At 42.9% G+C, this 72,089-nt stretch overlaps 2 protein-coding genes across 2 annotated transcripts; both read right to left on the reverse strand.

The window, feature by feature from the left end:
* Positions 1 to 19,823: 19,823 nt before the first annotated feature.
* Positions 19,824 to 34,915, reverse strand: LOC120930736 (olfactory receptor 490-like). The gene is made up of 2 exons (XM_040341910.1): positions 34,721 to 34,915; positions 19,824 to 20,756 (listed from the first exon to the last, which is right to left on the reverse strand). The coding sequence occupies exons 1-2, from the start codon at positions 34,913 to 34,915 to the stop codon at positions 19,824 to 19,826; spliced, it is 1,128 nt and encodes a 375-aa protein (XP_040197844.1).
* Positions 34,916 to 52,294: 17,379 nt separating this feature from the next.
* LOC120930737 (olfactory receptor 493-like) lies at positions 52,295 to 53,681 on the reverse strand. Its single transcript, XM_040341911.1, has 2 exons — positions 53,649 to 53,681; positions 52,295 to 53,245 (listed from the first exon to the last, which is right to left on the reverse strand). Exons 1-2 carry the CDS (start codon positions 53,679 to 53,681, stop codon positions 52,295 to 52,297), a joined length of 984 nt encoding a protein of 327 aa, XP_040197845.1.
* Between the last annotated feature and the right edge of the window lie 18,408 nt (positions 53,682 to 72,089).

Raw genomic sequence — 72,089 nt, forward strand, 5'->3', positions numbered from 1 at the left:
TCGCAATCATTTTCGCATTCGCATTAGCGAAAAAATTCGCAATTTTTTTTTTATATTCGGCAACATAAAAGGATCGCCTCAGCTTAGCTACTCGGCCCAGGGTCTCTAATCATACCAGCAATGCTTTTAGACGTCGATAGGATGTGATCTGTTTTAAAAATAAAATTGAAAAAATGCGAATATTCGGAATAGCGAATATTCACCGCGAAATTCGAAATATATTGCGAATACTTGAATATGCCATATTCGAGCCGAATATTCGCAATACGAATATTCGTGAGCAACACTAGTTCTAACCCTATTAAAAGGGGCATGTAATTACAATTTTTGATATAATATTTCACATCAGGGCCCGTTCCTGCACCCAACAAAAGTAACTGAGGGGTTACAGTGTTCTGGCACCACCAACACTTAAGGCTCAATTTTTATGCAGAGTATATAGGGCAGGCAATTCAGTATATATACTACTGTTCAGAGTATATTGTGCCTGGGGGACCTCCACACCATTTTTTGGGGTATTATTGACATTATTTTTTCAATGATTTTTATCTATAATGCCGGGACCCGACAATATATTACAGCAGTTTTAAATAAAAAAAATCCTTTAGTACTGTTATAAACATGAGAAAGATGTGCTACTTTAGGCAGACTAAGGAGATCCCCAGGCACGATATTTAAAGGAATATTGAATTTTTATTGTTTCACTTTAAGCATTATTAAAAACCACAGCTCCTGAAAAACGGCTGTTTAAAAAAAATGCATGGATACATGTCCTCTGGGGCAGGACCTGGGTTCCCAAATACTTTTTATGGCAGTTACTTGCATATAATGAGCACTTATGATTTTTTACGTTCGTGTCCCATAGACTTTAACCACTTCAGTCCCGGAAAGGATTTACCCCCTTCCTGACCATCCCTTTTAAGGAGGTTTTTTCCCCTCCATTCTTATGTAAATAACTGAGACAGGAAGTTATTTGCAGGAAGTTGGTGTATGCAGAAAATGGGTGGGAGGGGCTTAGAAAGCTTTGGAAAGAAACATTTGTTCGGACAGGAGATGTGTTTGGAAGGACAAAGAGGAAGACATGGATGCGAGGAGCTTGAAGACTTTGTGAGTTGGACTCTGAGCAAGGAACCATGAAGGATATCTTAAACCCTAAGTTGAGTACCTGTTTAGTTTACTTAATGTGTACATATTATACATGCTTATATTTGTAGGCATATTTTTGTAACCTATAAATTGTATTGTATTGTGTATCCTACAGCTGTATGTGCATTTCTTCTGTTTAGTAAAGCATTGATACACTACAGAAGTCCAAAGCTTCCTTGGTTTAACTTAATAGATAGATGCAAAACATTACAGGGAGTGGTAACAGTCACATCTCAGTGATGAGGGTCTTGTCGAGTATTTGAGCCATGTTTCCACATGGCTTAGGTACATTGACGACGTCTTTGTCATATGGAAAGGACCTGAGGATACTCAATCAATATCAATGATTACAATTTAAAATTCACTATGAATCATGATACTAAAACTATTAAATTTTTGGATGTTCGGGTAGATTGCAATTGGGAGGGAGAACTGTGCAGCACTTGGTATCGGAAAAACACACCCGGTAACACAGTGCTGCATGCTGAGAGCTTCCATTCAACCCCCATGAAAATCTTTATTCCCTATGGACAATATCTTCGGTTATGAAGACATTGCTCCAATGAAACTTTGTTTAAAGAAGAAGCTGGCAAGCTCCAAAATAGGCTACTTTAATGAGGATACAGTCGTTCCTGTTTGCGCAAAGCATGTAAGGATGACCTATCAATCTCGCCAAGAACTTCTGTTCAAACACAAGTCAAAAAATAAGATTAATTTTGATTCAATAATAATAATCACACACTTTTCAAAACAGCATATACAAATCAGAGAAATTATTCAAAAACATTGGTATATACTTACAGATGACCAGAAGGCACAACAATTCATATCAGCAATTCCATCAATCACTTACAAACGAGCCCCTTCAATCAAAGATAAGCTGGTCCAAAGCAAGTACACAAGAAAGTGAAAGAAAAAACATCTCTACGGCTCTTTTCCTTCTGGACACTTCTTGTACTGCCCCCTCATTAGAGGGGATAAATATTTTCCTCTTCCTAATGGTCAAACTTTTAGCCCTAAACATTTTGACAACTGTCAAACACATGGAACTGTCTATATAATGGCATGCAAGTGTGGTGCCTTCTACAGGTGAAACTCGTAAAATTTGAATATCAGTTTCAATTTCAGTATATATATAATCTTTCCTTTATCTACTTATGTCACTACGGTTAAAATGTCATGGAGACATTTTTTTTTTTTTTTTTTCTCCCTTTCCCCTCCCTCATACCCCCTCCCATACATCGGTACAATATGCACTTACATGCGCATACATATATTTCTTCCTCTTTTTTTTTGCTTCAGTCAGAAAACAGTAGAAAATGAGAAAACACAACTTAAGGTGATAGATCTGCTATTTATGCTTGATTTCCGAAGATAATCCTTGTAATAACTAAATAGTTGTATTCTATCTATGCCAAAATTATCTTATTGTCAAATTGCCTACTTATTGTATTATGTACTATGTATGGTACACTGTTATTCACCCAATAAAGAATTTATGAAATAAAAAAAAAAAAAAAATTTGAATATCATGCAAAAGTTCATTTATTTCACTAATGCAACTTAAAAGGTGAAACTAATATATGAGATAGACTCATTACATGCAAAGCAAGATAGTTCAAGCCGTGATTTGTCATAATTGTGATGATTATGGCTTACAGCTCATGAAAACCCCAAATCCACAATCTCAGAAAATTAGAATATTGTGAAAAGGTGCAATATTCTAGGCTCAAAGTGTCCCACTCTAATCAGCTAATTAAGCCATAAAACCTGCAAAGGGTTCCTGAGCCTTTAAATGGTCTCTCGGTCTGGTTCGGTAGGAATCACAATCATGGGAAAGACTGCTGACCTGACATTTGTGCAGAAAACCATCATTGACATCCTCCATGAGGAGGGAAAGCCTCAAAAGGTAAATGCAAAAGAAGTTGGACGTTCCCAAAGTGCTGTATCAAAGCACATTAATAAAAAAGTTATGTGGAAGGGAAAAGTGTGGAAGAAAAAGGTGCACAAGCAGCAGGGATGACCGCAGCCTGGAGAGGATTGTCAGGAAAATGCCATTCAAAAGTGTTGGGGACTTTCACAAGGAGTGGACTGAGGCTGGAGTGCATCAAGAGCCACCATACACAGACGGATCCTGGACATGGGCTTCAAATGTCGTATTCCTCATGTCAAGCCACTCCTCAACAACAAACAACATCAGGAGCGTCTTACCTGGGCTAAAGAAATACAGACCTGGTCTGTTGCTCAGTGGTCTAAAGTCCTCTTTTCTGATGAGAGCAACTTTTTCATCTCATTTGGTAACCAAGGACCAGGAGTATAGAGGAAGAATAGAGAGGCACACACTGCAAGATGCTTGAAGTTCAGTGTGAAGTTTCCACAGTCTGTGTTGATTTGGGGAGCCATGTCATCTGCTGGTGTTGGTCCACTGTGCTTCATTAAGTCCAGGGTCACCGCAGCCGTCTACCAGGAGATTTTGGAGCACTTCATGCTTCCTTCCGCAGAAGGAAGCATGTTTAGTTAGCCTTAGGTCCAGGGTAGCCCCCTACCCCCCCCAAATAAAGGTTTAACCCCTTGATTGCCCCCCTCAGTTAACCCTTTCACCCCCTATCGCCAGTGTCACTAAGCAATCATTTTTCTGATCGCTGTATTAGTGTTGCTGGTGCCGTTAGGTAGCCAGTTATTATTTTAGGTTCGCCGCCAGCTTTTTATAGCGTCAGGTACCCCCATATATTTTCTAATAAAGGTTTTAACCCCCTGATTGCCCCTAGAGTTAACCCTTTTACCAGTGATCACTGTATAAGTGTCACTGGTGACACTGGTTAGCCAGTTAGTTATTTAGGTTCCCAGTCAGGTTTTTATATAGCGTCAGGTTCCCCCATTTATTACCTAATAAAGGTTTTAACCCCCTGATTGCCCCCCAGTTAACCCTTTCACCAGTGATCACCTAATAAGCGTTACGGGTGACGCTGGTTGGTTAGTTTGCTTTTTATAGCATCAAGGCACCCGCCGTATATAATCCAATTAAGGTTTAACCCCCTGATATCAATAAAATTTTAGCGTCAGTCAGGGTCTGCGTCGCCCCAGGCAGCGTCAGGTTAGTGCCAGTAACGCTAACACCCACGCGCAAAGCATACACCTCCCTTAGTGGTATAGTATCTGAACAGATCAATATCTGATCTGATCAGATCTATACTAGCGTACCCAGCAGTTTAGGGTTCCCAAAAATGCATTGTTAGCGGGATCAGCCCAGCACAATATTCAAATTTTCTGAGATTGTGGATTTGGGGTATTCATGAGCTGTAAGCCATAATCATCACAATTATGACAAATCACGGCTTAAACTATCTTGCTTTGCATGTAATGAGTCTATCTCATATGTTAGTTTCATCTGTTAACCACTTAAGGACCGCCGCCTGTAAATATACGTCGGCAGAATGGCACGGCTGGGCAGATGGACATACAGGCATGTCCTGTACATCTACCCAGCCGTGGGTTGCGGGCGCGCGCCCGTGACCCGGTTCGAAGCTCCGGGACCGTGGGACTCGCGGACATGATCGCCGCTGGGGTCCCGCGATCGGTCCCCGGAACTGAAGAACGGGGAGAGCCGCGTGTAAACACGGCTTCCCCGTGCTTCACTGTGGCGGCTGCATCGATCGTGTCATCCCCTTTATAGGGAGACACAATCATTGACGTCACTCCTACAGCCACACACCCCTACAGTTGTAAACACACACTAGGTAAAACATAACCCCTTCAGCGCCCCCTGTGGTTAACTCCCAAACTGCAACTGTCATTTCCACAATAAAGAATGCATTTTAAATGCATTTTTTGCTGTGAAAATGACAATGGTCCCAAAAATGTGTCAAAATATTATTCGTGATATTTTATCGAAATGAAATGATTGCGAATTTTCGCTATTGCGAATGCGAAAATAATTGCGAATTTTCGATAACTGCGGTAGGAGCACTCTGATTGGCTCAGAATATTCTTGATATTTTTTCGAAATTTCGCAAAATGCGAATGCGATATTTACTGCGCAATTTCGAAAAATGCTGTAGGAGCACTCTGATTGGCTCAGAATATTCGTGATATTTTATCGAAATTTCGCAAAATGCGAATGCGATATTGATGGCGAAATTTCGACAACAGCGCTAGGAGCACTCTGATTGGCTCAGAATATTTGTGATATTTTACAATACAAAATAATTGCGAATATTCGGCAAATGCAGAAGGAGCACTCTGATTGGCTCAGAATATTCTTGATATTTTACAATACAAAATAATTGCGAATATTCGGCAAATGCGGAAGGAGCACTCTGATTGGCTCAGAATATTCTTGATATTTTACAATACAAAATAATTGCGAATATTCGGCAAATGCGGAAGGAGCACTCTGATTGGCTCAGAATATTCGTGATATTTTACAATAGAAAATAAAAAGTGTTTTGCATTGGTGGTGATTCTTTACTCTATCACAGCCGTTTGTCAATCAAACACCTTGAAGATTGAACACGTTCATGCTGCATGCTTTGGACTTTTTTTCACTTCACATATCAAAGACATTTTTATGAAAGATTATTTTTCTATTATTGGGACTATATTTCTTTATATATTTGTTTCACTGTGTATTTCACAAGTTATTTGCGCTTGCTTATTTTATAATTTGCCCACATGTCTTGTCACTAGACATATTTTTTATTCTTGTAGAGCGACTCCATTTTCTGTCTTGTATTAATTTATGTTGTATAACATTTTTGAGTTGCTGCTGTATTCTCCCCTTTTTTTAAGGTATGCGCAATTTTTTCCTTCTTACAAAAAAATAATATCAAACATACAAATATTCATAACAGAAACATACACAAAGCCCCCCCTTTTGCATCAGAGACAATCAGAGTTCTCCTACCACAGTTATCGAAAATTCGCAATCATTTTCGCATTCGCATTAGCGAAAAAATTCGCAATTTTTTTTTTTTATATTCGGCAACATAAAAGGATCGCCTCAGCTTAGCTACTCGGCCCAGGGTCTCTAATCATACCAGCAATGCTTTTAGACGTCGATAGGATGTGATCTGTTTTAAAAATAAAATTGAAAAAATGCGAATATTCGGAATAGCGAATATTCACCGCAAAATTCGAAATATATCGCGAATACTTGAATATGCCATATTCGAGCCGAATATTCGCAATACGAATATTCGTGAGCAACACTAGTTCTAACCCTATTAAAAGGGGCATGTAATTACAATTTTTGATATAATATTTCACATCAGGGCCCGTTCCTGCACCCAACAAAAGTAACTGAGGGGTTACAGTGTTCTGGCACCACCAACACTTAAGGCTCAATTTTTATGCAGAGTATATAGGGCAGGCAATTCAGTATATATACTACTGTTCAGAGTATATTGTGCCTGGGGGACCCCCACACCATTTTTTGGGGTATTATTGACATTATTTTTTCAATGATTTTTATCTATAATGCCGGGACCCGACAATATATTACAGCAGTTTTAAATAAAAAAAATCCTTTAGTACTGTTATAAACATGAGAAAGATGTGCTACTTTAGGCAGACTAAGGAGATCCCCAGGCACGATATTTAAAGGAATATTGAATTTTTATTGTTTCACTTTAAGCATTATTAAAAATCACAGCTCCTGAAAAACGGCTGTTTAAAAAAAATGCATGGATACATGTCCTCTGGGGCAGGACCTGGGTTCCCAAATACTTTTTATGGCAGTTACTTGCATATAAGCCTTTAAAATGAGCACTTATGATTTTTTACGTTCGCGTCCCATAGACTTTAACCACTTCAGTCCCGGAAAGGATTTACCCCCTTCCTGACCATCCCTTTTAAGGAGGTTTTTTCCCCTCCATTCTTATGTAAATAACTGAGACAGGAAGTTATTTGCAGGAAGTTGGTGTATGCAGAAAATGGGTGGGAGGGGCTTAGAAAGCTTTGGAAAGAAACATTTGTTCGGACAGGAGATGTGTTTGGAAGGACAAAGAGGAAGACATGGATGCGAGGAGCTTGAAGACTTTGTGAGTTGGACTCTGAGCAAGGAACCATGAAGGATATCTTAAACCCTAAGTTGAGTACCTGTTTAGTTTACTTAATGTGTACATATTATACATGCTTATATTTGTAGGCATATTTTTGTAACCTATAAATTGTATTGTATTGTGTATCCTACAGCTGTATGTGCATTTCTTCTGTTTAGTAAAGCATTGATACACTACAGAAGTCCAAAGCTTCCTTGGTTTAACTTAATAGATAGATGCAAAACATTACAGGGAGTGGTAACAGTCACATCTCAGTGATGAGGGTCTTGTCGAGTATTTGAGCCATGTTTCCACATGGCTTAGGTACATTGACGACGTCTTTGTCATATGGAAAGGACCTGAGGATACTCAATCAATATCAATGATTACAATTTAAAATTCACTATGAATCATGATACTAAAACTATTAAATTTTTGGATGTTCGGGTAGATTGCAATTGGGAGGGAGAACTGTGCAGCACTTGGTATCGGAAAAACACACCCGGTAACACAGTGCTGCATGCTGAGAGCTTCCATTCAACCCCCATGAAAATCTTTATTCCCTATGGACAATATCTTCGGTTATGAAGACATTGCTCCAATGAAACTTTGTTTAAAGAAGAAGCTGGCAAGCTCCAAAATAGGCTACTTTAATGAGGATACAGTCGTTCCTGTTTGCGCAAAGCATGTAAGGATGACCTATCAATCTCGCCAAGAACTTCTGTTCAAACACAAGTCAAAAAATAAGATTAATTTTGATTCAATAATAATAATCACACACTTTTCAAAACAGCATATACAAATCAGAGAAATTATTCAAAAACATTGGTATATACTTACAGATGACCAGAAGGCACAACAATTCATATCAGCAATTCCATCAATCACTTACAAACGAGCCCCTTCAATCAAAGATAAGCTGGTCCAAAGCAAGTACACAAGAAAGTGAAAGAAAAAACATCTCTACGGCTCTTTTCCTTCTGGACACTTCTTGTACTGCCCCCTCATTAGAGGGGATAAATATTTTCCTCTTCCTAATGGTCAAACTTTTAGCCCTAAACATTTTGACAACTGTCAAACACATGGAACTGTCTATATAATGGCATGCAAGTGTGGTGCCTTCTACAGGTGAAACTCGTAAAATTTGAATATCATGCAAAAGTTCATTTATTTCACTAATGCAACTTAAAAGGTGAAACTAATATATGAGATAGACTCATTACATGCAAAGCAAGATAGTTCAAGCCGTGATTTGTCATAATTGTGATGATTATGGCTTACAGCTCATGAAAACCCCAAATCCACAATCTCAGAAAATTAGAATATTGTGAAAAGGTGCAATATTCTAGGCTCAAAGTGTCCCACTCTAATCAGCTAATTAAGCCATAAAACCTGCAAAGGGTTCCTGAGCCTTTAAATGGTCTCTCGGTCTGGTTCAGTAGGAATCACAATCATGGGAAAGACTGCTGACCTGACATTTGTGCAGAAAACCATCATTGACATCCTCCATGAGGAGGGAAAGCCTCAAAAGGTAAATGCAAAAGAAGTTGGACGTTCCCAAAGTGCTGTATCAAAGCACATTAATAAAAAAGTTATGTGGAAGGGAAAAGTGTGGAAGAAAAAGGTGCACAAGCAGCAGGGATGACCGCAGCCTGGAGAGGATTGTCAGGAAAATGCCATTCAAAAGTGTTGGGGACTTTCACAAGGAGTGGACTGAGGCTGGAGTGCATCAAGAGCCACCATACACAGACGGATCCTGGACATGGGCTTCAAATGTCGTATTCCTCATGTCAAGCCACTCCTCAACAACAAACAACATCAGGAGCGTCTTACCTGGGCTAAAGAAATACAGACCTGGTCTGTTGCTCAGTGGTCTAAAGTCCTCTTTTCTGATGAGAGCAACTTTTTCATCTCATTTGGTAACCAAGGACCAGGAGTATAGAGGAAGAATAGAGAGGCACACACTGCAAGATGCTTGAAGTTCAGTGTGAAGTTTCCACAGTCTGTGTTGATTTGGGGAGCCATGTCATCTGCTGGTGTTGGTCCACTGTGCTTCATTAAGTCCAGGGTCACCGCAGCCGTCTACCAGGAGATTTTGGAGCACTTCATGCTTCCTTCCGCAGAAGGAAGCATGTTTAGTTAGCCTTAGGTCCAGGGTAGCCCCCTACCCCCCCCAAATAAAGGTTTAACCCCTTGATTGCCCCCCTCAGTTAACCCTTTCACCCCCTATCGCCAGTGTCACTAAGCAATCATTTTTCTGATCGCTGTATTAGTGTTGCTGGTGCCGTTAGGTAGCCAGTTATTATTTTAGGTTCGCCGCCAGCTTTTTATAGCGTCAGGTACCCCCATATATTTTCTAATAAAGGTTTTAACCCCCTGATTGCCCCTAGAGTTAACCCTTTTACCAGTGATCACTGTATAAGTGTCACTGGTGACACTGGTTAGCCAGTTAGTTATTTAGGTTCCCAGTCAGGTTTTTATATAGCGTCAGGTTCCCCCATTTATTACCTAATAAAGGTTTTAACCCCCTGATTGCCCCCCAGTTAACCCTTTCACCAGTGATCACCTAATAAGCGTTACGGGTGACGCTGGTTGGTTAGTTTGCTTTTTATAGCATCAAGGCACCCGCCGTATATAATCCAATTAAGGTTTAACCCCCTGATATCAATAAAATTTTAGCGTCAGTCAGGGTCTGCGTCGCCCCAGGCAGCGTCAGGTTAGTGCCAGTAACGCTAACACCCACGCGCAAAGCATACACCTCCCTTAGTGGTATAGTATCTGAACAGATCAATATCTGATCTGATCAGATCTATACTAGCGTACCCAGCAGTTTAGGGTTCCCAAAAATGCATTGTTAGCGGGATCAGCCCAGCACAATATTCAAATTTTCTGAGATTGTGGATTTGGGGTATTCATGAGCTGTAAGCCATAATCATCACAATTATGACAAATCACGGCTTAAACTATCTTGCTTTGCATGTAATGAGTCTATCTCATATGTTAGTTTCATCTGTTAACCACTTAAGGACCGCCGCCTGTAAATATACGTCGGCAGAATGGCACGGCTGGGCAGATGGACATACAGGCATGTCCTGTACATCTACCCAGCCGTGGGTTGCGGGCGCGCGCCCGTGACCCGGTTCGAAGCTCCGGGACCGTGGGACTCGCGGACATGATCGCCGCTGGGGTCCCGCGATCGGTCCCCGGAACTGAAGAACGGGGAGAGCCGCGTGTAAACACGGCTTCCCCGTGCTTCACTGTGGCGGCTGCATCGATCGTGTCATCCCCTTTATAGGGAGACACAATCAATGACGTCACTCCTACAGCCACACACCCCTACAGTTGTAAACACACACTAGGTAAAACATAACCCCTTCAGCGCCCCCTGTGGTTAACTCCCAAACTGCAACTGTCATTTCCACAATAAAGAATGCATTTTAAATGCATTTTTTGCTGTGAAAATGACAATGGTCCCAAAAATGTGTCAAAATTGTGCGAAGTGTCCGCCATAATGTCACAGTCATGAAAAAAATCGCTGATCGCCGCCATTAGTAGTAGTAAAAAAAATAATTTATAAAAATGCAATAAAACTATCCCCTATTTTGTAAACGCTATAAATTTTGCGCAAACCAACCGATAAACGCTTTTTGCGATTTTTTTACCAAAAATATGTAGAAGAATACGTATCAGCCTAAACTGAGGTAAAAAAATTTTTTATATATTTTTGGGGAATATTTATTATAGCAAAAAGTTAAAAAATATTGCATTTTTTTCAAAATTGTCGCTCTATTTTTGTTTATAGCACACAAAATAAAAACCGCAGAGGTGATCAAATACCACCAAAAGAAAGCTCTATTTGTGGGAAAAAAAGAACGCTAATTTTGTTTGGGAGCCACGTTGCACGTCAGTTAAAGCGACGCAGTCCCGAATCGCAAAAAGTGGCTTGGTCCTTTACCTGCATTTTGGTCCGTGGCTTAGGTGGTTAAGTTGCATTAGTGAAATAAATGAACTTTTGCACAATATTCAAATTTTTCGAGTTTCACCTGTATATAGGCAAAACAAAACAAGAATTTTGGTGCAGGATTTCCAAGCATGTATATAGCATGCAAATTGGGAATAGGTACCTCCCCATAGATAGGCATGTCATGTTGAAACATGACTATAAAATGCCCAAAGTAACTTTTACCACTCTCAATCAAATACACATCCCTGATTGAGGCAGCAATTGGAACAAAATACTACTCCAGCATGAGCAAAGATGGATATTCCAATTACAGGCCACTACCTTTCCAGAACTGAATTAGTCCATCTCGTATGCCCCTTCATCAGGAAAACAAGCTAAATCCAAAAGGGATGATGATCTTTGGAATAGATAGATACAACAAATAAGTTAATCCCTGGGCCAAATAGATAAAATATTTCCCCTACTTTTGGGAGAAGCTAAGCATCATTAGAAAATGTAATAGACCTACAGATCTTTAAAGTATAGAAAATTGCAAAACAATTATGTAAAATTCATGTAAAATAAGATTTTTTTCGTTATGTGTTTTGTGTAATGTACAGTCAGGTCCATAAATATTGGGACATCAACACAATTCTAACCTTTTTGGCTCTATACACCAACACAATGGTTTTGAAATGACACAAACAAGATGTGCTTTAACTGCAGACGTTCAGCTTTTATTTGAGGGTATTTACATCCAAATCAGGTGAACAGTGTAGGAATTACAACAGTTTCTATATGTGCCTCTCACTTTTTAAGCGACCAAAAGAAATAGGACAACTGGCTGCTCAGCTGTTCGATGACCAGGTGTGTGCTATTCCCTCATTGTCCCATTTACAAGGAGCAGATAAAAGGTCCAGAGTTCATTTCAAGTGTGCTATTTGCATTTGGAATCTGTTGCAGTCAACTCTCAATATGATATCCAAAGAGCTGTCACTATCAGTGAAGCAAGCCATCATTAGGCTGAAAAAACAAATCAAACCCATCAGAGAGATAGCAAAAACATTAGGTGTGGCCAACTCAAGTGTTTGGAACATCCTTAAAAAGAAAGAATGCACCAGTGAGCTCAGCAACACCAAAAGACCCAGAAGACCACGGAAAAAAACTGTGGTGGATTACCAAAGAATTATTTCCCTGGTGAAGAAAACACCATTCGCAACAGCTGGCCAGATGAAGAACACTCTCCAGGAGGTAGGTGTATGTGTGTCAAAGTCAACAATCAAGAGAAGACTTCACCAGACTGAATACAGAGGGTTCACCACAAGATGTAAACCATTGGTGAGCCTCAAAAACAGGAAAGCCAGATTAGAGTTTGCCAAACAACATCTAAAAAAGTCTTCACAGTTCTGGAACAACATCCTATGGACAAAGATGGTGTGGTGTGAATTACTGCGCTGCTAAAATGTGTATATATCAAGCTGCTGAACACGGCAACTGAAAAGTGAGAAGCAAACAAACAAAATATGGACAAAAGAGTTCAGCGCTCTGATACAATCGAATGTGACAAGAAGTCAGAATTTGCATAAACAATATAAAAATGTAAATATTGCACATGGAAGGGGAAACCACCAGATCAGGCAATAAACGTGTAAAGTCCAGATAGTGCCAAGTGATGAGTGAATATCACAAAGTCCAAAAACTGACGACTCAAACTAAAAATAAATAAATTATAACAATGACTTCCAGTGATGAAATAAGTGTAAATGGAATTAGGGTTCCAAGTGTAGAAAGAAATCCCACCACCGGTATAGGTGCAGGCTTACCAGAATGTGTGGACTCTGTGAAAATGTAATTTCCAGAGTCAATCAGGCTTGATAAGTGCTTGGAACCTTGGTGTAGAATCTCTTCAGGATGTTTTTTTTTTGCAAATGGCTGTGAGGCAAAATTTATGTAACCTGGGAACAGGCTGGAAGATCTCTCACTCAGGAAGTGCAGGAGATAGACATCCGTATTAGAAATCCCACATGGATGTAAAAAAGAGAAGAGGGGACGCCATAGTGTAACACCGTAAAAATCAGTCAAAATTTAATAAAAAATTGCACTTACATATCGGATGAGAATACAGCGCATTTCAGTAAAAACGATGGCAACAATGAGGTCATCCCTGATGCATTTCGTGTCAACACACGTTTTCAAAGGGGTAATACGGATGTCTATCTCCTGCACTTCCTGAGTGAGAGATCTTCCAGCCTGTTCCCAGGTTACAGAAATTTTGCTTCACAGCCATTTGCAAAAAAAACCCCATCCTGAAGAGATTCTACACCAAGGTTCCAAGCACTTATCAAGCCTGATTGACTCTGGAAATTTAATTTTCACAGAGTCCACACATTCTGGTAAGCCTGCACCTATACCGGTGGTGGGATTTCTTTCTACACTTGGAACCCTAATTCCATTTACACTTATTTCATCACTGGAAGTCATTGTTATAATTTATTTATTTTTAGTTTGAGTCGTCAGTTTTTAGACTTTGTGATATTCACTCATCACTTGGCACTATCTGGACTTTACACGTTTATTGCCTGATCTGGTGGTTTCCCCTTCCATGTGCAATATTTACATTTTTATATTGTTTATGCAAATTCTGACTTCATTGTCACATTCGATTGTATCAGAGCGCTGCACTCTTTTGTCCAACATCCTATGGACAGATGAGACCAAGATCAATGTGTACCAGAGTGATGAGAAGAGAAGAGTATGGAGAAGGAAAGGAACTGCTCATGATCCAAAGCATTCCACCTCATCAGGGAAGCATGGTGGTGGTAGTGTCATGGCGTGAGCATGTTTTGCTGCCAATGGAACTGGTTCTCTTGTATTTATTGATGATGTACCACTTCCGTACCGTAAGCTAGTCAGTCAGTCAGTCAGTCAGTGTCAGAGGTGGAGTAGGGTGCTTCGGACCTTCCGCTTACGAGCCTGCTCCCACCCAGACCTGGCAGTCAGAAACTAGGCAGACTTCCATTACCTGTGCTGCACAAGGAACAGCTCCTAGGAACCAGGAACCAGCTCTTTTCTCTCCTCGTGGACTCCTTCTTTCTCCGCAGGTAAGACCCTGTCTCTCAGGGCCTACCATCCTGGGGAACCACTGACGGCCGTCCTTCTCAGGGCAGCCGTCACACAGACCCCACACTGCGGCTCTCTACTCCGTCTTTTGCTCGGCATCCCCACTCGCACGGCCACCCACGATTGTGGTGGCCCCCAGACACCCCCCCCTGGGTGTATTTTCGGCGCTTTTCGGCGTTTTCACACGCCCGCGCCAGCCTGCTACTTTTCGCGGCCGCCGCGCCTCAGGAAAGTCCGCGGCTTCAGCCGCGGCCTACCGGCGCTCCGACCGTTTCTCCCTGCACCTGCCACCAGTAGTGCAGTTCTCTCTGATTATTGCCCCTGCACCCCTAGAGGTCCCCTCCACCCCCCTGTTTAGCAACCAGATCGGTGGAATCATTTTTTTACCAACCTGATTGCCCCCCCAGCCTGGGTCCTGTGTTTTTGCCTGGCAGCCATCTTGGTGCACCCCAGCAACAGTGACACCCAGCATCCGGCCCCCTTTTTCCCCTCATTAAGTCAACAGTCTTTGATCCAGGGCTTAAGCCGATCGCCTTTAGGGATCAGGAAGGAATTTTTTTTCCCTGCCGCAGCACATTGGCAAGCTTGCCCAGGGTTTTTTTTGCCTTCCTCTGGACCAAAAATTGCTGAGAGCGAGGATTCTGCGAATCCTCTCTCACCGAACACCCGCACCCCCGCCCACGGCGACTGGCAACAATGGTTAAATTGCGATACTCTGCAGAAACCATTTGGGGTCTGAGACAATTCGCAACAATATTACCTGCCGTCACCACAAAAGCCTTAAAATCAGATCAACTTTTGAGAGTCGATCGACGATCGATCATCAAAAATTTCAACCATTTAACACAGCTCAAGCACATATCATGTGCGTTGCTTAACACTAGATCGGCAGTTAAACACCGTTCAGAAATCCATGATTTCTTACTACAAAACGATCTAGACTGCCTCTTTATTACAGAAAGTTGGCTGTCAGACGACTGCAACACCATTCTCGGAGAACTGGTACCAGCAAATTATCGCATCTTAACGGAAAATAGAATAGGGCAAAGAGGAGGAGGCCTGGCGGTGATTCATAAGTCTCATATTGCAATCACTAAACCGGTCCTTCAAAATCCTCTACCTTTTATGGAAACCCTTACGCTTCAACTTCAAGCTCACTCCCAGGAGACCGTTCACATTCTCCTCTGCTATAGGCCCCCTGGGCCCAAATCGCAGTTGCTTCCAGCATTAACGGAGTTCATATCCACTTACTCCCTTAACAGCAATCATCTTTTGCTGCTCGGGGATTTCAATATGTGGGCCAACTCCTCACAGGATCCCATCGCGGAGGCCTGCATCGACCACCTGGAAGGGTTAGGACTTCAGCAACTTATATGCGGACCCACGCATGCTTCAGGTCACACACTCGACCTAATTTTCAGACAAAATCTGAAAATAAACATTTTGGGTAATGAACCTTTGCCATGGACAGACCACCATGCAATTAGCTTCATAATTCCCAGAATTCCACTAGTAATGAAAGTACCCAAGCCGGTGACAATACACTGGGCTAGATCTCAGAAGAAGCTCCACTCGGAACTCTTCAGATCTACCCTGGGAAACCGAATTGGGGTTATTCCTCCTCAGCTAGCAGCCTCAGATACATTGGATGCCATAAATGCAGCTCTGCTACAGTCAGCCGACTTAGCAGCACCAAAGCGCAAAGTCCGCAGCCGGGCAAAAAAGTCCAGCTGGTTCAATAACCAGCTGTCGCTATTGAAGCAAGAGCGCAGAAGGGCGGAAGCCGCCTGGAAAAGAAGTCCTTCAGAAGACCGCCTCAACTTCTACAAAGCAGTAACAACACGATATCACAAGGAAATTTTCAAAGCCAAAAAACTTCACTTTTCCATGGTGATTAACAGCGCAATGAATCGCCCACGCGAACTCTTCAGGATGGTCACCCAGACCATGAATCCGGGATGTCTTGAAGTCCCCACTTCAGACACCCAAGAGTTCTGCAATGAACTATCGGATTTCTTCATCAACAAAATTTAAAAAATTCGGGTAAGTATTCGGCAAAACAATACTCCACTCAGCCCCCTCTTCAATCAACTACAAAACACTGACAGAAAGCCTCTACAATCAACTAAGTTCACTCTGGAACCCATCTCCATCGATACCACCAAAAAATTCATTGGTGCGTTGCGCAACAGCACAGCACCCAATGACATCATTCCCACCAAGCTACTGAAGGAATGTGCCGACATCCTGGCGCCTCCAATCACACAGCTTATAAATCAGTCATTTAAGGAAGGCATAGTGCCTTCCCTGCTGAAAGAGGGCACAATCCTGCCGATCTTGAAAAAACCTAATTTGGATCCTATGGACCCAACTCACCGCCGTCCCATAACAGGTCTAAATGCTCTGTCCAAGATAATGGAGAAAGTGGTGGTAAATCAGCTGCAACAGCATCTGGATACCCACAACCTACTTGATCCATTTCAATCCGGGTTCCGTCCCGGACACGGGACAGAAACGGCCTTACTGAAAATATGGGACGATGCGCTCGAGGCCGCAGACGAAGGAGAATCGTGTCTCCTGGTTTTGCTGGACCTAAGCGCAGCCTTCGACACAGTAGACCATAAATTGCTACTGAGACGACTAACAGAAGTCGCCGGAGTCTCAGAAGATGCCTTACCATGGTTCTCCTCTTTTCTCGGAAACCGATCACAAACAGTGAAACTGGGTTCTTTCACGTCAGAAAAACGCACGGTGCCATGTGGGGTCCCCCAAGGATCCCCCCTATCACCGGTGCTGTTTAATATCTATCTTCGTCCTCTCTTTGATATTATCAGTAGCCAAGAACTACTCTATCACTCTTATGCAGACGACACGCAGTTGTATTTTCGCATCTGCCACAATAAGGATCATCATCTCAGATTAGAGAAATGTCTCTCTTCAATAGAAAACTGGATGACTAAGGCCCCGTACTCACGACCAAACATGTCTGCTGAAACTGGTCCGCAGGCCAGTTTCAGCAGACATGTTTGGTCGTGTGTGGGCGCGAGCGGGCCGAATTCCAGCAAACATTTGCCCGCCGGGCCTTTTCCCAGCGGACAAATATTCCTGGACTTGTTTTAAAACAGTCCGCTGGAATCCTGCCCGCTCGGACATGTACGGTCGTCTGTACAGACCTACCGTACATGTCCAGGCGCCCGCCGTCCCTCGCATGCGTCGAATGACTTCGACGCATGCGTGGAAGCATTTTAAAGGCGGCCCGCCCACGTCGCTGCGTCATTGTCGTGGCGACACCGCGTCATCGACGCGGCGACACCGCGGACACGCCCCGCGTATTGTTTACGCGCGGACTTCTGTACGATGGTGTGTATAACCATCGTACAGAAGCCCTCTGGCAGACATGTATGGTGAAAACGGTCCGACGGACCGCTTTCACCATACATGTTTGGTCGTGAGTACCCGGCCTAAGAGTTATCTCAAACTCAATAGCGCTAAAACTGAACTCTTTATGTTCGATGCCAGTCGGAAGAGACAACCGGCAACAAACTGGACACCATCGCCCATTCTGGGACAAATCATCTCCCCTAGCTCCAAAGTCAAAAGTCTAGGAGTCACGTTTGACACCTTCATGACAATGGACGCACAAATAGGGTCAGTAGTCAGCGGATCGCACCATTTGATGCGCCTACTACGCAGACTTATTCCATTTATCCCCAAAGAAGACGTAGCAGTCGTGGTGGGAACAATCGTGAATTCCAGACTGGACTATGCAAATGCCCTTTACCTCGGGCTCCCCAAGTACCAAATCGCTCGTCTTCAAGTCGTACAGAATACGGCCGCTAGACTGGTGACTGGGAAAAAATCTTGGGAATCAATCTCACCTTCACTGAGATCCCTTCACTGGTTGCCAGTGAAAGACAGAATTGCATTCAAAGCACTCTGCCTGACACATAAGTGCATCCATGGGAAGGCTCCTAGATATCTATGCGACAAGATCAAACCGCACAATTGCAACCGCATTCTGCGATCCACCGACCAAAATCTGGTCAAGGTTCCTAAAACCAAATACAAGTCCAAAGGAGAAAGAAGGTTTGCTTTCCAGGGCCCCAGGCTTTGGAATGCTTTACCAACCAGCATTCGGTTGGAGCAAAACCACCTGTCTTTCAGAAAGCAGATCAAAACCCTGCTTTTCTGAAGGCATGAGACACAAACAACTAGCGCCCAGAAGCGCTATATAAATTTTTCATTCATTCATTCATGTGACTGCTGACAAAAGCAGCAAGATGAAAAAGTGTTTCGGGCAATATTATTATCTGCTCATATTCAGCCAAAAGCTTCAGAACTCATTGGACGGCACTTCACAGCGCAGATGGACAATGACCTGAAGCATACTGCAAAAGCAACCAAAGATTTTTTTAAGGGAAAGAAGTGGAATGTAATGCAATGGCCAAATCAATCACCTGACCTGAATCCGATTGAGCATGCATTAAACTTGCTGAAGTCAAAACTGAAGGGAAAATGCCCCAAGAACAAGCAGGAACTGAAGACAGCTGCAGTAGAGGCCTGGCAGAGCATCACCAGGGATGAAACACAGCATCTGGTGATGTCTATGCATACCAGACTTCAGGCTGTAATTGACTGCAAAGGATTTCCAACCAAGTATTAAAAAGTTAAAGTTTGATTTATGATTATTAATCTGTCCCATTACTTTTGGTCCCTTAAAAAGTGGGAGGCACATAAACAAACTGTTGTAATTTCTACACCGTTCATCTGATTTGGATGTAAATACCCTCAAATTAAAGCTGAAAGTCTGCAGTTAAAGCACATCTTGTTTGTTTCATTTCAAATCCATTGTGGTGGTGTATAGAGCCCAAAAGTTTAGAATTGTGTCAATGTCCCAATATTTATGGACCTGACTTGTGTACAAAAAAATGTCAGTTTAGGCTGATACAGTGTGCTCTACATATTCTTGGTAAACAAAAAAACACTCAATAGGCATATATTGATTTGTTTGCACAAAAGTTATCGCATCTACAAACTATGGGATAGATTTTTTTTTAATTGTTTTTACTAGTAATGGTGGTAATCGGAGATTTTTAGTGGGACTGTGACATTGCGGCGGACAAATCTGACCTTTTTTTGGAGACCAGTGACATTATTACATTAATCAGTGCTATAAAAATGCACTGATCATTGTAAAAATGACACTGGCAGGGAGGGGCTTAACACTAGGGGGCGATAAAGGGGTTAACTGTGTTCCCTGGGTGTGTTCGAACTGTAGGGGAAAAGTAGATCACTGGGAAAAGTACATTTCTGTCACGTATCCTGTTTACAAAGGCAGATCCCCATTCTGCCTCTGTACTAGGTGAACTTCTGTCGGAAGCGGACGTCAAGTCCGCCCGACCCATGGGCACTTTATCGCAGTGTACAGCTTCCGGCCCACAACTGCGCCTGCCCAAGCCACCATACAGCTATGATGATTCACGCAGGAGAGCCGACCTGACGCCATGTAACGATAACAGCTGGTCGGCAAGTGGTTAAACAGACATATGAAATAATTTAACTTTTATTAAAAGTTTTTAAATTAAAAGCCTTTTGTTTATATACAACATTTTTAAACTGTCTTTAATATCTTTATTCCTCAAGCTGTATATGAAAGGGTTTACAAAGGGAGTGAAAACCGTGTACAACAAGGACATTATCTTATTGATCATTTGTGATTGTCCTTTCTTTGGAATCAGATATGCAGCAATTAGGGTTCCATAAAATATAAACACAACAGTGAGATGGGAGCTACAAGTGGAAAAGGATTTCAGTCTTCCCGAAAAGGAGGACATCTTTAATATTGTTAAAACAATGTAAGTATATGAAACCACTATCACTAGGAAGGGAAATATTAGTAAAGGGAAGCACAAAAAGGTAACTTCCATTTCAACTGTGGATGTATCTGAGCAGGAAAGTTCCACAAGAGGATTGAAATCACAAAAAAGGTGGTCAATAACATTAGACGCACAGAATTCTAGTTGACTTATGGAAAGTGTTGATATTGATGCCATAGAACAGCTGACAATCCAGGATGCAAGAACTAGTTGAATGCAAAGTGTTTGTTTCATAATGGAGGTATAATGCAGAGGAGAGCAGATGGCTAGATAGCGGTCATAGGACATCACTGTCAGAAGGAAACATTCAAATGTTTCTATTGTCCCAAATACAAAATATTGAGTGATGCAACCAGAAAAGGAAATGGAGGTCCTCTCATGTAGAGCAATATGTAAAATGTTAGGAGCAATATCTGTGATCAGCATGATGTCAGATACAGAGAGTTGCGAGAGGAAGAAGTACATGGGAGAATGAAGGGTCTTGCTGTAATATACCAACATGATGATCAAAACGTTTCCACATATTGTCACCATGTATATAATAAGGACCAAGGTGAAGAGCAGCAGATTAAGTACCACATTGCTGTTAAGTCCCAAAAAGATGAATGTGGTGATATGATCATTATGTGTGGTCTGTGTAGAAGCAGAAGAGATGTATATAACATTTTTATGTATTGGCCATAACAGAAAAAGTATACAGTATGTTGACTTTGCAAAATGATTGATAGCAAGACAGATAGGAGAACCTGTGACTTTGAATACCCAACAGCTTTAGGAAATGGGAAATAAAAAAAAGCACAAATTTGGTTAATTGATAAGAAAATGGCTTCATCTTATTCAAACAGTTCAATGAATGTTTTGTTTGCTAATTGGACTGCCTCTATTATTTTAGGCCGGGTTCACACCATTGCAAATTGGATGCGGATTCCCCACATCCAATTCGCAATAGCAGGAGATTTTGACCGGCTCTCTATGGAGCCGGGTTCACATATCTCCGCATCAGGTCTGGTGCGTTTTGCAGAAAAACACTGTGCGTCTTTTGGTCCGTTTCAGGTGTGAATTCAGCCCAAAATTTGGACTGAAATTGGACATGAAATGGTGAACCAGCAAGCACCAGACCTCTGCTGTGAGCCGCATGTGGCTCATATGTGAACCAAGCCTTATGACCTGTGCACGCGATCGGTTCGTCTGATGAATATGGACCGTTTTCATCAGACGAACCGATCGTGTGTGGGCCCCATCATTTTTTTTCCCATCGGTGAAAAAAAATAGAACCTGTTTTAAAATGTTCTTATGGTCAACAAAAACGATAGAAAAAAACAATCGTCTGTGGGGAAGTCCATTGGTCAAAAATCCACGCATCCTCAGAATCAAGTCAACGCATGCTTGGAAGCATTGAACTTTTTTCTCAGCACGTCGTTGTGTTTTACATTACCGCATTGGACACGATCGGATTTTTAACCGATGGTGTGTAGGAAAGACTGATAAAAGTCAGCTTCATCAGATATCTGATGAAAAAATCCATCGGTCCATTTTCATCGGATGAACCGATCGTGTGCACAGGGCATTGGTGAATTTTTTAAAGAAACAAAAATAAATAAAAATTATGGGCCAAATCCACAAAAGAGATACGCAGGCGGAACTGCTGTTCAGCCTGCGTATCTCTGTGCCTAACTTTGGAAACGATCCTCAAAAGGATTTTTCCAAAGTTAGGCAGAAGATCTGACATCTGTAAGACACTTACACTGTCAGATCTTAAGATGCAGTACCGCATCCGCCGCTGGGGGCATTTCGAGTCGAAATGCCGCCTAGCGTATGCAAATGAGTACTTAAGCAGATCCACAAAGCTTTTAAGCTTTGTGTTTTCTGCGTAAGTTACGATTTGCACGCGTAAAATTAGGGCTGGTTTTACAATGTGTAAAGTTAGTACACCATGTAAAACCAGACCTTTTTTTCGATCGCCGCAATTTTTTTTTAAATTTGAATTTTTTTTCCCGGCGCGTACATTTTTTTCACCCGTCGCAACTTTATTGTCCCGTCGCAATCCACAAAGCCCGGCGTAAATTACGTTTGCACGCTGCACGTCGGGAAAAATGACGTCACACGCATGCGCAGTACGTCCGGCGCGGGAGCGCGCCTAATTTAAATGGGAATCGCCCATTTAAACTAGGAACGCCTTACGATGGACGGAGTTAAGTTGAGCTGCCGCAAATTTCCGGGTAAGTGCTTTGAGGATCGGTACTTAACTTCGGAAAATTGCGGCAGTGTAACTTAACTCTGAAAAGTTAAGTTAGGCTGCATGTCTGTGGATTTGGCCCTATATGTTTATACCGTATTTATCGGCGTATACCGCACACTATTTTGCCCTGAAAATCAGGGCAAAATCGCGGGTACGCGATATACGCCGATACCCGCTTTCCCGCCACGAGTTTGAATACTGCGCCGGCATATACCGAGCGCAGTACACTCGTGTATCTTCGGGCAGTCTCGGCGCCTCTCGCACTGACGTCCTGAGCGTACAGGACGTCAGCGCGACAGTTGCCGAGCCTGCCAGAAGATACACGAGTGTACTGCGCTCGGTATATGCCGGCGCAGTATTCAAACTCGTGGCGGGAAACGAGCGGGGAGGACGCGAGGCTGCCGCGAGGACGCCGCAGAAGGACGCCGGACCCGCCAAAGAGGACACCCGACCCGCCGAAGAGGACACACGACCCGCCGAAGAGGACACCCGACCCAGCGAAGACGGACCCGCCAAAGAGGACACCCAAAGCCGCAGAAGGACGCCGGACCCGACGAGGCCGCCGATGGACGCCCCCCAAGACACCAAAACTGTAAGTACAAAAAAACAAAAAAAAAAAAAATTTTCACAGGATTGGGGGCCACTTGTACACACCAGGGGATCTATCCGCTGGAGCCGGTCCGCGGATCAATTCCAGCGGATGGATCCTCTCGTGTGTATGGGGCCTGAGTCCGTAGGGTTCAATATTGAGTTGGCTTAACATTTGCGGCTATAACAGCTTTTAGGGAAGGCTGTCCACAAGGTATAGGAGTGTGTCTATGGCAGGGATTCTCAAACTATGGCCCTCCAGCTGTTGTAGGACTACACATCCCGTGAGGCATTGTGAGGCCTCGTACACACGACAGAGGAACTCGACGTGCCAAACACATCGAGTTCCTCGTCGAGTTCAGGGATGAAGCCGCCGAGGAGCTCGGTGGGCCGCCTTCTCCCATAGAACAACAAGAAAATAGAGAACATGTTCTCTATTTTCTCGACGAGTTCCTCGGCGGCTCCATCGGGCCAAAAGTGTACAGACGACAGAGTTTCTCGGCAGAATCTGGCTCTGACCGAGTTTCTCGCTGAATTCTGCCGAGAAACTCTGTCATGTGTACGAGGCCTAACACACTGACATTCACAGTCATGACCAGGCATGAAGGGAGTTGTAGTTCCTGAACAACTGGAGGGCCATAGTTTGAAGACACATGGTCTATGGGAATGTTTGACCATTCTTCCATTTGTGAGGTCAGGCACTGATCTTGGAAGAGAGGGCATGGCTCGCAATCTCCACTCTAATTCATCCCAACTGTGTTCTATTGGGTTGGGGTCAGGCCAGTCAAGTTCCTCCACCCCAAACTCGCTCATCCATGTCTTTATAGACCTTGCTTTTGTGGAGGGGGGATTATGGTATGGGGTATTTTTTTGGGGGGCTTGGGCTTGGCCCCTTAGTTCCAGTGAAAGGGACTCTTAAGGCATCAGCATACCTAGTACCAAGAATACCTAGTGCCAAGACATTCTGGACAATTTCATGCTCCTAACTTTGTGGGAAAAGTTTGGGAATGGCCCCTTCCTGTTCCAACATGACTTTGCACTATGCACAACCAAGGTTAACCCCCCTGACGGTAAACCCGAGCGCGACTCGGGGTTGGTTTTACATGTTAGGATCGGCAAACCCGAGTCACGCTCGGGCTGGACGGGCTTACCTTTCGCTGGATCCACAGGCTTGGTTTACTCACCTTGTCCCTGGATCCAGCGATGCCACCCGCTGTGTGAGCGAGCGGGACCTCCTCGCTCGATTCACAGTCCCCGTGTGACGCCGATCTCCGTTCCCTGCGACGTTACGACGCACGGGGACGGAGAACGGCGCCAAATTCAAAAAAGTAAACAAACACATTACATACAGTATACTGTAATCTTATAGATTACAGTACTGTATGTAAAAAATACACACCCCCCTTGTCCCTAGTGGTCTGCCCAGTGCCCTACATGTACTTTTATATAATAAAAAATGTCATTTCTGCCTGCAAACTGTAGATTGTCCAAAAGTGTCCCTTTATGTCAAAAATGGTTTTAGATCAGCTAGAAAACAGCGATAATAAATTATAATCACTTGCAGAATTGTGCGATAGCGATTTGCGGGGAAATTCGTCATAAAAAAAAAAAAATAATGACAGCGACAATTCTGCAACTGCAAATTTCAGTGATTTTGAGTTGATTACATTATTGAATAATTTTTATTATAATTATATTATTATTTGTTATAATTATTTATAATTATTTATTATATTATAATTTTGTTTTAAAAAAAAAAATCATACCCGGGATGCCTACAAGACTCTTGCTTGGTCAGATTTAAGTGAGTTATTTCTAAAAATTACAGGCCTACAGTATAAAACGCCAATTTCCTTGCAAAATAAATGTACCGCTTTTGGTACGTAATTCCAGACAGAATCATACCGCCAGGGAGGTTAATAAAGACATGAATGAGCAAGTTTGAGGTGGAGGAACTTGATTGAGTCCTGACCTCAACCAGAACACCTTTGGGATTAATTAGAGCAGAGACTGCAAGCCAGGCCTTCTCGTCCAACATCAGTCCCTGACCTCACAAATGCGCTTCTGGAAGAATGGTCAAACATTCCCATAGACACCCTCCTAAACCATGTGGACAGCCTTCCCAGAAGAGTTGAAACTTGTATAGCTGCAAAGTGTGTGCCAACTTAATATTGAACCCTACAGACTAAGACTGGGATGCCATTAAAGTTCATGTGCGTGTAAAGGAAGGTGTCCCAATACTTTTGGTAATATAGTGTACTGTATGTAGTATTTGGCCTCCAAAACTCCTGCTACACAATGCAAACAAAACACAGTGCATCAACTTATAGAATTTCTCATTTGTCATAGTGGTTACTATTTTAATCAATTAAAACATTATAGCTTGGTGGATTTATTCAGACATTAAAAAATGCACTCACTCTATTTACTAATGATCTCTGATAAAAATCCATTTTTAAAAAAAAATACTTAATTTTAAATAAACCAAGAAAAAAATTATGTTGATTATTTAAATAAAAAAATTGGGATAACAGAAAATGTAGGTGTCAATATTAAAAATGTAACACTATGACATGAATTGTCTTCATTGGGAGATTTTTCAACCAGTTTTCCTACTTAACGTGGAATAGAAGCAAAATGTTGTGAACAGAAAAAAAAGAGAAACAAAGGGAGTAAAAATATGTCAAAATAAATATTTAGTTCTGGTCTAATATTACATGAATCCTTTTTATAGTTTTTTTTTTTTAATGTAAAAATAAGACCTAGATGCAGTCACAAATGGAAAGAAAAAAAAAAATAATAGAAAGAGAGGGAGAGACAAAATAATAATAAATATCAATTATATCTATTGTAAGTGTAAAGCATATGATGTGTATCAGTGTATAAGGCCAGTTGACTGAATAGGAAACCTATTTTCACACAAACATTTATATGTTTCTTTGCAGATTAATGATTCCACAGAGAGTAATCAAGATCTATTTAGGTTTATGCATGCGACTGTACTAAAAATAAATGTATTTTTTTTTTTCAAAATACAATACTGTAGTAAAGAATTTGCTCTGAAATTATTGAAAGTGAAAGAAAAGCTGGAGTCAGGAGAACAAATTCTCTAAAAGGAATATAAATAAAATAAATGGGCCAGATTCACGAATAATTGCGGTGGCGTAACGTAACCCGTTTACGTTACACCGCCGCAAGTTTTCAGTGTAAGTGCCTGATCCTCAAAGCACTTACCTGTTGCGGTGGTGTAACGTAAAGTCGTCCGGCGCAAGCCCGCCCAATTCAAATGGGGCGGGTACCATTTAAATTAGGCGCGCTCCCGCGCCGGACGTTCTGCGCATGATCCGTTTGCAATTTTCCTGATGTGCATTGCGCGAAATTACGGCGTCCCGACGTGTTTGTGAATCGTGACGTGCGTAACGTACTTACGCCGGGAAAAAAATAATTTGAAAGCGACGCGGGAACGACGGCCATACTTTAACATGGCTGGTGTAAAGTTAAGCAATGAAAAACATTGCTTAACTTTGCGACGGGAAAAAAATACTTGCGCCGACGTAACAAACGTGAAAACCTTCGTGGATCGCTATAAATCCTCATTTGCATACCCGACGCTGGAATACGACGCAAATTCCCCCCAGCGGCGGCCAAAGTATTGCATCCTAAGATCCGACGGTGTAAGTCAATTACACCTGTCGGATCTTAGGGCTATCTATGCGGAACTGATTCTATGAATCAGCCGCATAGATACGACAAGAGATACGATGGTGTATCAGGAGATACGCCGTCGTATCTCTTCTGTGAATCTGGCCCAATGATCCTGCGCTGACCAATACAAATCGTGCTAACTATATAAAAGTGTCGTAAATAATGAATAAACTATTGGTGTAAACACATGCTATACCAATGACTGATAAACCAAAAAATTTATAAGTATACATATAACAATATATAACATAAATTGGTAATCAATATTCCCAAAGTGCACAAATAAAGTGCAAACTGCAACAGTATACGTGAATAAATAATCAATAGTCCAACAGTGCACAAAACTCCAAAAAAGTGCAAAGTGCAGTAACGTGCAAAATTACAAAAAAGTGCAAAAATGTATAAAGCAGTCAACATGTAGCCACATGTGAAAAATGGTTCAATATAACAATGAGTAACAGGAGATTGGAGTGTATAGAAAGTTCTATTCAGATCAATGGAGGCCACCGCAGATCGGAAGGAGCGGAAGGAACCGTAAGACAGCGCAGTGCTGCAATTTTACCTATTCAGATCAATGGTGGAATCAGCCAGGGTCAAACTTCCAATATAACAAAAATCCTGATGGATAGATTTCCTGGATTGCAGTATTGAACCATACTCTGTGTCCTCCACCAGTCTCCCAGAACTCTCACGTCACTGCCAAAGCACCTAAAGCACATCAGCTTATTTATTTATCGTCAGTCTTCTCTGCTGTATATGTCATAACCACTGCGATAGTTTCACCATTAGGTTCCTCTATCCCTTGTGACGCTCTATATCAACCAAGAGAAGGGGGAGCTCCAGCCCATACCCAGGGTATAAAGCGAGGGGGAGAGGATGCGCCAATAGTGTAGTATGTAAAATGGTACTTTAATGATAACACACATAAAAAAATGGACTCTTACGATGTTCAAATAAAGCAAGAGTAAAATTGCAGCAATGCATCTTACGGTTCCCTCCGCTCCTTCCGATCTGCGGTGGCCTCCATTGATCTGAATAGAACTTTTTATACACTCCAATCTCCTGTTACTCATTGTTATATTGAACCATTCTTCACATGTGGCTACATGTTGGCTGCTTTATACATTTTTGCACTTTTTTGTAACTTTGCACGTTACTGCACTTTGCACTTTTTGGAGTTTTGTGCACTGTTGGACTATTGATTATTTATTCACGGTATACTGTTACAGTTTGCACTTTATTTATGCAATTTGGGAATATTGATTACCCATTTATGTTATATATAGTTATATGTATACTTATTAATTTTTTGGTTTTCTCAGTCATTGGTATAGCATGTGTTTACACCAATAGTTTATTCATTATTTACAACATTTTTATATAGTTAGCACGATTTGTATTGGTCAGCACAGGATCATTTATTTTATTTATATTCCATTTTGTGTATAGTGAACACTATTAGATCCAGCAGCTTTCTCAATATCTTCCTCTATTACACACATTTTCACCAGTAGCGCGAAAGACATTTCATCTTTAAATTCTCTAAAAGAATGAAGTTTAGACAGAACGGAAATCCAAAAATTCAAAAATCAGAAAGTCAGAAAGAACAGAAATCTGAAAATTCGACACTCAGATAGAATGGAAATCTGAAAATAAAAGCAAAAATCAGAAGAAATTAAAAACATTCAGATAATTTAGTTTTTCAAATTTTCTATCATAATTATTAACTGTTATTATAGTTATTTTTTATTAGTATTAGAAGAAGAAGAAGAAGTGTAATAATAGTTATAAACTATACAATTATAGGTATTAGAATTTCCTTACAAATTTGGCTAACTGCTAGTGAACGTAAACGAATATGAATTTATCTGAAGTTGCGAATTATCCAAAATAACGAATTCTGCATCTAAACAAATGGAACATAAAAAATTTGAATGCATCCAAAGTTATGAATTATTGAAATAATGAATACCACATTTATACGAATGGAACTTAACAAATTTGAATGCATCCGAAGTTACAAATTTTCAAAGTAACAAATTCTAGACATGTGCATTCGTTTTCGTCCGAATGCATTTTCGTCCGAACTTCAGGTATTTTCGTTATCGTTTTAACAAATAAAAGCGAAAAAGCGCAGATTACGAAAAACGAAAAATCCGACATAAAGAAATGTTTTATTTATTTATGCTAACAGTTCAATATAGATGGGAGATTCGACATGATGATGACAATAACAATCTGTGTCTATCAAATCTGCGGTCGAATGTGCCTAACCTTAATTGATCACTAAAGGAAAATATTTTTTAGCTAAATTGCTTCCTTTACCTTACTGCAGTCCTGGTTTCATGTCCTTATTGTTAGTTTTTGCTTTGAAGTTGCTGTAATTCTGCTCTGATCTCCACACTTCCTGCTTGTCTGGCTCCTTATGAAAAATCTCATGGCAGCTTTTCACTGTGGTCCAAGCTGTGTGTCTAAAACTCCCTTTAGAACCAATCAGATTCATTTGATAAAAACAAAACACTGCCCTGGATTTGTTTGTTTTTGTTCTGTGTCTCTCTCTACTTCACAGAAACATTAGACCAGTTTAAAAACGAAAGTTAAACTAGAAGCACATTATATGATTGATTTTTTATCTATTTGTAATCATTTTTAAAAGGAATCAGTTTACAGGGTATAGAGACATAAAAGTTAACAGTCATTTCAGCAAAAAAAATAAAAAAAAATCCTTTAGTGACCCTTTAAGCCTATTAGTCCAAGATTATTCTACATAGAGAGGAAAGATTTGACATAGAGAGAAAAGATTCAACATTATAGAGAGAAAAGATTTGACAGTATACAGAGAAAAGTTTGCTGCTGGAATTGGGTGGGGGAAGTAAAATAAAAATAATGATGATGATGAATGTTATTGGCTGATTGTAACCAAAGAGGAGGAGCAGTAAAATAGCTAGAACTAACTTGACAATTCAACATGAACGACGAAGATTCGACAAAGCATCGAAAAAGATACAAACGTTGAATTATTGAAGGCTTATGGTGTCTGTCGAAAGTTCGAAGAAGATTCGACGGAGCAGCTAGCTAAACTGTACGACGCCGCAATCGTACATAGGCCCATAGGCTATAGAAAAATTCTAATGTTGATTGACTAGTATTAATAATTAATAAATATAATTATTACTAGTCATACAACATTAGAATTCTACTATAGCTAGCTTGTAGGCGGAACATTCGCCGGGAAATGTACGATCGTGGTGTCGTACAGTTTCGCTGCTCCGTCGAATCTTCTTTGAACATTCGACAGACACCATAAGCCTTCAATGACAGATTCAACCTTAATTAATTCAGATTTTTGGATGAATGCAATTTCTAACAAAAAACAAAATGAATAAAAAACGAATTTCGGGAGTAAATAAATACATTTATTTTGTGGACGAAAACGAAATTCCGAAACAAAATATTTCAGTGTGAGCATGTATTACAAATTCACAGCCAAACTAAAATCCATGTGCCATCATACAAAATGTGTTTTAAAACATAAACAGTGCAGTCTTTAACCCTTTCATGACTAAGCATATTTCTGACATTTGGGGCCAGATCCACATAGAAATGGATCGGCACAGCGTATCAGAGATACGCTACGCCGTCTTAACTTTTCCGGCTTTGGTTCGAATCCTGAAAGATTGCGCACCGAAAGTTACGGCGGCGTAGTGTATTTCTGGCGGCGGAATTCAAATCGGCGATTAGGGGGCGTGATTCATTTAAATGAAAAAATGTTTTGGTGTCCCTTACCTGTAGGTGCGAAAAAACGCAGGAAAACCCGAAATCTCAACACATCCCTAAATAAGCCAATTGCTGTACCCCCAAAGGGGTGTGTTTCCTCGGTGGGATTTTAAGTGTGTGACACGGGTATAGAGTGTAGGACTGAATTAGTCAACAAGATGTATCAAAAGTATCAAATTTTATTAATTTAAGCAATGTTGTTAATAAAACAACGTATCAAAAAAGGATTTGTTAACAGCATGAAATACAAGAATCCCAAATGACCGCTTAGAAAAAAGAGGGCACGACCTGGGGAGGACAATTAACAACGATACCCTACATCATTCATGGTAGGACAAAACAGAACAATCAAAGTTATATATACGTGTACACGCAACAAAGGAAGCAAATAAGCCCTCTAACGAACTGTCTTAAGGGTATAGACAGAGATGCCAACGTTTCAAGGCTCTATTAGACCAAGTGTCGCCTCTTCATCAGGGCGAGGGCGGTGCACAAGTGTCGCAGTACCGTCTGTAAATAAATAGATAAGTAAAAAAAATATATATATAAAAATGAAATAAAAGAAAAAAGAAAAAGATCATAAATACAAAGTTCATTGTAGGTAAATAAAAGGCATATGTACAGTTGAGATATTAATTTACAAATTTTTACAGAGAAAAAAGTTCATACATGTGATCACTATTTGATCCTCATCATGGCTCCCACCGTGTATAAAAAAGTACCAGGACCACCCCTATGTGGATAGGACTTAATTCACCAAGGAGTCTAAATATATATATATATATATATATATATATATATATATATATATATATATGTTTCAATGTTAATTACCAAATTACCCTTATGATTGGGACACAATGTGTAGATAACTACTAACCGGTAAGTTCGAAGGTAAGTATGTCTCAGATGGAGACCATGAAGGCTGCTGGGCCAGTTGTAAGAGAAAGTGTCCTAGGTCGTTTAAAAGCATAGGTGATTCACAGGGTATCTCCGTACGATATGACCTATGATGTAGAGAGTATGCATGGCAAAAGGGAGAGGAAACATAATTTATCGAATATATCAACATGCCAGACAGGAAAACACATCTAGAGCACATTATCAAAGGCAGCAAAGACAAATTGTAAGGAAAGGGGGGACTGTATTAATGCCCAATTAGCTTGGACCGGTTTAGAGTACACCCAGTAAAGAATAGAGAATAAAGCACTATAGGCAGAGATGCCCAGCTACTGATATGCGAGGAGATGATGGCAACAGGGGGCAGTCACAGAATCCCAGGAATCAGCTTTAGCATAAGGAGGAATGTCCTTAGTAATGACTAAACAGGTAAAGGAATATGCAAAACATAAAAAAAGTCTATAAATCACCTTTGAAAGGCGGTCAGGGGGCTATTACTCTTCAGATAAGAGAGAGATGCTTACTTTGTATAGGCGTAGACAGGTTAATCTTATAAAATAATAGATTCAAAATAGCCACAAAATGTTGGCAAAAGCCAAAGAAGGGGGCGTGCATAGAGCCCTCCACTGCATGTAATACATGGTGATTGGAAAAGTATCAATGTATATGCAAAAAAAAATACTTACCAAAATTGCAGGAAATGTTTGTAAATCAAAGACAAGGAGGGGAGTGGGAGACCAAGTCTCTTCCTCTATATATTAGTACTCCCTATGAGGGGACAGTGTGGATTGCTGGAGTTATTGGGATGCCGGGAGCGCCAATTACTCTTTGAGTGCAAGTCCTATGGAGAAAATTGCAGAGTAACGAAGGGAGCAGGTGAACACAGAAACGTATAAAAAAATGCTGCTCATCAAAGGATGAAAATTAACATTAACCAAAATGGTTAAATGGAAAGGAGATTTAGTTGGCAGAAACTGCCAGTTCTCCTAATGCAAAGTAATAAGGCAGTGTTCCATACCTGGTTTTAACGATCTGTGCACTTAGCTGTCCGCAAGGAGACTGAGCCTGAACATCATGTCAGGCGTTTATATGTCTCCGAGCGGTAGTTTGACTATTGCTGACAGCTGTGTGTCAGCATGATTGCGGGGGGTGAAGCCGCACGTGTGGTCACGCCCGGAGACTACCCTCCGGGTGCAGTGACGCGCGAAGTCCCCACCCACCCCACCAGTCGGCCAGCCGGGGGAAGTCCCAGAGGCTCCGGACATGGGCGTGTCCCGAAGCATGACTGAGGCAAACCACCGGAGGACGGGGGAGGGAGGGGAAGAGGCGCCACGCGTCAGGGTCCCGCGGCACACGGGGAGAGGTAAACAATGACCGATCCCCCAAGGGAATGAGGGAGCGTGACAGGGTCCCTCGATAGAGGAGGACAAGCCGTCCTAACTCTTACCCGCCCTGAGTGCCAAACAGTGTCCAATCAAAACAGGGCGCCAGATAACTAGTTTCTCTATATGGGAGACATAAAAAATATATATAGGAGTGAGTAAGTCTTTGCTGCCATCGACAGTGCAATGTGTATCCGGCATTGATATGATGTAATGTCAAACAGGGGGAGATCCAAACCCACCACGGAGGAGTCCTGGGAAAGATAAAAACATTTCCTGAATATACACGGATGGAGTCAGGCGTACATTCTGCACATTCCTGCATCTATCGTGGAGTTAGTAAGGCATCCTGCAAGATACAGCATGATAATAAATATAATCTGCAAAGTGACAGACTGTTTGTATCAGCACAATTTGTTTACAGAGTGTAGCATATCAAAACAGTGGGCACATACATGATTAGATGCAGGAGTAGCTAGAAACTAAAGGCAGAAGCAAGATTGAAATATCGGCAAAAAAGAAAAACACGAGAAAAAAAAACAAAACAAAAAAAAGACACAGAAGTGGAAAAATCCCTACATTGTGGCCCCTTAGGGAGGGTCCCACTCGGAGCCTCCCGACGAAAAACCTTCTAGGAATGGCCTGAAGGAAATACTCCCATTCAGGCCAGGGGGGGAGGTGGCATTTAAAATAAAAATCCATTTTTGTTCAATTTGTAATAATAGTTTGTTGGTGTCACCTCCTCTCGGACTGGTGTGTATACGGTCCAGAATGATAAATGACATTTTTGGGGATACTCCACTATGAATGTTCGTTACATGTCTCCCTAGAGGGAGATCTGGGTTACATGATTTCATAGAGATGATGTGTCTATATGCCCTTTTCCAGAATGGTTGTATTGTTTCAATGGAAAAGACCTTGGGAAAAACCCTAGGAAAAACACTGCGCTATCAAGTGAAAAAAATATATTAAAATGTGATAAGTGACAAAGCAGCTGGTACCTATTGCTCAAAATACCTAAAGCAAAAAAATAACATACAAAAGAAAAGGTACAGCGCTAATTAATATGTGAAAGTTCAAAATGTGTGAACAAATGAAAAAAAGATGAATACCAAATAAATGAATATTCAATAATGTGGAGTGATAATAAAAATATAACAGTCCATGGACTGTTATATTTTTATTATCACTCCACATTATTGAATATTCATTTATTTGGTATTCATCTTTTTTTCATTTGTTCACACATTTTGAACTTTCACATATTAATTAGCGCTGTACCTTTCTTTTGTAGGTTGTATTGTTTCGCCTACGTAATAGGAGGAGCATTGACACAGTAAAAGGTATACTACCCCTTTAGTTTGGCAGCTGGCATAGTGTTTTGGGCGGTAGACTTCCCCATTGGGTAAATGTAGATTTTTTGTTGTGTTCATGTACTGACAGTACCTACATCCACCACATGTGTAGGTACCTGGGAGTTTGCATGAGCACTTTTTACGTGATTGTTTAAATTCACTAGAGGTCAGGTGGTCCCGAAGGGAGCAAGCCCTTCTGAAGGTAAAGGAAGGGGTTTTGGTTACATAGGGGCCAATAGTTGTGTCCATTGATAGCAGGTGCCAATATCGTTTGGCAATCTGTTGGATGGCACCATGTTGGTTAGAGAACCTTGTTATGATTGATATTGGGTTCTTTTTGTTTAGTTTTTTTGAAGTGGGATTAAATAATAGGTCTTCACGTGTTTTCTTAATCACTTTGTTGTAAGCTCTTTTGAGGGTCCGATGGGAATAGCCCCGACTAAGTAATCGTTTCTTTAAGAGGTCAGCCTCATATTTAAACGTAACATAATCTGTACAGTTCCTTTTAATTCTTAAATACTGACTGTAGGGGATTGAAGTAATCAGATTTTTTGGGTGGAAGCTACTTGCATGCAGTATTGTATTTCCTGCGTTTTTTTTGCGATATAGACTACTACTTAAGATTCCCTGTGGATCTTTATGGATAGTTACGTCAAGGAAGTCAATGGAGGATTCATTACAATTCATAGTGAATCTTAGATTGAAGTTGTTACAGTTTAACTTGCAGTGGAAGTCATCCAACTGCTCTTTAGGACCCTCCCATATCACAAGTATGTCGTCAATATATCGATACCATAATTTGACAGACTGCATCAAAAAGGACAGATCAGGTGAATGCCTGATCATTGACTCCCACTCCCCCAGGTACAGGTTTGCATAAGAGGGGGCACACAAGGTCCCCATTGCAACACCCTGTACCTGGAGGTAGTGGGAGCCATTAAAGAGAAAGTGATTGTGGTGCAAGATGAAATCTAACGCATCCACCGAGGAAACACACCCCTTTGGGGGTACAGCAATTGATTCATTTAAATGAAGCGCGTCTCAGCGCCGATTTAACTGTGCATGCTCCATTTCGAAATTTCCCACCGTGCTTTGCGCGAAATGACGTCGCAACAATGTCATTTTTTTAACTTAAACGTGACTTACGTCCATCCCTATTCACGAAATTCAAATTTTGACGCGGGAACGATGGCCATACTTACATACATAGTCTTTCTATACGCCGCAAAATAGCAGCTTTAACTATACACCGGAAAAAGCCGACTAGAGATGACGTAAGAGAATGCGACGGCCGCGCATACGTTCGTGGATCGTCAGAAAAAGCGAATTTGCATACCCGATGCGGAAAACAACGCAAACTCCACCCAGCGGACGCCAAAGTATTGCATCTATGATCCGAAGGCGTACAAAGATGTACGCCTGTCGGATCGAACCCAGATGCTGTTGTATCTTGGTTTGAGGATTCAAACTAAAGATACGACGCGGGTAATTTGAAAGTACGCCGGGTTTGGGGACCCGGGTCTTGCCCCAGGGAACATGTATCAATAGAAAAAAGTTTTAAAAACGGTCGTTTTTTCTGGAGCAGTGATTTTAATGATGCTTAAAGTGAATTTTTAAAAAAAAAATTCCTTTAAATATCGCACCTGCTGGGTGTCTATAGTATGCCTGTGAGGTGGCACGTGTTTAGAACTGTCCCTGCACAAAATGAGATTACTATAAGAAAAAAGTAATTTAAAACTGCTTGCAGCTTTAATGTCTGGTCCCTGCAATATGGATGAAAATCATTGAGAAAAATAGCATGGGTTTCCCCCCTCCCCCCAGGTCATTACAAGCCCCTTTGGTCCTATATGCTTTGAACAGCAATATACAGGCGGTGCAAACAAGACAGGGACTGTAGGTTTGTTGTTAAGTGGAATCTGTTTGTAATTTTCAACTGGTACTTTTTTTAAAGTGTAGCTCCAGCCATAAAATCTATTTTTAAGCTTTTCTGAAAACATAGAGAAGGGTTATCACCCCTGTAACATTTGTTTTGCTGTCTGTGTGCATCTGTTCAGAAGATTTCAAATCACTTTCTGTCCCAATGACAAATGATTTTTTGAAAATTTGGGTTTTTTAGTGAAACAAGGATCGGTGATAAAGCATCAGTGGACAGAAGACACTTCTTACAGAAGAAAATTTCCCTTCCTAGGGGTAGATTTTCTCTCACTTCCTGTTGTCTCCTTCCGTTTGCAAGTAGGAGTTGTTTGTAAGTTGGATGTTTGAAAGTAGGGGCCTGCCGTATACTCTGCATAAATTTGGGCCCTAGGTGTTGGTGTTGCCACAACACTGTAAGCCCTCACAGTTAGTCTTGGTGGGCGCTGGAACGCCCTGCTGTGTGAACTATTATATCAAGAATTGTAATTACATGCCATTGTTGAACAGTGGTAGAAAAATTGGGCCTTTGGTGCTGGCGCTGGTGCCACAACACTGTAAGTCCTCACAGTTACAATTGGTGGGCGCAGGAATGGGCCCTGCTGTGAAATATTAGATCAAGAATTGTAATTACATGCCCCTGTTGAAAAGGGGCAGAAACATTGGGCCTTTGTTGCCTTTGTTGGTGGTGGTGGTGCTGGTGCCACAACTCTGTAAGCCCTCACAGTTACTCTTGGTGGGCACAGGAATGGGCCCTGCTGTGAAATATTAGATCAAGAATTGTAATTACATGCCCCTGTTGAACAGGGGCAGAAAAATTGGGCATTTGTCGGTGGTGGTGCTGGTGCCACAACACTGCAACCCCTCACAGATACAGTACTCTAGATGGAGCGCAGGAATGAGCCCGCTGCAAAGTATTGCACCAAAATATGTAATTATACACCCCTGTTAAACAACAGGGGCAGAAAAATTGGGCATTAGGCACTGGTGCTGGTGCCACAACACTGCAACCCCTCACAGATACTCTAGTTGGAGCACAGGAATGAGCCTGCTGCAAAGTATTGCATCAACAATTGTAATTACATGCCCCTGTTAAACAGGGGCAGAAAAATTGGTGAAGCATAAACGTGTCGACCGCCCCCATTTATAGCTGGCCATAACAGTAAGTAGCATTGGAAGGCTAAAGCAGATAACAACAAAAACCTTGGGAATGCCCAGGGAAAAACCAAGCCTACTTACCGACCAGCTTTCAGAAAACCAATTAACCTGTCTACAGTATGCGTTAGCCACAGAGCCGCGCCAAGGCACCCTGTAATGGCCAGCTATAGATGGGGGCGGTGGACATGTTTATGCTTCACCCTGTTTTTAACGCATACTGTAGGCAGAAAAATTGGGCCTTAGGCACTGGTGGCTGTGCCCAGAACCAAAAATGTTCTTACAAGCTATCAGCATGATCATTGAGGAGGAAAAAGATAGCCACTCAGCATAACAGGATAGTCAATCAGCATAGGCAGTCTTGAAGAGATCTGACATTTCCAAAAAAAATATTCAGTTACATCAGCATCAGGTGCTTGGTAGCTGGTGGTGATCCAAGCCTGATTAATTTTTATGAAGGTCAGTCGATCGACTGAGTTGGTGGAGAGGCGCACCCTATGATCAGTTACAAAGCCTCCAGCAGCACTGGATGTGCGTTCTGATAGAACGTTGGATGCAGGACAAGCCAGTAGCTCAATTGCATACTGTGCAAGCTCTGGCCAGTGATCCATCCTCAAGACCCAGTAAGCCAAAGGATTTTTGGTGGGAAAGGTATCCAAGTCTGATCTTGCCCCTAGGTATTCCCGAACCATGTAAAACAGACACTGGCGATGGTTGCTGGAACCGGTCATACCTTGGGGCTGCGGACTAAGAAATTGTCTGAACGCATCTGTCAGACGGCCACCTTCTCCACCACTCCTTCTGTGACTGACGAAGCCTCAGCAACACATTGTCCAGGACCAGGATTTTGTAGCCTCCCAGTATCTGGGAACGCGTTGAATAGACCTTTCTGCAAGGCATCCCGAAGATGTTTTATCTTCTGCTCCCTCTGTGCCGGCAAGATAAGGTCCGCAACCTTACTCTTGTAACGTGGATCAAGGAGGGTTGCCAGCCAGTAATGGTCCCTCTCCTTGATAGCATGAATACGAGGATCCTTCCGCAGGCTTTGCAGGATCAGGGAGGCCATACAACGTAGGTTTGCTGAGGCATTCGGTGCGGAGTCCTCTGGGTAACTGAGGATGACATGATCCGCAGCCACCTCGTCCCAGCCACGTACAAGTCCATGGATTTCTTGGGACTGTAATTGATCCCTTGAAGACTGCTGCTGATGCTGAGTGCTAGGCTCCACCTCCATGCTGACACAATCCTCCTCTTCCTCCTCCTCGTCCTCTTCCTGTGTGATAGTTGGGCAAGCAGGAACACTGTCTGGATAAAGGGGGCCTTGAGAGGTAAGGAAGTCCTCCTCTTCCTTCAGCAGATGGATAAGAGGGACAGTCTCACTGATGCATGCACTGGCACTGCTCACCATCCTTGTGGCCTCCTCAAATAGTGACAGGACAGTGCATGCATCCCTGATCATGGCCCACTGGCGTGGGGAAAAAAAAACAAGCTCCCTGACCCTGTCCTGCTGTCATATTAGCACAGATACTCATTGATGGCCATCTGCTGCGTGTGCAGCCGCTGCAGCATGGCCAACGTAGATATCCACCTGGAGGGCATGTCACAGATTAGGCGGTTCTTGGGCAGGTTGTATTCCTTTTGGAGGTCTGCCAGCCAAGCTCTGGCATTATATGACCGTCGGAAATGCACACAGACTTTCCTGGCCTGCTTCAGGACATCCTGAAAGCCGGGTACCTGCCCAAGAACCGCTGCACCACCAAGTTAAGGACATGAGCAAAACAGGGCACATGGGTCAGTTGTCCCTGTCACAGGGCGGAGAGGAGGTTGGTGCCATTGTCGCAAACCACCATTCCTGGTTTAAGCTGGCGTGGCGTCAACCACCTCTGAGCCTGCCCCTGCAGAGCTGACAGAACCTCTGGCCCAGTGTGGCTTCTGTCCCCCAAGCACACCAGCTCAAGCACCGCATGGCATCTCTTTGCCTGCGTAGCCCCTTGAATGCCTATGGAGCACCACTGGTTCCGAGGACACATCAGCACAGGAAGAGGCCACAGAGGAAGAAGAAGAGGAGGGGGTGGAGGAGAGAGGTGTGTCAGAACCAGTAGTAGCATTTTGGAGGCGTGGTGGCGGAACAACCTCCAACACTACTGTACCTTGTCCTGCGTCCTTCCCAGCTGCCAGCAGAGTCACCCAATGCGCTGTGAAAGATAGGTAACGTCCCTGTCCATGCCTGCTGGACCATGAGTCAGCGGTAATATGCACCTTACCACTGACCGCCCTGTCCAGCAAGGCATGGAAATTGCCTTCCACATGCTGGTAGAGAGCTGGAATCGCCTTCCATGAGAAAAAGTGGCGTTTGGGAACTTGACACTGAGGTACCGCACATTCCACAAACTCACGGAAGGGGGTAGAATCTACCAACTGAAAAGGCAGCAGTTGAAGTGCTAGCAATTTAGCTAAGCTAGCATTCAACCGCTGGGCATGTGGATGGCTGGGAGAGAACTTCTTTTGGCGCTGCAGCAGCTGGGGCAGGGAAATTTGCCTGGTACAATCTGCCATCTATCTACGATAGTAGATTGCCCGCATGTACTAGGCTGTGACACACCTAATTCTACACCTTCAGTCCTATCAGTGCAGGCTTCAGAGAGGACTGAGGGTATAGTGGGTTGGAGGTCCGCTTTTTTCTTTGGTGTGGGTCTTTGAGGTACGCTTGCCAACGAACTGCATGGCAGGTCGACATATGTCTGGTCAAGCATGTGGTTCCCAAGCTGGTGATGTTTTGGCCATGCGAGATACACTTAAGACTTATGTTGCAAATAGCAGCGGTGCGATTTGATGCACTTGTCTCAAAAAAGGTCCACACCAAAGAACTTTTGGAATAACGCTGAGACACAGCAGCGCCCTGCACATGCGTAGCTCTGCGTTGTTATGCAATCGGTGTGCTGCCCTTAAGCTGGCCCCTGGAGGGCATCCTGCCTCGTTGGAGATGTGCCTGTGCCTCCTCCTCCTCCTCTCTCCTATCAGGCACCCACATAGAGTCAGTGACCTCATCTTTTCCTCCCTCCTCATCACTGTAGAAAACCTGGCAGTATGCTGCAGCTGGGGGAACATGACTGCCAGATTGCTGTCCTTCTTCCAAGTAGCTTTCGGTGCAAACTACAGAGGACACGTGCAGTACACACCAAGTAGCTTTAGGTGCAAACTACAGAGGACACGTGCAGTACACACCAAGTAGCTTTAGGTGCAAACTACAGAGGACACGGGCAGTACACACCAAGTAGCTTTAGGTGCAAACTACAGAGGACACGTGCAGTACACACCAAGTAGCTTTAGGTGCAAACTACAGAGGACACGTGCAGTACACCACGTGAGAATACTGCAGCTAGCACAATCAACTGCCTGCCAGTAAATTAGGAATAGCTGATCTAGCTAAACTATACAGTGTATAAATACTGTATATGTACAACACCTGGGATGCATATATATCCTCTACACACTGTGGGCCAGATTCACATAGAGATACGACGGTGTATCTCCTGATACACCGTTGTATCTCAGAGTTGCGTCGGTCGTATCTATGCGACTGATTCATAGAATCAGTTACGCATAGATATGCCTAAGATCTGACAGGTGTAACTGTGTTCCACCATTGGATCTTAACTGCAATTTTAAAATGGCCGCTGGGGGCGTTCTCGCTGATTTACAGTGAGAATATGTAAATCAGCGATATACGCCAATTCACGAACATACGCAGGCCCGACGCAGTCACTTTACGCCATTTACGTAAGGGTTTTCCCAGCGTATAGTTACCCCTGCTTCTATGAGGCGCAGCCAATGTTAAGTATGGCCGTCGTTCCTGCGACGAAATTTGAATTTTTACGTTGTTTTCCTAAGTCGTTCACGAATAGGGATTTGCGGAAATGACGCTCACGTCGGCTTCATTGAAGTTTTCCGACGTGATTTGGAGCATGCGCACTGGGCTATTTTTACGGCCGGCGCATGCGCAGTTCGATCGGTGCGGGGGCGCGCTTAATTTAAATACAAGCCGCCCCCTTTGAATTACGCGGCCTTACGCCAGGCCATTTACACTACGCCGCCGCACTGATTCTGATAAGCCCCCCGCCCGCAGACCCCCACAACCACCGGGCAAGGGTTGTGGGGATGATGCCCTTGTCCCCATCAACATGGGGACATCCTCCCCATGTTGAAGGCATGTGGCCTGGTACGGTTCAGGAAAGGGGGGGCCACACTCTGTCCCTGCCTCTTTTCTGCGGCCGGCCAGGTTAATGTGCTCGGATAAGGGGTCTGGTGTGAATTTTTGGGGGAACTCCATGCCATATTTTTTTTTAATTTTGGGTGGAGTTCCCCTTAAAATCCACACCAGACCTGAAGGGTCTGGAATGGATATTTGGGGGGAACCCCACATAATTTTTTTTTAATTGACGGCTGGGTTCCCCTTAATATCCAATCCAGACCTGAAGGGCCTGTTAATGGAATTTGGGGGTACCCCCACGCTATTTTTTATTTTTTTTTCTATGAATGGATTCGCTTTGAATTGCCAGAGCCGACAATTCCGGTTTTAAGAGACTTTTTTTCCTTTCAGAAATGACACTTTGTGCAGGGACAGTTCTAATTACTGGAAACATGCGCTATTTCACATGCTAACTTTACACCCCCCCAGGTACGAAATTTAAAGTAATATTTCACTTTTATTGTTTCACTTTTAGCATTATTAAATTCACTGCTCCCGAAAAAACGTCCGTTTTTAAAACTTTTTTTTGCATTGATAAATGTCCCCTGGGACAGGACCCAGGTCGATAGGATCTTAAAAAAAAAAAGAGACTCTTCATGGCTCTCTATTTCGAATCTTTTCTCTCTATGTCGAATTTTTTCTCTCTATGTCGAACACTATTGGACTAATAGTTAAGGTTAGGCACATTCGACCACAAAACGAAAACGAAAATAAAGCATTTTTTATGTCAGATCTTTCGGTTTTCGTTTTCTGTGCTTTCGTTATTGTTTGTTAAAACGATAATGAAAATACCTGAAATTTGGACGAAAATGTATTCGGATGATAACGAATGCACATGTCTAATGTTCATGTCGAACAAGGGTTCAACTCGAACACGAAGCTCATCCCTATTGCTGAGCACTCTGACACAGGCTCATTCCCATTCTGGGCTTATATCCAGCTTAAACATTTCCTAGATGACCCATCCCGCAAAAAGGGTTTTACAAAGACCCCTACAATTATGGAGTCACTCTGTTCTCGTTCAACCCCCCCTAAGTCATGTCATATCCATGCTCTATTCGTTCCTATTCAGGGATTCCTCCGCACTTTTTAGCACAGAACTCTGTTATTGGAAATCTGTCTTGGGCTCTGATATGGACAAGGAGTGCTGGGACCGCATACATTTATACATTCACAAAGGGTCCCTGTATGTTTCTGTTCAGAAAAATGTATACAAATTGAAAACCCGCTGGTACAAAACCCCAGACCTGGTCCATAAATTCTCCCCATCAGTCTCTTATCAATGCTGCCACTGTGGCAAGGGGCCAGGTAAATGTTTTCCTATTTGAAGGGACTGCCCGATGCTCCAGCCCTTCTGTTTGACAACAACAGTGTCTTTGCTCCCGCTGGAATTTTGCCCAGCACAGTAACTCCAACATCTAACTAAAAATTCTAAAAAGAGGTACTTTAAGTCAGCTGCAATGCACATGATTAATGCTGCTAAGATACCAGTACTAGGGATGAGCTTCGTATTCGAGTCAAACTCATGTTCAAGTCGAACATCGTATGTTCAACTCGAACATCGTATGTTCGATTGTTCGTCAAATTACAAACATTTTGGGACGTTCGCGCCAAATTCGAGTGGTGTTTCACAGCCCATAATTCACTGCGGCATCGCAGTGCATTGCTGGTTGATGATTGGCCAAGCATGCACTATGGTCCGCATGCTTGGCCAATCACAGCTTGCAAAAAACGGAGAGCCATAATTGGCCAAAGCCAGGGTGGCTTTGGCCAATTATGGCTCAGTGGGTTTAGTACACGCCCCACACTATAAAAGGCCGCCTGCAGGTCGACCTTTGCGTAATGTGTTGCGGTGGTTAAAAGAGAGAAGAGAGAGAGAGTGTCATTTTTAGTAGGTATATAGAGCAGGCAGGCAGGAAGGCTAGTCAGTTAAAGTTACAGTGTGTAGAGGATATATATGCATCCCAGGTGTTGTATATATATTTATACACTGTATAGTTTAGCTAGATCCGCACTTCCTAATTTACTGGCAGGCAGGTGATTGTGCTAGCTGCAGTATTCTCACGTGGTGTACTGCCTGTGTCCTCTGCAGTGTGCACCTAAAGCTACCTGGTGTGTACTGCCTGTGTCCTCTGCATATTGCACCTAAAGCTACATGGTGTGAACTGCCTGTGTCCTATGCAGTGTGCACCTAAAGCTACTTGGTGTATACTGCCTGTGTCCTCTGCAGATTGCACCTAAAGCTACGTGGTCTGAACTGCCTGTGTCCTCTGCAGTGTGCACCTAAAGCCACGTGGTGCGTACTGCCTGTTTCCTCTGCAGTGTGCACCTAAAGCTACGTGGTGTGTACTGCCCGTGTCCTCTGCAGTGTGCACCTAAAGCTACGTGGTGTGTGTACTGTTTGTGTCTGTGGTATTTTTCTCAATGATTTTCATCCATATTGCAGGGACCAGACATTACATTAAAGATGCTTTAAATTAAGCAGTTTTAAATTACTTTTTTCTTATAGTAATCTCATTTTGTGCAGGGACAGTTCTAAACACGTGCCACTTCACATTCATACTATAGACACCCAGCAGGTACGATATTTAAAGGATTTTTTTTTCACTTTAAGCATCATTAAAATCACTGCTCCAGAAAAAACAACCATTTTTAAAACTTTTTTTCCATTGATACATATTGAAAAAAAGTGCAGCGCCAATAGAAACAAATATGCCCTGTTGGGCAATATCTTGTATGGTGTCAGTGAAAAAATTCAGCAACTATAAACAATGTAGGTGACTAATAAAATACACGGGAAGTAACACGTGTATCCTCCTAGACCTGGATGGTCAGTATGAATAGGCTCTCCCCAAAACAATAATTCTTGTGAATTTCTAGGTGCAAAAACCTAAAATCCCAAACCAGCTGGGATGGTAACACAAAATATGCACATGTGTGATAAAACAAACCAACGTGATATTCATAAAGTGCAATTCATAAAGTGAAAACAATTCTATATAGTAAATGCCATGGAGTACATAGTCCCATTTCATACACAGAGGTATTTTATGTTCTTATAGATGAAAGATCCAAGAAGAACGCTGTTCTTCTGATCAGTGGTGTCTCATCCCCAAGAAAATAATCTCTAGTAGGAGTAAATTGTCCTTACCAGATGTTGTAGACCCACATCTCACCGTACGGTGGGGGGTCCTCAGGGCTTGTGTAGGCCGATTGCCTTACCAGGGTAACCTTCCAGACACTCCTGATGGTATTTCCAGCGGGGCCTTCCTACAGCGATCAGACCAGGAACATGTGATGGTGATGATCTTGGTGGCAAGTAAAATTCTCAGGGGATCCAGCATATAAGTATAAAAGGAGAAAGAACACCTCCTCATCGCGTAAAAAAAAATATTAAAAGGTCAAATAGAAAGACATGCTCACAGAAAATTCAAATGGGTCTCAAAGAGATCTCACACCAAAATGTCCATACAGGCAAGCAACACTGCACAGCAACCACAGCAATCTAGGCAAATGATCTTCAAAAAAGGTGGTGGAACAAGCAGTGCGCAGTAAAGGTGGATATGATCAATGACCCTTTAGATCATATCCACCTTTACTGCGCACCGATCATATCCACCTTTACTGCGCACCGATCATATCCACCTTTACTGCGCACTGCTTGTTCCACCACCTTTTTTGAAGATCATTTGCCTAGATTGCTGTGGTTGCTGTGCAGTGTTGCTTGCCTGTATGGACATTTTGGTGTGAGATCTCTTTGAGACCCATTTGAATTTTCTGTGAGCATGTCTTTCTTTTTGACCTTTTAATATTTTTTTTACGCGATGAGGAGGTGTTCTTTCTCCTTTTATACTTATATGCTGGATCCCCTGAGAATTTTACTTGCCACCAAGATCATCACCATCACATGTTCCTGGTCTGATTGCTGTAGGAAGGCCCCGCTGGAAATACCATCAGGAGTGTCCGGAAGGTTACCCTGGTAAGGCAATCGGCCTACACAAGCCCTGAGGACCCCCCACACTGTACGGTGAGATGTGGGTCTACAACATCTGGTTTTTCTATATCTATTTTCACAGTTTTCCATGTTGTGCTGGCAGCCTTACACTTTGGATTTTCACGTTACCTAAACTATCACCTTGTATTATAGCGCAGTATAATTTATTTTTATCATTGATACATATTCCCTGGGGCAAGACCCGGGTTCTCAAGGACGTTTTATGACAATAACTTGCATATTAGGCTTTAAAATTATCACTTTTGAATTCGAACGTTCGAGTCCCATTGATGTCAATAGGGTTCTAAATGTTCGCGCGAAAGGTCGGTCCGTTGGAAGGTTCTGGTGCGAACCGAACATGGGGGGTGTTCGGCTCATCCCTAACCAGTACATTGGCGGTTTTCATCCCATCCCGCCATGGCTGAATGGTTTACTCTAATTAATCGTGTCGCTGAGATGAAGGAACTGATCTATACTGCCTCAGATAATATTTAAAAATACACTGCTATTTGGGAAGCCTGGACAACCTTTAAAAGCTCTCAATCGTACAAAGACCTTCTGGATAATGCAAACTAATACCAAACCGAGGCCATATTACCCCAGACGTTAAATGCAGAATCAGGCTCACGCTACTGGCATGATGCATCTTAGTGTTTTGACCACCAGATGCTGGAGAGGTTAGTTGGTGACTTCTGCACCCCCTCTCCTCATTAAGCCTTGTCCTCTTATCCCCCTCTTCCCCCCACCTTTCTCCCCCCTCTTCCCCTCTTATTTCCTTTTTTTAATATGTTCCCTATCCTAGGATATAAATGCCCAAAAACTGCTTCCACATCTACTGTACGACTCAGCTTACTGTGTAGAGATGTTCAACAACTTTCCATCCTGCCTATTGTCATATGACGTCCACAAGGTGGCTCTGCCATCCTGGGTGGACATCATATGACGTTCTCGGGCCTCCCGACTGCTAGGGGGTGCTTCACTCAGGTGCCGATGCGCGTGCCTGGTGGCCGCGATGTCCGCCAGGTACCCGCGATAGGCAGTTACAGAGCCAGGAACGTGGATCTCTGAGGCCGTGTACAGACGACCAAACATGTACAATAAAAGCGGTCCGCCGGACCGTTTTCACCATACATGTCTGGCCGGGGATTTCTGTACGATGGCTGTACTAACCATCGTACAGAAATCCGCACGTAAACACTACGTGGGGCGTGTCCGCGGTGTCGCCGCGACGATGACGCAGCGACGTGGGCGGGCCTGCCAGTTAAATGCTTCCACGCATGCGTCAAAGTCATTCGACGCATGCGAGGGATGGCGGGCACTCGGACATGTACGGTAGGTCTGTACAGACGACCAAACATGTCCGAGCGGGCAGGATTCCAGCGGACTGTTTTAAAACAAGTCCAGGAATATTTGCCCGCTGGGAAAAGGCCCGGCAGGGGCAAATGTTTGCTGGAATCCTGCACGCTCTGGCCTACACACGACAGAACATGTCTGCTGAAACTGGCCCGCGGCCCGCGGAAGATATGGGATGACGCCCTTGAAGCAGCAGATGACGGAGAATCCTGTCTCCTAGTGCTGCTGGACCTCAGTGCAGCCTTCGACACAGTAGATCACAACATATTGCTCACGCGACTCAAAGAAGTAGCAGGAGTCTCTGACGCAGCCCTACCGTGGTTCGCATCTTTCCTGGAAAATCGCACTCAGACCGTGAAACTTGGAGATTTCACATCAGAAACACGGACCATCACATGCGGAGTCCCGCAAGGATCACCCCTCTCGCCTCTACTCTTCAACATCTACATCCGCCCGCTCCTCAAAATCATCAGCAAACAGGACCTGCGTTACCACTCCTATGCGGACGACACGCAGCTTTACCTTCGAATCACCAACAAAAAAGACCAATTTCTTGAACTTGGAAAGTGCCTCACACTGATCGACAATTGGATGACCGAAAGCTCCCTCAAACTTAACGGATCGAAAACGGAACTACTCATCCTTCACGCAAATAAGAAATCCATTGCTAGGACCACATGGACACCACCCACCATCCTCGGACAAACCATCGCACCAAGCAAAAAAATCAAAAGTCTCGGAGTCATCTTCGACTCAGACATGACGATGGATGCACAAATAGGATCAGTCATCAGCAGCTCTCATCATCTGCTCCGCATGCTACGTAGACTCATACCCTTTATCCCGAAAGAAGACACGGCAGTAGTTGTCGGAACAATCATCAACTCACGACTCGACTACGCAAACTCCCTCTACTTAGGACTACCAAAATACCAGATGGCGCGTCTACAAGTTGTCCAGAACACGGCAGCCAGACTGGTAACAGGTAAAAAGCCGTGGGAATCAGTCTCCCCAGTCTTGAGGTCCCTCCACTGGCTGTCCGTACAGGACCGGGTGACATTCAAGACGCTCTGCCTCACCCACAAATGTACACAGGGAAAAGCTCCTCAATACTTATGCGAGAAAATAAAACCGTACGTCACCAAGCGCATGCTCCGGTCTACCAACCAAAACCTTCTCCAAATTCCTAAATCCCGCTACAAATCGAAAGGAGAACGAAGATTCTCGGTCCAAGGACCACGGCTCTGGAATGCTCTACCCACGACCATCCGCTTGGAAGAAAACCATCGGGCATTCAGGAAAAAGCTAAAGACCCACCTCTTCTGAAAAATCTGTACTACTCTGGATGTCAAGCGCCTTGAGGCGATTAAGTTCGCATTTGCTGCGCTATACAAGTTACTCACTCACTCACTCACATGTTTGGTCGTGTGTATGGGGCCCGAGTGTAAACACAGAGATCCACGTCCTGTCAGGGAGAGAAATCCGATGGTGTGTCACTTGTACATAAGGATACCGATCGGTCACCTCCCCCAGTCAGTCCCCTCCCTCTATATTTAGAATCACTCCCTAGGGAAGACATTTAACCTCTTGATTGCCCCCTAGTGTTAACCCCTTCCCTGTCAGTCACATTTATACAGTAATCAGTGCATATTTATAGCACTGTTCACTGTATAAATGTGAATGGTCCCAAAATAGTGTCAAAAGTGTCCGATCTGTCTGCCGCAATATCGCAGTCTTAACAAAAATTGCAGATAACCGCCATTACTAGTAAAAAAAATTATAAAAATAAATTGCATAAATCTACCCCCTATTTTGAAGGCGCTATAACTTTTGCGCAAACCAATCACTATACGCTTATTGAGTTTTTTTTAACCAAAAATATGTAGAAGAATATATATTGGCATACACTGAGAAAAAAAATATTAACAAAAATATTGGGACATTTATTAGAGCAAAAATTTTAAAAATTGTGTTTTTTTTCAAAATGGTCAGTCTTTTTTTGATAAAAATAAAAACACAGAGATGATCAAATACCACCAAAAGAAAGCTCTATTTGTGGGGAAAAAAGGACATCAATTTTGCGCACGACCACGCAATTGTCATTCAAAGCGTGACAATGCTGAAAGCTGAAACTTGGCCTGGGCAAGAAGGGGGTGAAAATGCCCAGTATTTAAGTGGTTAAACATACAATTTTTATGTTCTGTATAAATATACCTGTATGACTTCCTGTTTTTGCTCACAGCGTAATTTTTTTGCTTATGTTATCTGCAATTTTTTGTTCAATAAAGTCTTTATGGAATAAAAAAAAATCACTGTTCCTGAAAAAACTGCTTTTTTTTTAAATGTTTTTTTTTTTTTTTTTGCATTGATACATGTCCCCTGGGGAAGGACCCGGGTCCCCAAACATTTTTTATAGCAATAACTTGCATATCAACCTTTAAAATTAGCACTTTTGATTTTTCATGTTCGTGTCCCATAGATTTTAACAGTGTTCACATTTTTTGCCTGTTAGCAAGTTCTGGTGCGAATCGAACCGGGGGGTGTTCGGCTCATCCTTAATGACCACGCAATTGTCATTCAAAGTATGACAGTGCTGGAAGCTGAAAATTGGCCTGAGCAGGAAGGGAGTGAAAGTGCCCGATATTGATGTAGTTAAAGAGCATTAAAAATGAATTTGGATAAAAAGTGTGTAGCGCCAGAAGAAAATGAACAGCAATGAAATGTGAATACTGTGTTATCCACTTCGGGACAGCTGCATGACTATATACGTCGGCACTTTGCAGCGGGATATCTCTATTATGGCAGCAGCTAGCTACCATAAACCAGATATATTTTTTTATCATTTGAAAAAATTACAAAAAAAAATGGCCCTTTAAGAGCTATGGGAGGAAGTGATGTTTTGACGTCGCTTCCGCCCTGCTATGGTATGGAGACGGGTGGAGGCCATCTTCCCCTCACTCGTCTCCATACGCAGCCACAGAAAGGACCTGATTGCCTCAGCCTATATCGACGGCTCCGGGAAGCGGCGGAGAGTGGGAGACAACAATTGTCTCATGGAGCATACTGTATGGTCGGAATTTCCGACAAAACCCTGCCATCACACAATTCTCGTAGGAAAATCCGATCGTGTGTACGGCCTTTATGGTTCTCAAAATATAAACGCTATGTGCTGTCTCATGTGAATCAATAGAGTGAAATATTGTGAATAAACACAAAAATTGCCACCATGTGGTTAAACAAATATAGTAACATAATGTGAAACCAAATTCATGAGAAAAATATTCATCAAAATAAATAAATAAATCAAATTTTTTTTTTATATAAGTTCATCAAAAAAATATATGAAGGGTCCTAGTTTTTCCATTTCGATCAATGTTCAAATCTTTCTATAGAATCAAGTGAACCACTTCCTGTGAAAAAAATATATTCAATATGTTTTCTAAATACAATTAAATGTGCCGCTTACCAGATCCCAATGATCTCCAAATTATAAGAGATCATATATATATATCATATATCGCATGAAACAAACAGATATGTGGACTCCTCCTGCATGTACTCCGACCTCCTCAATAGATCAATCCAGCAGCCTCCTAATCAGCTTTCCAGCCCTGCACACTCCAACCTGGACTTGCTTAATGATCTCCACTCGGTGTATGTGTGGAATTTAAACATAGGGAAGACTCATCACATAATACATTTTAAAAGGGTTTATTAAAGCTAAAATAATGCACTTACAGCAACTAGAATTAATTAAATTAGAAAGTGTAATCCAACCAAGAGATCATCAACAATTAGTATGTATCATCACATCACGGCTCCATCTCCTTACAACATGTTTCCCTGTAATAGGCTACATCTGGAAATGGAGCTCCATTTAACAAAAATAAAACACAGTTTAAGGAGACCTATAAGAGGTACCTTGGAATGAAGGTCTGAAGGGTGTTTAGGCCATTTTTAGGAACCAAATTTGGGCAATTGAATTCTAGTACCAATTTATTATTAAGCATTGCTTCATTACGGTAGAAGTCAAATTTTTGGGGATTAGTGCACACCAAGTTCTTCTCTCTTCTTAAACAGATATACACTATGGGCCAGATTCACGTAGAAGTGCGGCGGCGTAACGTATCATATATATACGTTACACCGCCGCAAGTTTTCATCGCAAGTGCCTGATTCACCAAGCACTTGCGTGAAAACTTACGCCGGCGGCCTCCGGCGCAAGCCCGCATAATTCAAAGGGGCGTGTGCCATTTAAATTAGGCGCGCTCCCGCGCCGTACATACTGCGCATGCTCTGTTTTGAAATTCCCGCCGTGCTTTGCGCGAAGTGACGTCATTTTTTGGAACGGCAACGTGCGTATCGTACTTTCGTATTCCCGGACGTCTTACGCAAGAAAAAAAAATTGAAATTCGACGCGGGAAAGACGGCCATACTTTAATATGGCTCGACTAAAGTTAAGCCATGTTAAAGCAGCCTTAACTTTGCGACGGGAAACTATTACTAGCGACAATTTAACAAACGCGAAAACCGTCGTGGATCACCATAACTGCTAATTTGCATACCCGACGCTGGAATACGACGCAAACTCCACCCAGCGGCGGCCGAGGTATTGCACCCTAAGATCCGACGGTGTAAGACAATTACACCTGTCGGATCTAAGGGCTATCTACGCGTAACTGATTCTATGAATCAGTAGCATAGATACTCTGAGAGATACGACGGTGTATCAGAGATACGCCGTCGTATCTCTTCTGTGAATCTGGCCCTATATTACCAAAAGTATTGAAACACCTTCTTTTACACACACACACAATCTTTAATGGCATTCCAGTCTTAGTCCGTAGGGTTCAATATTGAGTTGGCCTACTCTTTGTGGCTATAACAGCTTTAACTCTTCTGGTAAGGCTGTCCACAAGGTTTAAGAGTGTGTCTATGGGAATGGTTTGACCTTTGTTCAAGAAGTGCATTTGTGAGGTCAGGCACTGATGTTGGAAAAGTAGGCCCAGCTTGCAGTCTCTGCTCTAATTCATCTCAGATGTGTTCTATTGTGTGAATGTCAGTCAAGTTCCTGCACCCAAATCTTGCTCATCTACAGTATGTCTTTATAGACCTTATTTGTACACTGGTGCACAGTCATGTTGGAACAGGAAGGGGCCATTCCCAAACTGTTCCCACAAAGTTGGGAGCATGAAGTTATCCAAAATGTCTTGGTATGCTGAGGCCTTAAGAGTTCCCTTCAGTGAAACTAAGAGGCCAATCCCAACCTCTGAAAAACAACCCCACACCATAATCCACCCTCCAACAAATGATTTGGACCAGTACACAAATCAAGGTCCATAAAGACATGGATGAATGAGTTTGGGGTGGAGGAACTTGTCTGGCCTGCCCTTAATAGAACACCTTTGGAAAGAATTAGAACGGAGACTGCGAGCCAGGCCTTCTCGCCCACATCAGTGCCTGGCCTCACAAATGCACTTCTGGAAGAATGGTCAAACATTCCCATAGACACACTCCTAAACCTTGTGGAAATACTTTTGGTAATATAGTGTATCCTAATAATTTAACTTTTACCAAAGGTTTTGGATAAAAACCCTTTTTTTTTATACAGCATCTTTAAACTGTCCTTGATCTCTTTATTCCTCAAGCTGTATATGAAAGGGTTTACAAAGGGAGTAAACACTGTATACAACAAGGACATTATCTTACTGATCATTTGTGATTGTCCTTCCCCTGGAATCAGATATGCAGCAGCTAGGGTTCCATAAAATATAGACACAACAGTGAGATGGGAGCTACAAGTGGAAAAGGATTTCAGTCTTCCTGAAAAGGAGGATATCTTTAATATTGTTAAAACAATGTAAGTATATGAAACCACTATCACTAGGAAGGGAAATATTAGCACAGGAACACACAACAAGGTAACTTCCATTTGAACTCTGGATGTATCTGAGCAGGAAAGTTCCATAAGAGGATTGAAATCACAAAATATGTGGTCAATAACATTTGGTCCACAGAATTCTAGTTGACATAAGCCAAGTGTTGATATTGATGTCATCGAACAGCTGACAATCCAGGACGCAAGAACTAGTTGAATGCAAAGTGTTTGTTTCATAATGGAGACATAATGCAGAGGAGAGCAGATGGCTAGATAGCGGTCATAGGACATCACTGTCAGAAGGAAACATTCAAATGTTTCTGTTGTGCTAAAGACATAATATTGAGTGATGCAACCAGAAAAAGATATGGAGGTCCTCTCATGTAGAACAATATGTAACATGTTAGGAGCAATATCTGTGATCAGCATGATGTCAGATACAGAGAGTTGGGAGAGGAAGAAGTACATGGGAGAATGAAGGGTCTTACTGTAATATACCAACATGATGATCAAAAGGTTTCCACATATTGTCACCATGTATATAATAAGGACCAAGGTGAAGAGCAGAAGATTATATACGGCCATGTTGTTAAATCCCAAAAATAAGAATGTGGTAACATTACCTTTATGTGTGGTCTGTGTGAAAGCAGAAAAGATTTATATAACTTTTTATGTATTAAACATTGCAGAAATAATATACGTTGACTTTGCAAAATGACCGATAGCAAATAAGGTGAACCTGTGACTTTGAATACCCTATGAATACAGCTTGGTAAATGGGAAATTAAACACAAATATTTGGTTGATTCATCCTATTTGATAAGCTCAGTGAATGTTTTCTTTGCTAATTGGACATATATATAGTATTTGGCTTTAGGTATACTTTAATGCCATGACAGTAGTGGAAAACTACAGTACACAATGCAAAGAAAATGGATGGATCAAGTTATAGAATATCTCATTTGTCTTAATGAATACTATTTCAATTAATTAAAGCATTATAATTATTTAGTCTGAAATTTTAAAAAGATGTACTTACTTTATTTTCTAATGATCTCTGATGAAGACCCATATTTTTTTGATAATTTAACTTAATTTTAAATAAACCAACAAAAAAACAACAAAAAACAATATAGATTATTTTTCTTTTTTTGATAACAGAAAATTAGAGTGTCAATATTAAAAATGTAACAATATTGCATGCATTTCTTCATGAGAGAGTTTTCTAGCAGTTTTTCTATTGAACATGGAATAAAAGCAGAATGTCATGAATGGAAAGAATAAAACAAACAAAAACAAAGGGACTGAAAATATGGTCAAATATGTCAAAATAATATAAAAAATTAAATATACAGTTTTGAAACAACAAATCTTCTGCATCGAAGTTTTTTTTTTTTACCAGTGTTTCTATTTAATAGGGGGGAAAAAAAGACCTAGATGGCGTCATGAATGTAAAGGAAAATAGAAAGAGAGGGAGAAATAAAATAATAATAAGTATCTTATATGTAAAGCATATTATTTGTAGTGGTGGATAAGCTCAGTTGACTGAATAGGAAACCTATTTTCACACAAACATTTATATGTTTCTTTCCAGATTAACGATTCCATAGAGGGCAATCAAGATCCCTTTGGTTTGTGACTGTAATAAAAATAAATATTTTTTTCAAAATACAATACTCAATACAATACTAGTAAATAATTGCTCAGAGGGGGCGTGGCCAGGCAGCTGATGTAACCGGACGCACTTTCAGCTCGCTCCGCCGAATCTCCTGACATCCATCCTTACCGTCACCCGTCCTGCCTGGTTTTGGTGCCCGATCGCTGCAGAACAGTGCCCTGATCACCCCGGTGCCCTCCGTTCCTGGATTCGAGGAGAATGTCGGCGAATAGGAAGCAAACTGCGGCCCGGGCTGCAGACAGCATGGCAATCCAAGATGGCGCGCAGGCCCCCCGCACAGCCAGAGAAAAGCATAGAGATGGAGCGGAGAGGCTCTTTTCCAGAGTACTGGCTGCAGATCCCGGCGCTTACCCAGAGAGACAGAACGAGATGTCCGGGGGTACATCCGATGCGGACGATACTGTCCCCCTGGAGGATGGCGGAGGCCCGGAATTCACATGGAGCGACGTGAGTACACCTAATGGCAACCCCACTAGGCCGCAGTCTCTCCCCAGCCCTGCTTCTGATAGTGAGCCCTCACTCAGAGACATTTTTGCGGCCATTAACACATGCAACACATCCCTAACTGCCCTGACTGCTGACATCAAAGGGGTTAAGGCTGAGATAACATTTCTGAGGCAAGATGCACAAAAATTGAGGGAGAGAACCTCTGCTGCAGAAGGCAGGATAAGCTCCATAGAGGATGACATGGCCCCCATGCAGAGGGATCTCTCATACAACAACCATCTCCTTACTCAGCATTCATCCCGTTTAGAGGAATTAGAAAATAGAATGAGAAGGAATAACGTGAGGCTGGTGGGTTTGACTGAAAGAGTTGAAGGAAAGAACCCTGTCAAGTTTATTGAAAATTGGCTGGTGACTGCTTTTGGCAAAGAGGCTTTCACTCCATTATTCTCAGTTGAGAGAGCACATAGAGTGCCTTCCCGGCCTCTGCCACCGGGGGCCCCTCCAAGACCCTTTCTGTTCAAACTGCTCCATTATAAAGACAGGGATGCTATACTACACAATGCCAGGCTCAAACCTGAAGCCATGAAGATAGATAATGCAAAAATCTCCTGTTTCCCTGACTTCTCTGCTGAGCTACAAAAACAACGTGCAAAGTTTATAGACATTAAACGTCGTCTCAGGGCTCTGGATATAAAGTATGCTATGCTATATCCCTCCAAACTAAGGGTAGAAGCGCTGGGCTCCGTTCACTTTTTTGACCTTCCGTCTTCAGCCGCACAATGGCTGGACAGAGAGGAACGTTCACTCCGTGATGGTCGTATCCAACGCCGCGCTCAACAGGACGGGTAATACACCGATTCAATTGTCGCTGATAACTACCTGTTTGCTCCTATTCCAAGGCGGAGAAGCTGATGATGCTTAATCCACACTCCACTAATTGGGCTATTTGTTTTAGCTGTTGAGAAGTTCGAACGCTTTGGTGCACTTCCACTGTTGCCCCCATGTGGATCTGGCTTAGGCCCCACCTTGCCTACGGGCACATAAGTTTGGCCATGTTGGCCTATGGTTATATAACTTTGTTTTCCCTTCTACTATCTTTTCACCTACTGGACAACCTTGCTGTGGGACCATCTCTACCCATCATGTTCCGATCACGCCCTGAATTTGTCCCCTCTCTTGTGACTACCTCAAGTACCTACTATACGATGTTCTCTGCCTTATTCCTGCTACCGCTGTCGCACTGTCCCACCCTGACACGTATCTCATGCACTGTCCGTGTCCATGTTCTCCTTGCCGGTCTGCACTACTACCCTGCTACTCAGCACTGTAGCACTATCATTGATATACATGTTTTACCTGTTCCTAAACTACAATGGCTGCACTGACTAGATTTATGTCCTGGAATTTGAGGGGATTAAACAACCCGGTTAAACGCCTGGCCGTGCTTCGCACGATCAGGCGGATAACTGCTGATATTATTTGTCTGCAGGAGACTCACCTCCCCCCGACCTCCACGCCCCAATTTGCAGTAAGGCAATTTAGCCACCAATTTCATTCCACCTTCTCGGTGTACTCGAGGGGGGTGAGTATCCTGGTCAAGCAGGGCACGCAGTTTACTGCCCTGAAAACGCAAATTGATCTGGATGGAAGGTATATCTTTATCTTATGTTGTATACACGGTACTAAATGCATTTTGGCTGGTATTTATATTCCCCCTCCCTTTTCATCTAGCATATTGAAGATATTGACTGATTTCATGGCCCGCTTTGCGGGTATACCTGTACTAGTGATCGGGGATTTTAATAATTGTCTAGATACTGCTAGGGATAGAATGTCTGCACAGGGAGGGGTGGGGGGCAGGGAGGGAGTGGGCCTACTCCGTTTGCCCGTTTACTGGCGGAAATGGGTCTCACAGATGTTTGGAGGGTCTATAACCCAGAGGCCAAAGTTTACTCCTGCCAATCTGCCTCTATTGGGTGCCTATCCAGAATTGACCTAGGTTTGGGGAATGACCTGCTTTTACCAATGTTGGAGTCTTCTCAATACCACCCCAGACAGGTCTCGGACCACTCCCCACTGTCAATAGACATCAGGTGTGGGGCCCGCAGGGGTAACACCCTCTGGAAGCTCAACCCCTTTTGGCTATCGCTTATTCCAGATCCAGACCCTATCCCGGAACTCCTCACGAATTTTCTTGAACGAAACTTGAACACTGCAGCATTAGACGTGGTATGGGACACGACTAAAGCCTTCCTAAAAGGCTAATTTATTAGGGAAATCTCCAAGGTTAAAACGTCCACAAAGAAATGGGAAATGTCGGTGTTGGAGGAAGTACGATCCTCTGAAGCCAAATATATTGCAGACCCCACAGACGATAATAGACGATCGTGGTTAGCGACTCAAACCTTACTTAAAGACCTGTCCATGCAGTTAGCTGAAAATAAACGTTTTTTCCTACAACAGAGTCACTTTGAAGAGGGTGAAAACACAGGCCACATGTTAGCATTACTTGCTAGATCACAACAGTCATCATCTTACATTGCGTCGATCACGAATCGCGCGGGGATCCCTTGCCACTCAACTAATGAAGTTATAGAGACCTTTAAACTTTTTTTTCAGGACGTCTATTCCTCCAAAGTTAACCCCACCCAGGACGAAATCCACTCGTTCCTGGACAAATACCCCATTCCGTCTTTGTCTGCTTCAGATGTTGCTCTGCTCAATGCCCCTCTGACTGAGGAGGAATTACTAGAAGCACTGGCACACTCGAAAAACGGCCGAGCTCCAGGGGCGGACGGGTTACCATCTGAGGTATACAAAAGATATGCTACCCAACTCCTCCCTGCTCTACTCAAGGTCTATAACCATGCACTTGACACAGGTTTCCTCCCCCCATCCATGAATGAAGCCCTTGTGGTGGTCCTGTTAAAACCCGGTAAGGAACCCTTGTCGCCGGACTCCTATAGGCCAATCTCGCTTCTGACATGTGATGTCAAGCTGTTGGCCAGGGCTCTGGCTAGCAGGCTGGCTAAATGCATACAAAAGGTGATTCACAGGGATCAGTCTGGGTTTATTCCAACGAGATCAACTTCTCAACTTCTGCGCAGACTCTTCCTGAACTTACAAATCCCCCCAGACAATGTGGGAAACAGGGCGGTTCTATCGTTGGACGCCGCCAAGGCGTTCGACAGCGTAGAATGGCCCTATCTTTGGGAAGTCCTGACTCGGTTTGGGGTGGGTCCCACATTTTTGAAGTGGGTTCAGCTGCTGTATAGCTCCCCGACGGCGAGAATGCGCGTCAATGGGGAAGTATCAGAACCCTTTCGTCTCGCTAGGGGCACTCGGCAGGGGTGCCCTCTGTCGCCCCTGCTGTTTGCCCTGGCTCTTGAACCATTGGCCATACATATCAGGCACATGCAGGACATAGTGGGGTTTCAGAGAGGGCCTAGGAAAGATGTGGTTTCCCTTTACGCTGATGACACTCTGATATACTTGGGAGACACAGGCAGTTCTTTACAAAATGTCATGAACCTAATTGCTGGCTTCGGTCAGCTCTCGGGTTTCACTATAAACTGGAACAAATCTGTTCTTATGCCCTTAGATCCCCTGCCGGGTCCATTGCCTGAGTGTGCAAGGGACATTGCTGTGGTAGATGAATTTCGTTATCTGGGTATACAAGTCACACCATTCCCGCTTAATTACCTAGACAAAAATCTGTCCCCATTGCTACAGAAACTCCGCCTAAAATGCTCAGCTTGGAGGAAGTTGCCACTATCCGTGACTGGTAGGGTCAACCTCATTAAGATGGTATGGGCGCCTCAGCTCCTATACATCTTTCACAACTCTCCAATTTGGATCACTCATAGTTGGTTTACTCGGATAGACTCTCAGTTTAGGGAATTAATTTGGGGGGGTAAATCAGCTCGTATTAGCCTACACTCACTGCAGCTCACAAAAGACCAGGGGGGTTTAGCAGTCCCACACTCTAGATTCTATTTTATAGCCTCGCAACTCCAACATCTTGGTAACTGGGGAGTGGTGGATAGCTCTGACCCGATTAGGTCATTGATGGTCCCAGTGGATTCGGCTCTCCCGGCACTGGTGTATCTGGAGGCTGGTCTTACCCAGTTCCCTGATACTCTTCCCACAATAGGCCTATTGAACAAACTATGGAAATATGTGAGAAATATTTTTAAACTTAAATCGGTCTGCCAGTTCACTCCAATCTGGAGGAATAAATACCTGGGGGAACTCTTTATTCTGAAGGGCTTCGGCTCATGGGAGATGCTCGGGATACATTATGTCACCCAGTTGTTCTCTGGTACTGTCTTTAAAACTTTTGCGGCCATGAAAGAGGACTTTGGCTTACATAACACTCAATTCTATCAATATCTACAGTTGAGACACGCAGTACAGTGCGAGAGTAGACTCTCCCCGTTCGTTGTGGCAGCACACCCTTTGATGAGAGATGTGCTCTCCACGGAGGATAGAAATGGCATGATTTCACGGGTCTATGCAAGGCTACTTCAACATACACATGATGCCAGTAAACTTCCCTGTAGACGTGGGTGGGAGCGTGACTTGGGACCTATAGATGGGGAAACCTGGGAGTTGTGTCTGACATCTGCTCCCTTAGTCTCAGTCTCTGCATCTCAGAGACTGTCCCACTTATATCTACTACACAGGGTGTACAGGACCCCGGCTAGGTTACACAAGTGGGGCTTCAGAGACACCCCCTTGTGCCCAAAATGCACTGCACAAAATGGAGATCTGATGCACATGATGTGGAGGTGCCCCAAACTGTTTCGGTATTGGAAATTTGTTCTGGATACTATAGCTCAAGTGTTTCAGATACCAGTTATTACTGACCCAGTGGTCTGCCTCCTTGGTGCCTTGGAACTACCTGACCTGTCACCAAATGGTCATACCGCAGTGCTACGATTGCTTTATCTTGCCCGCAAGGAGATTGCTAAACTATGGATCACCCCTAGGGTACCAACGGGTACACAATGGGTGAAACAGGTTAACAGTATTTTAATACGTGAAAAACTAACATATCAACACCGGGGTGCCTTAAAAAAGTTTTACTCTATGTGGCAGCCATGGCTGGATGTACCGGGACTGGGTCCCTTGCAGTTGGTGAGAGACAGATTGCTACAGGGATAGAGTAGCTTGCTCCAGTGAATGGGAATGTGATAGTGCTGCGGGTGGGGAGAGAGAGAGGGACATGCCACATCATTTATTGGAGAACCTAAAAAGGTACGGAGAATATGATAGAGGTCCACAGCTTTTTCTTTCTTTCTTTCTTTTTCTTTTCTTCTTCTTCTCTTTTCTTTTCCTCCTTCTCTTTTATTGTCCATCTACCCTCCTCCCTTTCCTTTCAACCTTAGTCTGTTTAACTTTCTTTTATCTCCTGAGATTGCAGTCGGATGCATCTGCACACGGTCAGATTACGTTTCCCAGGGTGATGCTACATATGACATGCAGTACTGTAAAGTATAACATTTTCTCATAACTGTTCCATTTATGGATATGTTGGATATAGGATTGTATCCTGATTCTTCCCTGTACAATGCAAATGATGTTGATCTGTCTGTGTGCAATTATGTGATTGTATTCCTATTTGTATACAATAAACTTGCTTTTTTATTCAAAAAAATAAAATAATTGCTCAGAAAAAAATAATTGCTTTAAAGCCTAACTTTCATTTTACATACACTATATTACCTAAAGTATTGTGACGACTGCCTTTACACGCACATGAAGTTTAATGGCATCCCAGTCTTAGTCCGTAGGGATCAATATTGAGTTGGCCCACCCTTTGCAGCTATAACAGCTTCAACTCTTCTGGGAAGGCTGTCCACAAGGTTTATGAGTGTGTCTATGAGAATTTTTTACCATTCTTCCGGAAGCGCATTTGTGAGGTCAGGCACTGACGTTCAACGTGAAGGCCTTGCTCGCAGTCTTCGCTCTAATTCATCCTAAATGTGCTCTATTTTGTTGAGGTCAAGTTCCTCCACCCCAAACTCGCTCATCTATGTCTTTATGGACCTTGCTTTGTGCACTGGTCCAAATCATTTGGTGGAGGGGAGATTATGGTGTGGTGTTGTTTTTCAGGTGTTAGGCTTGGCCCCTTAGTTCCAGTGAAAGGAACTCTTAAGGCGTCAGCATACCAAGACATTTTGGACAATTTCATGTTACCAACTTTGTGGGAACAGTTTGGGGAGGGCCCCTTCCTGTTCCAACATGACTGCGCACCAGAGACCTCCCAACAGAGCATCCACTGGGTTACTGGGTCTTGAGGATGGACCACTGGCCAGAATTTGCTGGGTTGTCCTGCATCCAGTATGCTTTCTGAACACACATTCAGTGCTGCTGGAGGGTTTGTAATGGATCAAAGAGTGTGCCTGTACACATACTCCATTGATAGGCTCACATTCATAAAAATGAATCAGTCTTGGATCAGCAGCTATCAAGCACCTGATGCTGATGTAATTGATTGAATTTTCAATGGATGTAGGATCTCTTGAAGACTGCCTATGCTGACTATCCTATTCCTCCTCAATCTTGATGATTCTAGCTTCCAACATTATTTTTTAAGTTTAGGGCACCACCACCACCCAAGGCCCAATTTTCTTGCCCCTGTTTAACAGAGGCATGTAATTACAATTTTTGATCTAATAATTCATAGCAGGGCCTGTCCCTGCACCCAACAAGTGCATCTAGGGCACCACCACCATCCCCCAAGGCCCAATTTTTATAACCCTTTTCAACAGGGGCATGTAATTACAATTTTTTTTTATATAGAAACTTCAATGCAGGGCCCGTTTTTGTGCTCAACAAGACTAACTGTGAGGGCTTACAGTGTTCTGGCACCACCAAAACCAAAGGCCCACATTTTCTCACCCTATTTAACAGGGGCATGTCATTACAATTTTTCATATAATATTTCACAGCAAGGTCCGTTTCTGCGCCCAACAAAATTATCTGTGAGGGGTTACAGTGTTCTGGCACCACCAAAACCAAAAGCCCAATTTTTCTAACCCTGTTTATGAGGGGAATGTAATTAAAATTGTGGATATCAAATTTCATAGCAGGGCCCGTTCCTGCACCCAAGAGTATATTGTGCCTTGGGGACCCCCACAACTTTGGTGTGGGGTATGGATTTTGGGGGGACATCTATGCTATTTTGTTTGGTACTTTTGGCACATTTTTTTTAATGATTTTTTCTATATTGCTGGGATCCGACAATACATTACACCTGCAATCAGTTTTAAATGGCATTTTGAGAAAGAAAGATCCGCTACTTTACAGGCAGACTAAGGAGACCCCAGACATGATATTTAAATTAATGATTAATTTTTATTGTTTCACTTTAAGCATTATTTAAATCACTGCTATTGAAAAAAAACAAACAAAAAAAACACTTTTTTTTTACATTGATACATGTACCCTGGGTCAGGACCCGGGTCCCCAAACACTTTTTATGGCAATAACTTGCATATAAGCCTTTAAAATGACACATATTTTTCAAATTTTTCAGATTTTTCCCATTTGCGTCCTATAGACTTTAACAACTTCAGCCCCAGAAGGATTTACCCCCTTCCTGACAAGCCCTTTTTTGTGTTAACGCCACTGATTCGCTTTAACTGACAATTGCGCTGACATGCACTAAAAAAATTAAAGTCCTTTTTTTCCCACAAATAGAGCTTTTTTTTGGTGATATTTTGCACTATAAACAAAAGCAAACATTTTGAAAAAAAAATAAACAATATTTTTTACTTTTTGCTATAATAAATATCCCCCAAAAATATATAAAAATATGTATTGCAATAAGCATATATTGATTGTTTTGCGCAAACGTTATTGCGTCTACAAAATAGGGGATTGATTTATGGCATGTTTATTATTGAATAAATAGTGATGTCTGCGCTGTGTGACTCAAAAAACAAGGGGACAGTGTGACTGACAAGCACACTGAGAGGCAGATCCACAGAGAGAGTACGCCGGCGTATATCTACTGATACGCCGGCGTACTTTCAAATTTCCTGTGTCGTATCGTTGTTTTGAATCCTCAAAACAAGATACAACGGCATCTGGGTTAGATCCGACAGGCATACGTCTTCGTACGCCTTCAGATCTAAGATGCAATTCTTCGGTGCCCGCTGGGTGGCGTTCCCTTTGTTTTCCGCGTCGAGTATGCAAATTAGCTATTTCCGACGATCCACAAACGTACGAGCGGCCGGCGCATTCCTTTACGTTGTCTCTAGTCGGCATTTTTCGGCGTATAGTTAAAGCTGCTATTTCGTGGCGTACTCAATGTTAAGTATGGCCGTTGTTCCCGCGTATAATTTAATTTTTTTTTTTTTTGCGTAAGTCGTTTGTGAATCGGGATGGACGTAATTTAAGTCCAGGTCAAAACCAATGACGTCCTTGCGACGTCATTTCGCGCAATGCGCGGCGGGAAATTTAGGGACGGCGCATGCGCAGTTCGTTCGGTGCGGGGACGCACTTCATTTAAATGAAACACGCCCCCTACCCGCCCAATTTGAATTCCGCGCCATTACGCCGCTTGAGATACACTACGCCGCCGTAACTTATGGCGCAAAATCTTTATGGATTTGAACCAAAGCCAGGTAAGGATCTCAGATACGATGCGCCGGGGCAGATCTTTGTGGATCTGCCCCTGAATGTGTAAACACAATAAAAATGTGAACAATAAAGCAATAAGTGATACAAGAACATCAATAATCTTCAACAAACATGAAATGTGAATGAGAACAGCATTCAAAAAACAGGTGAAATAAATCAGACGTGACTTATATATATAAATAAAATGTGACAAAATATAAATGAAGAGGGCCGAAATTTGGCAAAAAGAACACACTGAATAGTATGTAATAAGCAAAGAGGGCCAGATTCAGAAAGATCAGCGGATCTTTCTGCTGGCGTAACGTATGGCATTTACGTTACGCCGCCGCACGTTTTTCAGGCAAGTGCTTTATTCACAATGCACTTGCCTGTAAAGTTGCGGCAGCGTAGTGTAAATCACGTGGCGGAATTCAAATTCGGCGGGTAGGGGGGCGTGTATCATTTAAATGAAGCTCGTCCCCACGACGAACGAACTGCGCATGCGCCGTCCGTAAAATATACCAGTGTGCATTGCTCCAAGGACGTCATTGGTTTCGATGTGAACGTAATTGACGTCCAGCCCCATTCACGGACGAGTTATGCAAACGAAGTAAAATGTTCAAATTGCGACGCGGGAACGACGGCCATACTTAACATAGGATACGCCACCTAGGGGGCATGTTTATCTTTACGAGGCGTATCTCATACGGAAACGGCGTATCTTTACTGTGACGGGCAAGCGTACGTTCGTGAATCGGCGCATCTACTCATTTGCATATTCTACGCCGAACTCAATGGAAGCACCACCTAGCGGCCAGCGTAAATATTGCACCCTAAGATACGACGGCGCAGGCCGTCGTATCTTAGGCAGGTGCAAGTGTATCTTAGTTTGAGCATACACTTAAACATACGATGGGCTTAGATTCAGAGTTATGTCGGCGTATCTACTGATACGCCGGCGTAACTCTTTGTGAATCCGGCCCAGAGTCTCTATATGGTGATCCCAAAACCAGGCACGCATGTTGAGAGGAGGAATAACTTCAGTGCAAACATCTCTTGTGTCTCTTAGCCGCTTACCTCACAGCTGTTACACTGACAGCCCAAAAAATCCTCAAAAGTACACTCAGTGAATGGTGCAATGGTGATCCACATCCTGTAAGGGAGAGAAGACGGATGGTGTGTCCCTTGTACATAGGGATACCGATCAGTCACCTCCCCCAGTCAGTCCCCTCCCCCTACAGTTAGAATCACTCCCTAGGGAAGACATTTAACCTCTTGATTGCCCCCTAGTGTTAACCCCTTCCCTGCCAGTCACATTTATACAGTAATCAGTGCATATTTATAACACTGTTCACTGTATAAATGTGAATGGTCCCAAAATAGTGTCAAAAGTGTCCGATCTGTCCGCCGCAATATCGCAGTCTTGACAAAAATTGCAGATAACCGCCATTACTAGTAAAAAAGAATATAAAAAAATGCCATAAATCTATCCCCTATTTTGTAGGCGCTATAACTTTTGTACAAACCAATCATTATACGCTTATTGCATTTTTTTTTACCAAAAATATGTAGAAGAATACATATCGACCTAAACTGAGAAAAAAAAATTGGGATATTTATTATAGCAAAAAGTAAAAAATATTGGGCTAGATTCAGGTAGGGGGACGTAAGTTTGTGCGGGCGTAGCGTATGTTATTTACGCTACGCCACCGCAATTTAGAGAGGCAAGTGCTGTATTCGCAAAGCACTTGCCTCCTAAGTTACGGCGGCGTATCGTAAATGGGCCGGCCTAAGCATGCCTAATTCAAATGTGGAACAGTGGGGCATGTTTTATGTTAAAGACTGGTCACCCGACGTGATTGACGTTTTTAACGAACGGCGCATGCGCCGTCCGTGGACATATTCCAGTGTGCATTGCTCCAAAGTACGCCGCAGGGACGTATTGGTTTTGACGTGAACGTAAATTACGTCCAGCCCCATTCACAGACGACTTACGCAAACGATGTAAAAATTTCAAATTTTGACGCGGGAACGACGGCCATACTTAACATTGGCTAGGCCAGCTATTTGTTCGACTAACTTTACGTCGTAAAAAGCCTTACGTAAACAACGTAAAAAAATGCGTCGGCCGCACGTACGTTTCTGAATCGGCGTATCTAGTCATTTGCATATTCTACGCCAAACTCAACGGAAGCGCCACCTAGCGGCCAGCGTAAATATGCACCCGAAGATACGACGGCGTAGGAGACTTACGCCGCTCATATCTTAGCCTAATTTAAGCATATCTGGTTTCCAGAATACGCTTAAATTTACGATGGCGTAGATTCAGAGTTACGACAGCGTATCTACTGATACGCCGGCGTAACTGTCTCTGAATCTAGCCCATTGTGTTTTTTTCAAACTGGTCAGTCTTTTTTTGTTAATAGAGCAAAAAATAAAAACACAAAGATGATCAAATACCACCAAAAGGAAGCTCTATTTGTGGGGAAAAAAGGACGTCAATTTTGTTTGTTTGAGCCATGTCGCATGACCATGCAATTGTCATTCAAAGCGTGACAGTGCTGAAAGCTGAAAATTGGCCTGGGCAGGAAGGGTTGAAAATGCCCGGTATTGAAGTAGTTAAACATACTGGGGCAGATCCACAAAGATATTACGCCGGCATATCTCTTGATACGCCGCGTAATTTCAAATTTTGCGCGTCGTATCTTTGTTTTGTATCCTCAAAACAAGATACGACGGCATCTCGGCTAGATCCGACAGGCGTACACCTTAGTACGCCGTCGGATCTAAGCTGCAATTTTTCGGCGGCCACTAGGTGGCGTTTCCGTCGAATTCCATGTCGAGTATGCAAATTAGCTAGTTACGGCGATCCACGAACGTACGTTCGGCCGGCGCATTTTTTTACGTCGTTTGCGTTCGGCTTTTTCCGGCGTATAGTTAAAGGGGTTGTAAAGGAAATTTTTTTTTTTCATAATAAGCATCCTTTACCTGCAGACATTCCTCTTTTCACTTCCTCATTGTTCGTTTTTGCTCAGAAGTTGCTCTATTTCTCTCTTCTGTTCACTTCCTGCTTGTCTGATTTTACTGACCACCGTGATGGGAGGCTTTACTGCAGTGGTCAGTAACGTGCTCACCCCCTCCTGGGAACTACATCTGTGTGTCAGGATGCTCTCTACATGTTAGAGACTTCAAGGAGGTGTGAATTACTGGGCGTGCCGCAATTCATACTGGGAAATGTAGTTCTTACATGAACAAACTATACAAACCAGGAAGTGAATGAGAGAACAGAAACTAGAATGCCGGAGGTGATATAGATGAAGGAATTTAATAGGTATTTACTTGTTTTTTAACAGAATCATTACACTATTCTGTCTGTCTACCTTGCAGACATTAATTTTAGGCAAAAAAATGTTTTCCTTTAGTGACCCTTTAAAGCTGCTGTTATGAGGCGTACTCAATGTTAAGTATGGCCTGCGTTCCCGCGTACAATTTTGATTTTTTTTACGTTGTTTGCGTAAGTCGTTCGCGAATAGGGATTTACGTAGAATGACGTCACCGTCGTGAGCATTGGCTTGTTCCGGGTTAATTTTGAGCATGCGCACTGGGATACCCCCACGGACGGCGCATGTGCAGTTAAAAAAAATGTTGTTTACGTCGGGTCACGACGTATTAACATAAAACACGCCCCCATTACATCCATTTGAATTCCACGCCATTACGCCGCCAAAGATACACTACGCCGCCGTAACTTACGGCACAAATTCTTTGAGGATTCGAAAAAAAAATAAAGTTACGGCGGCGTAGTGTATCTAAGAAAAAGTGTGTAGCGCCAGAAGTAAATGAACAGCAATGAAATATGAATACTGTGTTATCCACTTCCGGACCGCTGCATGACTATATACGTTGGCACTTTGAAGCGGGATATCTCTATTATGCCAGCAGCTAGCTGCCATAAACTATAAACCAGATATCCTCGTTTTCAGGCGGTGGTCCGGTTTACGTTAATGGTGGTCTATGCGGCGGATTTGCCGCAAGATCACCATTATCAGAGGTGGGAGAGAAAAAATATATACTGTATATACTCAAGTAAAAGCTGAGGCACCTAATTTTACCACCAAAAAACTGGGAAAATGTATTGACTCAAGCATAAGCCTAGGGTGTCCATCTGCATGCCTCACTGTGCCTCACTGTGTCCATGTGCATGCCTCACTGTGTCCATGCTTCACTGTGCCCATGTCTTACTGTGTCCATGCCTCACTGTGTCCATGTCTCACTGTGCCCATGCCTTACTGTGTCCATGCCTCACTGTGCCAATGCCTCACTATGCCCATGCCTCACTGTGTCCATGACTAGACTGACATTTAACATGGAAGTCTATGGAAGGGGTGCCCGGGTTTGAAAAATCGGTGCTCCCCAGCCGTAGGTCCCCCAGACAACAAACTTTGCACACTCGTAGAGGAAGAGTGGGGCTACATGTGTGCCAAGCTTGGGATCCAGGGAACCTATGGCCTAGTGACTCGAGTATAAGCCGAAGGGGGCATTTTCAGCATACTCAGCTTATACTCGAGTATATACGGTAAGTATAATCGGTAAGTCTAATGTGAACAAAAAAGTTGATGGTGACTTGAAAAGTAAATAGGTGATCCATTACAGTGCAGTGCTCCAGAATCACCCACGGCACCCCTGCAGCAGCAAATATGCACTCAGTGTAGATCTACCATCTGTTGTGGGGAAGGCTGTTTAGCAACTTGCACCATCCAGAGTAAATAAAGCTCACCGGGAGCCAGATGTGCAGTATTTATTGGATTTATATGTTAAAAGCCAAAATAAAATAAATCATAAAAACATATGACAATGGGTGCCACTACCGACCTGGTATCGGACAATGGCCTGACGTCAGCACTAGTGTCTACACTGAGTGCGTGTTTGCTGCTGTGTTGACAGACAGCTTTTCCGGTGAGTGTCAATTTCACAGGAGTGGATGACTTTGGAGCACTGTAATGGATCACCTCTTCACTTTTCAAGTCACGACCAATTTTTTGTTCACATCTTTGCACTGAACTATTGTGTTTATATAAGTTTATATTGCTGATCCTATCATGGGACTGTGGATTTAAATCTTTATTTTCTATTATATTGGTTTTAGTGTTGATTTTCATTCAAGATAGAACTTATATACTGTATATATTTTTTTACTTTAGCACTATTTTTTAACCACTTAAGACCCGGACCAAAATGCAGGTAAAGGACCAGGCCCCTTTTTGCGATTTGACACTGCGTCGCTTTAACTGCCAATTGCGCGGTCGTGCGACGTGGCTCCCAAACAAAATTGGCATCCTTTTTTTCCCACAAATAGAGCTTTCTTTTGGTTGTATTTAATCACCTCTGCGGTTTTTATTTTTTGCGCTATAAACAAAAATAGAGCGACAATTTTGAAAAAAAAATTCAATAATTTTTACTTTTTGCTATAATAAATATCCCTCAAAAATATATAAAAAACTTTTTTTTTCCTCAATTTAGGCCGATACGTATTCTTCTACCTATTTTTGGTAAAAAAATCGCAATAAGCGTTTATCGATTGGTTTGCGCAAAATTTGTAGCGTTTACAAAATAGGGGATAGTTTTATTGCATTTTTATTAATATTTTTTTCATGACTGCGACATTATGACGGACACATCAGACAATGTTGACACATTTTTGGGACCATTGTCATTTTCACAGCAAAAAATGCTATAAAAATGCATTTTTTACTGTGAAAATTACAATTGCAGTTTGGGAGTTAACCACTAGGGGGTGCTGAATGGGTTAAGTGTGGAGTTAACCACTAGGGGGGCGGGGCTGGACGTGTGACGTCATTGATCGCCTTTCCCTATATCAGGGAACAGACGATCAATGACAGCGCCACAACGAAGAACAGGGAAGGTGTGTTTACACACACCTCTCCCTGTTCTTCAGCTCCGGGGACCAATCGCGGGACTCCGGCGGCGATCGGGTCCGCGGTCACGGAGCTTCGGGTATGTGATTGTGCCCAGCCGTGCCATTCTGCCGACGTATATCGGCGTTAGGCTGTCCTCAAGTGGTTAATGTGCTGTTCATTTTTAACCACTTAAGGACCGAGCCTCTTTTTCAAATATGTTGTTTACAAGTTAAAAACAAGTTTTTGTTGCTAGAAAATTAATTAGAACCCCCAAACATTATACATTTTGTTTTCTAACACCCTAAATGGCGGTCATTGCAATACTTTACGTCACACCGTATTTGCGCAGCGGTCTTACAAGCGCACTTTTTTTGGAAAAGATTACAATTTTAAATTAAAAAATAAGACACTAACAGTAAAGTTAGCCCATTTTTTTTATTTTATTGTGAAAGATAATGTTATGACGAGTAAATTGATACCCAACAAGTCACATTTCAAAATTGCGCCCGCTCGTGGAATGGTGACAAACTTTTACCCTTAAAAATCTCCATGGGCGAAGTTTTAAAAATGCTACAGGGGGGCGGAGCTTGCCTTGGACCAAGATAGCCGCATGAGAACGGTGCTCCGGGCTCCACAGGGACAAACCGGCACATAGCAGCCCACACATCGGCGATTGAAACACCCTGCCTTTGTGACCACCTAACGCTGACTCCCACCAGCATGACGAAGAAGCAGAAGGGGCCCCAGAAGCCGCAGAAATTAACGGCATACTTCGCCCTGGAGCAGAGGCAAGATGGCGCCGGCGCGCCTGTGTCTTTCGCAGCCAGCACTCCTCATCTCCCACAGAGGAAGGATAAACCTTCTAAAAGATCATCTCCTGCTGGACACTCTCCTGCGCCCTCCTCTGTATCTGGGAGCACTGAAAAAGCGAGATTTAAGCTGGATGGAAGAGATTCTTCTCAAGGGGTGAGTGTCGACCTAGACTCTGGGGATGACACCAGGGAGCTCCCGGACTCTATTGACCGTTTTCCCACTAGCAACCAACCAGTACTAGATACCACACATAAAGACGTGCTGGTCTCTCTGAGGAGTTCCCTTCACAGTGAAATGATGGCATGTGTCAATAAGTTTGGGAGTGAGTTGCAGGCTGTGTCAGCACGGGTGGACCATGTTGAGAAATGGATGGGAGAATTTGCCACCACAATCAACAGTCTTGTGGATGCACATGATGCCAGAGATGAGGAAATGGAGTTCCAGGAGGAACAACCTCAAAATACGCGGGGTCCCCGAATCTGTCCAGCAATCAGATCTGCGCGATTATGTCGCTAAGATATTCACCTCAATCCTGCCTGATCTCACTGACATGGATATAACAATAGACAGGATCCATAGGCTGCCTAAACCATCCTACCTCCCAGACAAAATACCAAGAGACATTATCCTACATTCCATGTAAAAGAACGCCTGATGTCCGCGGTGTGTAACAGGGATCTCCTTCCCTCGCAATACAAAGACCTCCAGTTCTTCTCCGATCTGTCTCAATTCACGCTGCAGAAACAACAAAGTCTCAACACCATTTCCAAGGCACTGCGCAACCATAAGATAGTCTTCAAATGGGGGTTTCCAACCAAGCTCATTATCACCAATGATGGAAAAGAGCACACAGTGGACTCCCTAGCCAAGGGCTTAGAGTTGCTCAAAACATGGCACATCATTCCAGAAGATCCAACAACCGCAGCCCTGATTGCATTGGGAACGACTGAAATGTGGTCAATTCCAAGAATGCCCGCTTGCACCGCTGACAAGGTTATGGGCTGCTAGTATCATACTGTTTATTCTTGTTTGCCCCTGTTCTGGAGGCACCTTGTTGAGCTTGACTTTTTACCCCCTCTGGTTAATTGAAGCCATGAGCTGTACTCAGGTCACCAAGACCTATGTCTACTTTCTATCGACCCTTTTTTTCTGTTCATGTGTTTTTTCTTTTCTTTTTTCATTGTCCACGTTACAGTCTACCATCCCGTTTTGCAGTTGGTCTCGCAGCTACTTTCCTATCCACTGAAGGAAAACTGAATGGATGCACACCTGATCGTCTGATCGTGGAGGCGATTCTCTCTAAACTCACTAGTATGGTCTATTAAGCCATCTGATGTAAGTGTTACCTACATGTTTTTTTGCTCATTGACACAGATCCTTGATCCAGGATGACCATCACCTTCTTGACTATTAACGCTAAAGGCCTCAATCATCCAGTAAAGAGGAAGTCATTATGGAACAAAGCGACACGATTTAATTGTGATGTCTTGTGCACCCAGGACACTCATTTCAATAGTCATAAAACGCCTAATTGTACTCACCCTAAATATCCACATATTTTTAATGCAAGTGCCCCTGCTAAAAAGCAGGGGGTAATGACTGCAATTAGGGACACCATTGCATTTAAGCTGCATAGTGAAATTGCAGACTCTCAGGGGCGTTACCACATTCTTGTGTGTGATATCAACTCTACCACTTATACAGTGGTTAATGTCTATGCACCTAATGAGCACCAAATTCGCTTCTTGAAGCAAGTCCTTAAATGTGTCAGACGGGTGCAAAAAGGCTTCCTTCTCCTATGCGGAGACTTCACTCTCCCTCCTGATCCCCTGATGGACTCCACGTCCTGTTCACGTCGACGCCATTACTCTTTACAGTCAACACTGCATTCACAGGATCTCTATGATGCCTGGAGGTGCCTCCACAGCACCGAGAGGGACTATTCTTTCTTTTTGACGAGTCATGGTGTTTATACAAGATTAGATCTTTTTCT

The sequence above is a fragment of the Rana temporaria genome, chromosome 3 (assembly GCF_905171775.1).
Source record: "Rana temporaria chromosome 3, aRanTem1.1, whole genome shotgun sequence".
Taxonomy (NCBI): domain Eukaryota; kingdom Metazoa; phylum Chordata; class Amphibia; order Anura; family Ranidae; genus Rana; species Rana temporaria.

Coding starts and splice junctions, on each gene's coding strand:
- LOC120930737 (XM_040341911.1), bottom strand. CDS start 53,681: ATGGGTCTTCATCAGAGATCATTAGAAAATAAA. Junction 53,246..53,648: donor AGAGATCATTAGAAAATAAA/GTAAGTACATCT, acceptor GCTTTCACACAG/ACCACACATAAAGGTAATGT.
- LOC120930736 (XM_040341910.1), bottom strand. CDS start 34,915: ATGATCAGGCATTCACCTGATCTGTCCTTTTTGATGCAGTCTGTCAAA. Junction 20,757..34,720: donor CCTCCATTGACTTCCTTGAC/GTAACTATCCAT, acceptor GCTTCTACACAG/ACCACACATAATGATCATAT.